Source organism: Coffea arabica, chromosome 7c (genome assembly GCF_036785885.1).
Source record: "Coffea arabica cultivar ET-39 chromosome 7c, Coffea Arabica ET-39 HiFi, whole genome shotgun sequence".
Classification (NCBI taxonomy): Eukaryota; Viridiplantae; Streptophyta; class Magnoliopsida; order Gentianales; family Rubiaceae; genus Coffea; species Coffea arabica.
In genome coordinates, this window is record NC_092322.1 from 18,485,519 (window position 1) to 18,546,466 (window position 60,948).

The following is a 60,948-nucleotide window of genomic DNA, read 5'->3' on the forward strand; positions in this document are numbered from 1 at the left end:
CACTTCACATTCACCAAGTAAAACGAGAAGAAAAGGGTACTCGAAGTTCAAGTGTCCGCCGTGGGATCCTCTTGAAGTTCCTCTTGAGTGCCTGAGCAATTAACAATAGACTATTACTAACAGTCCCCAAACAATAAGGAGAGTTGCACACTAACACGGTCTAGAAAGTATCTCGAAAATCGAGTTTAAGTTCCTTTGAAAATCGAGATCGGGTTCCCCCCCTTTTTTTTAATCGAAACTCGAACGAGTTATAAGACTCGAGTAAAAATGGATTTACTATCTTTAAAATCATTGGATGGGAACGAGTACGTGCGAATAATTCTCAAAACGAACGACAGAAGTCGAAAATGGACTGGCCACGTCACAATCCGGGCCGGATTCTTGGCCGGATTGGAGGCAGTAGCCATCCTCAAATTTTCAAATCCCAACAGCAATCTGGCCGATTATCCAGCCAGAAACTAGCCGGATTCAAGGCCGGATTCCAGTAAAATGCTTCTCGTGCGGATTTCATTTCAAATGTTCAGAATTTTTGATTTTTGGTACAATTTTTGAAAAATCATAACTCATTCTTCGATTGTAAAAAATTGATAAATTTGGTACCGTTGGAAACATCTTTTAATGTACTAAAAATTCTTAGAAAGAACCATTCCAGAAATCTAAGCGGAAGGTATTCAAATTTGAGCTTGAAGATGATAACTTGCGTTATCAAGGTAGGTTCAAGTTGGTTTTTGGCCAACTTTGGAAATTCGGCAAAATTCACTCAATTTGAACTAGCCTCTGAAATTTGGATCTCTATTAGAGTTGTATGCCAAGTTTATAATGGAACAAGTGAAATGAAGATTGAAGTTTTGGGCACCAAGATATGGTGACCCAAAGTTACCAAAATTTTCTTGTTAAAGAAGGGTTTTCCAAATAGGATTCTTGAACTTTGGGAGTTTATTTGAACATCAAAACGGTTCGGAATAATACCAAATTTGGTATGATTATACTACCATATAAGGGCTATCCCTCTACCAAATTTCACGAATAGATATGCACGGAAGGTTGGTGAACTAAATCACCAAGATTTCAAAATTTCCAAGGCAAGTTGCCTTGTGAATTCCGTTTCGCCGTTTTTAAGACGTTTGGCCTAAACGGTACCTCGAACATGGTCCATTTACATAGAAATATCTAAGAGGTGTTTAAGACAACATTTGGGGTGATCAACACCCAGAATTTTCGAGTATAAGTCCCAAACCAAGATTAGCTAAGGATTTAGTTCAAAAGGAGAAATCCTCTCTTTGAGTCAGTTTCAAACTTTGGCCACAACTCACTCAATTCAACTTAGAATTGAGCGTTGTTGGTGGCATTGGAAAATAATTTCATCAAGCTATAATTTCTTAGAAGAAACCATTTTCAAAATCCATTCACAACTAGCTCATTTTTGAGCATCCAATCACAGTTCATAATCTGCCTTCCAGTTATGAGCGAAACAGGACAGTGATTTTCAAATGAATGGTGTGGCTCACTCAAGTGGAACCAGAACGTGAATTTTATACCAATGGAAATCTGGGAATGTCTAATTTCCAGTGCAACAAATGGCACTCGATTTTGACATCGGAGTAAAGAGTTATGGCCGAAACAAGATGACTGCCTGGGCCAATACGGGAAAATTTTCCAGATTTCTAAACTTTGGAAATCACTTCATTTGACCAACCAAATTATGTTATTTTTCCATGAAACTTTTTACAAAATCATTATAACATATAAACAACATATATAAGCCATTATAACCTCAAAATTTGGCATTAAAGTGCTCGAACAAGATAGGGGTAAAATGGTCACTTTTGGTCATTGCACCATCTTTGAGTTTCTAACATTGACCCAACATTATACCACTAATTTAAGCACTAAACCAACATAATTATCATCATCAACCACCAAATCAGTCCATCAACCAAAGTGGGAGTTCATAGAGCCCACACAACCATTTTTCCATCATAAACAAACCACCCACATGCATACAAGAGCTTAAAGGTGTACTAGAACTTCCATAAATCAAAACTAGAAGGTTTGATCATTACTTACTTTGGTTGATGAGCTAAGCAGAAATTTCGGTCCTCTCTTGGTCCAAGAAAATCGTGGAAAGCTCTCTTCTTTTGTAGCTAGATGAACTCTCCAAGTGTTAAGCTAAGTATGGTTAAATTTTGGTGGCATTTGGTGGTGTTTTTGTTGAAGAAATGAGGATGAAAAATGAAGAACTTGGGTGTTGTTTTTGCAGCTTGATGGCCGGCTTGTGAGGAAGAGAGAGAGAGAGTTGATAAAAAATGTAACTTCCTTGAGAAGCTTCAATGTGTGGCCCAAGTGGGTGCAAAAGTCAACTCTCCTCGTTTTGTGCTCGATTTCTCTCGAGTTTATTTCACTAGTGCACTAAACCTCCAATACACTTATATTCATATGAATATTATTCGCTCTTAATTGTCCCAAAATAATGGTCTAAAGTCTCTCAATTAAATCGCACGTGTGAAAATGCGTATCTCCACTTTAAGCGCGATAGAGTGAAACTTTCAAGAGATTCTTATAACGATCGTACCACTAACTATCACTTGAGTATTTAAACTTGAAATTACCTATTTTAGGACCATAGTACATGTCTCCAATTTTTCGAACTTATTGCACTCCCAATTGACTAAAGTTTACAGACACGTTTTTACTATTTACATTAATCGAGCTTTCAAAAATTAATTTTTGAAACGAGTCACTTTAAAAATATAATGAAGTCATAATTCCATGTATTTAAGTCTAATAAGGTTAGAAAATAATAATCGGAGCAAATATTAGGATAAATAATTAAATGAGTAAAAATAGGAGTCGAAAAATAATAATTTTTACGAGTCCTCACATAGTCGGATGTATGTAGATCAAATTTGGACAAGTTGAAGTTGTTGACTATTGAACTTATGTGACTTAACATTTATGTCGGATCAATAAGTATACAAATTTGTGAATTTATTCTGCAGTCCAAATACATAAATACTTTTTCGGTATTTAGTATGACTATGCAGGTAGAATTTATCAATCATAACGAGATAATTGTGCATAACTTCGAACTATAAACAACCATCTAAATATACACAAGATTACATTAAATTGATAATTTTTTCTCTCTTTTTTTATTAATTGCAATAAAAATTTTATACTAAAAAATTATTACAACAAGAAACATGCAAGGGACATACTACACAATACTAGTTGATAAAAAAAGAAAACCTTTCAAATCAGTGAGCATACTTTTTCATCATATTGCAACATTTGTATCTCATATAAAATAGTCATACTCGATATAGATTGATCGTTTATAGTAAATACAAATTGTAATAATTTGAAAATCCTCAAAGACACATTAATTTAATTTGACAATATGGAGGAAATTTGACAAAGTTGTTTTCTCTGATGAGGTTTTTCTAATTCTGTATTACGTCTGTCTACATAATGTATTTTGCAACAATTTCAAATCCTCAGAGGTAGATTGATTTAATTCGATGATATGAGCGGAAAGTTGACAAAAAAAAATTTCTGATGAGGTGTTTCTAATTATGTATTACATTTGTCTAATGTAATTTGCAACAATTTCAAATCCTAAAAGTGTGACAAGATTTTAAAGCATTATTTTGAGGAGCAATTGAATGAAACAAGACGTGCTGAATTATTTTCACATTTTTCAGTTAGCTCTCTAATCAAAGTTGAAATTAAGAAAGAATTCGTCAAAATGCCAAAAGGTTGTTCCACTGGAGACAAACTGCAAATTGGTCAGATGTATTTGCATGCTGATTAGAAACCATGAAGGTACGCGCCCATATCTTCTTTCTCATCTAGCAATATTACTGCATAACACATCTTTATACTCATAGTTTTCGTATTTGCTAATTTCTTGGATTTTTCTACGCCTTTTGCCTGCAAACCAAACCCAAATTCCCAAATAAATGCTGAGGTTGTTGAAACTTTTATTTGTGTTATTGTTAAATTTGCTTTTCAAATGGAGTCAATCATTTAATGGCCTAGAGTTAAGGAATTTGCTGTACGTTGGAGTCTTTCAGTTTTGATTTAGTCAACAGATTTAGTGGCTTATTGGTCTAGTCTTTAGGAGTAGTTGGATTATGGAGAAGGTGCCAGATATGGGACCTGATCTTTAGGGGTTTCAGTTGTGCATTTTGCCTATTTAAAGGCTCCAAAGGTTCTGAGTAAAGTATAACTTTGGCCACAGTACTATTGTTATTTTTTCTGCAAATCTCTTATCAGAGGTATGTAGAATAGGGACAGCAATCAAGACAAATTTCCCTTGTAATTATCTCCCTAATCCAATTATAGCCATTTAATGCGGATCCAAAATTTATGCTTGGAATGATACAAGTGAGTTTACCTAAGGCAAAGGAGGTTTTGATCTAGTGGTTAAAGTTGAGATTTTAGAGTTTTGGTAATCCTGAAACCTAATTTCCCTTTGTAGACAAAGAAAATTTATTTAGTTTATTTAGTCAAGATTAAATAAATTGAGTTGATCTTGATTAAATTAAATTAAATTTGATAGAAGTCCATTATGTTTTGGACTGGCAAATTGGGCCAATATTATATGGGCTATTAAATCAAATTAAATCCATAATGTCCGCTTAAGTTGGAGTGAATTAATTGATTTATTAATTCACAATGGACTATATGGGTTGGCCCATTATTTAAGCCCAACTTAAATGAATTTCTTGAGTAACAAGCGATCCAAAATGCAGGAAGATTCTGAGGGTTTTCTTGAAGACTTAGCCTACATATTTTGGCTATAAATAGAGGTCTTCCCCCAAGGCAGAAAGAAGAAAAATTCCTAACATTCGGAGAAACTCTGTCAAATTCCCTCAAGAGCTTTTTTCCTCAAATCCAAGTCCAAGTCAAGTCAAACAAATCCTCCTGCTGTCGGTGTTGGAGACTCGAAGTTCCAAGTGTTTGACGCCATCATCAAATCAATCGTTTTCTACGCCGAAATTGTAGGAAACACCCTTTCGATTGGAGAACAAGTCTTTTCGGCCCTTCAATTGAAGCTATTCGAAGAAAAGAATCAGGGGATTAATTTCTTTGATTCAAGAATTTTCAGAGATTGTAACCCGCTTATTATTTGATTTAATCAATTTGATATTTGTACAAGTTTTCTTGTCTTTTATTTCAGGCAACAAAATTTGTGCTTACAAATTTCTGGCACGCCCAGTGGGACCATCTCTGCCTCTCATCTCTTTTCTTCCAACAACTTACCAGTCTCAAAATTCAATAGAGTTCAAGAAGGTGAACTTTTCTCTCGAAGGTTTAGTTGCTGATGTCTCAACCACTCAAGAGACGCAGTATACTGCACCTCTGACAAGGAGTAAGGCCAAGAAGTTAGCAGAGAAGGCCAAGGCGAACGTTTTGACTGAAGAAGCAAACCTCAAGATGCTTCCCAATAAGAAAGGAACCCATGATGAATCTATTGATAGCCCAAGTGATTCGGCTGCCTCTGTGGTGATGCCCGTCATGATGACTAACACCACTACTGTGGAAGATCAGATCTCGAATCTAGTCAAAATTGTCGAAGGGCTAGTAGTGCATGCTCAAAGTCAAGATGCTAAAATAGTCAAACTAATGGCTATGGTGGAAAATATAGGTGAAAGTAGCCTTAGTATGTCCAAACAGAAATCCAAAGTGTCAGATGAAGGTGACTCATCATCAAGGGAGAAGGAGAAAGAGGATGCGAAGTCACAAGCCACGAAGGAATTTTCAATCTCCCCTGATGGCACTATTCATGTTGATAATCTGAAGGAGTTTATCGAGGGCACAATCAAGGACAAGATTTGTGGAGGTACCAAGTCATATAATGGTTACATCAAACCTTACACCGCTAGAGTGGAAAGTTTGAAAATGCCTGTGGGGTATCAACCTCCAAAATTTCAACAATTTGATGGCAAGGGCAACCCTAAGCAACATATAGCACACTTCGTGGAAACTTGTAACAATGCGGGCACTGATGGTGACTTACTCGTTAAGCAGTTTGTTCGCTCGCTGAAGAGTAATGCCTTTGATTGGTACACGGATCTGGAGTCTGGAACCATTGACAGTTGGAAGCAGCTAGAGCATGAATTCCTTAGTCGCTTCTATAGCACAAAGAGAACTGTCAGCATGACTGAACTCTCTAATACACGTCAATGGAAGAGTGAACCTGTCATTGATTTTATCGACCGTTGGAGGAATCTAAGCTTAAATTGCAAAGATCGTATTTCTGAATCTTCTGCGATCGAGATGTGCATTCAAGGTATGCACTGGGGACTTAGATACATCTTACAAGGTGTACAACCAGAAACATTTGATGAATTGTCCACAAAAGCCCATAAGTTGGAGATTAATCTTGATGGACAAGAACCGCCAGTTCCTGACCCTCACAAGGCCAAAGAGAGACAAGAAGTGAGGAAAGGGGGCAAGCCACCATTTAAAAATGAAAAGAAGGAGGCTATGGCTACGAGTGTAATGCCCTTTAAGGTTGTTCCCAAAACTGCCAGGAGAGAAGACAACAAGATCAATGCACATCAAGAACAAGGAAAGAGGAAACCAACTCTCAAGGAGATGCAGGATAAGGAATACCCTTTTCTTGATTCTGATGTCTCTGGTATGTTTGATGATCTGTTAAGTATAAACTTGATCACGCTTCCTGAGATGAAGCGACCCGATGAGGCAAGGAATACTGACGATCCAAATTACTGTAAGTATCACCGATTGGTCGGGCATCCCATTCAAAAATGCTTTGTCTTCAAAGACAAAGTAATGGAGTTGGCAAACAAGGAAAAATTCTCCTTGAAGAAGACAAGGCGAGTGTGAATCAAACGTCCATTGGTTCCCTGCAGTCCATGGAGGATAAAAGGGTCACGGTGCCTGTATTGCCAATAATTCAATTTGGATCACTTGATCCTATAGAAATCAAACAAGAAGGTACTCATTCAACTCTTCAGGAACATGTATATGAAGATGAAAAGGCGCTACAGCCTGATGTGGATGATGAAGGGTGGACTCTAGTCACGCGAAAAATGAGGCGAAAGTCTTATCCATCCAGTAAGGCGAGCAAGGTCTTAACAAGAAGTATGGTGACCTGGAAGAAAAAAGAGAAGGACGTGAAGAAAACTAATGATTGTCGTAATCTTCAAGGAGGTCGAATCTTCAAGCAAAAGTCGCGAACTCCTATCACTTTAAAAGAATTTTGCCAAAAGAATTCTTTGATGTTGATGTGGTCGCAAGTCACACAACGCGAGTAGATCATATCGAGGAACAAAAAGATAATGCTCGCGAATCTCTCTGTGAGATGGCCCGTGCGTCCATTAGCAATGAAGAAGGTCGTGTGCCTACCAGCAATGAAAAGGTGAATGTCACAAGTATCACTTTTACTAGTGAAGACTTGTTGCTTGGGTCAACACCGCATAACCGTCCTTTGTTTGTGACTGGTTATGCAAAGGAGCAAAAAGTGAATAGAATGTTGATAGATGGAGGTTCCGCAGTCAATATTCTCCCTTTAAAAACTCTGAAGGAGTTTGGTATCCCGGTTGATGAACTCTCCAATAGCCGACTGATGATTCAAGGCTTCAATCAAGGAGGGCAAAGAGCTCTTGGATCACTAAATTTGGAGATAGTCATTGATGACATGACGTCCAGAGCACTGTTGTATGTGATAGATGCTAAAACAACATACAATGTATTGTTGGGGAGGCCCTGGATTCATGAAAATGGAGTTGTACCTTCAACTCTTCATCAATGCTTCAAGTACTGTCAAAACGGGGTGACAAGAAGTGTGAAAGCTGATGATAATCCTTTCACTGAGGCGGAAGCATATATCGCAGATGCCAAATTTTACATCAAAAGGCACATTGCGAAAGATAAAACTGAACAACCTCTATTTGGGGATAAAATCCAGAACCCCGAATCTCCAAATGCAAAAGGGGAGAAAGTGATGACTTCGAAATCAAAAGAGGAAATTCATGAAGAAACTGATGTTTCATTGCCAAACAATGAATCAGTTGTCTTTCGCTGCCCTCCCAAATCAAGAGTGGAACATGGACAGTCACCTGCAATTCAGCATGAAACTCTAAAAGATTTGACTCTTCCGATAGCTCATCTTGATACAAGAAGGGCGTCATCTTCTCAACTTAAAAGGTCTAACTTTTTAAGCAAAAAATCTGAAGTTGAACAAGACACCATACCAAAGTCAAGAACTAAAGAAGGTTTTGATCCTATCGCTTATAAGCTTCTCGCTAAGGTTGGATACGATCTCAAAGAATCTGCGGTGTTAAATGTTTCATCCCATCAATCTACCAGTGACATGATTCATGGGTTGAATCCTACCCAAAAGATGTTGAAGGAAAAGGGATACGCCGTTGAAAATCCCAAATTTGGCCTTGGCTACTCCTCTCCTACACCAATCCGCATCAAGATCAATAGAGTTAGTAGCCAATATATTGCTGTAGAGGATGAGTCTTCTCAAATAGTTGGTAAATCTCAAGTTTTTCATGAAAAGGAGAATAAAATTCCACGGGTATCAGTCTTTAAGAGATTAGGGCCACAAAAAAGATAAAAATCTCAAAACTCTCATAAGAGTAAAGGAAAAATGGCAAAGTCATTGCAAAATCTTGAAGAACCTTCTGATTGTCCTCATAAATTTGGTAGCATCATTCCTACGAGAATGAGAAGATGTACAGACCTTGTAATAAAGTGTGGGACTGAATTGAGGGTCAAGGAGCATACCGTGGTGTACACAAGACCAAAAGAGGATGATGAAGAGAGTGTTGCTTCATGCAATCATATAACCATAATTGACGGTGACTCGCCTGAAGAAGATGATGATGCTGAAGACGCTCCACCTGAATTGGAGGAAGGTGTTAAGGCTACGGTGGATTATCTAAAGGAGATCAATCTTGGTACTTCAGAGGACCCGCGTCCAATATACATAAGTGCTTCATTGAGTCCTGACGAAGAGAAGGCATATATTGAATTCTTGCAGGAATATCAAGATGTTTTTGCATGGACTTATAAAGAAATGCCGGGTTTAGATCAAAAGTGGTCGTCCACCATTTGGCTGTTAAAAAGGGAGTTCGACCTGTGAAACAAGCACAACGGCGATTTAGACCTGATTTGATTCCGTTGATCGAAATGGAAGTCAATAAACTCATTGAAGCCGGGTTTATTCGTGAAGTTAAATATCCCACATGGATTTCGAGTATCGTGCCTGTGCGAAAGAAAAATGGACAAATCCGCATCTGCGTCGATTTCAGGGATGTTAACAATGCTTGTCCCAAAGATGACTTTCCTTTACCGATAACTGAACTCATGATTGATGCAACTACTGGGCATGAAGTTCTGTTATTTATGGATGGCTCTTCTGGATATAATCAAATTCGATTGGCACCGGAGGATGAGGAGCTCACTGCATTTCGTACTCCTAAGGGTATTTATTGTTATAAAGTGATGCCCTTTGGTCTCAAAAATGCTGGTGCCACATATCAAAGAGCAATGCAAAGTATCTTTGATGACATGCTTCATAAGAATATCGAGTGTTATGTGGACGATTTAGTTGTGAAATCAAAGAAAATGAGTAATCACTTGGAGGATTTGAGACAAGTTTTCGATCGGTTGAGAAGGTATCAACTCAAAATGAACCCTCTCAAGTGTGCATTTGGAGTCACGTCGGGAAAATTTCTTGGTTTTGTGGTTCGCCATCGAGGCATTGAAATTGATCAGGCCAAAATTGATGCTATATTGAAGATGCCTGAACCTCGTGACATTCATGAATTGAAAAGTCTTCAAAGGCGATTAGCTTCTCTGAGGAGATTTATCTCAAATTTAGCTGGAAGGTGTCAACCATTTAGTCGCTTGATGAAGAAAGATGTGCCGTTTCAATGGGATGAGACATGTAGTAATGCATTCAATAGCATTAAGTCTTATCTTATGAAAGCACCTGTGTTGGCTGCACCTATTCATGGAAAGCCATTACTCCTTTATATTGCTGCCCAAGAACGGTCAGTGGGGGCATTGCTCGCTCAAGAAAATAATGAAGGAAAGGAGGTTGCACTTTATTATTTAAGCAGAATGATGACCCCCAACGAACTGAATTACTCGCCAATTGAAAAGTTGTATTTAGCCCTTATTTTTGCAATACAGAAGTTAAAGCACTACCTTCAAGCGCATACTGTGAGGCTCATTTCCAAGGCGAATCTTATAAAATATGTGATGAGCAGGCCAGTGCTGTCTGACCGTCTAGCTAGATGGTATCTTCAACTACAACAGTTTGAGATTATTTATGTGCCTCAGAAAGCTGTGAAAGGACAAGTTCTGGCAGATTTTCTTGCTGATCACCCTATACCTGCTGAATGGGAACTAAGTGATGACCTACCAGATGAGGATGTACTCCTTATTGAGATTCGTCCACCATGGAAGATGTATTTTGATGGTGCGGCTCATCGTCATGGAGTTGGAGCAGGGATTTTATTCATAACTCCTGATGGAGGGATATTGCTATACTCCTTTACTCTAAATCAACACTGTTCAAACAATGTCGCTGAGTACCAAGCGCTCATACTCGGACTTGAAATAGCTGTTGACATGGAACAGTTGGACATTCAAATCTATGGTGATTCTCTATTGGTGGTCAACCAACTCTTGGGGAGTTATGAAGTCAAAAAGTCCGAGTTAATTCCGTTTCACAAATATGCAACGCGACTTATGAAGCGGCTTGGAGGTGCAAGTATTAAGCATGTTCCTAGAAGGGAAAATAAGCAAGCTGATGCATTAGCTGTGCTAGCCTCTTCACTTGCAATGCCGGATCATGAGATACAAGTTCGTGTATGCCAAAAGTGGGTAGTCCCATCATTAATTGATGATGAATGTATTGAAGGAGACGACGCTCATGTGGTCTCAACCTATGAAATTGACAAAGAAGATTGGAGACAACCCCTCGTTGATTATCTCAAGTATCAAAAATTACCTGAGGAGCAACGTAGAAGAACTGACATCCGTCGTCGTGCCCCTCGTTTTATCTTATACAAGGACACACTGTACCGAAGATCATTTGAAGGTGTACTGTTGCGCTGTCTGGGCGAAGACGAGGCATATCGAGCGATGCACGAGGCACATTCTGGAATATGTGGAGCTCACCAGTCCGGTCCCAAGTTGCATTTTCGGATTAAAAGGATGGGCTACTATTGGCCTACTATGGTCAAAGATTGCATAGAATATGCTCAAAGATGTCAAGCTTGCCAGTTTCATGCAAATTACATTCATCAACCACCTGAGCCGTTACACCCGACTGTTGCTTCTTGGCCTTTTGATGCGTGGGGTCTTGATGTTGTGGGGCCATTACCAAAGTCGTCCGGTCAACACTTATATATATTGGCTGCGACCGACTACTTTTCTAAGTGGGCTGAAGCCATACCGCTCAAGCAAGTTAGAAAGGAAGATGTGGTGAATTTTATTCGTGTGAATATTATTTACCGTTATGGAGTTCCCCGATACATTATCACTGATAATGGAAAATCCTTCTCCAATGGCTTGATGGATAAGTTATGTGAGAAATTTAATCTCAAACAACGCAAGTCCTCCATGTATAACGCCCCCGCCAATGGTCTCGCGGAGGCATTCAACAAAACTTTATGTAACTTGTTGAAGAAAGTAGTGGCAAAGTCAAAGAAGGATTGGCACGAAAGGATAGGCGAAACTCTCTGGGCCTATCGCACCACATACCGAACTCCGACGCAAGCCACGCCATATGCCTTGGTCTATGGTGTAGAAGCTGTTCTGCCCCTTGAGCAACAAATTCCTTCTTTGAGAATTGCTATCCAAGAAGGGCTCACGGAGGAAGAAAATGTTCGTCTGCGCCTTGAAGAATTGGAAGCTTTGGATGAAAAGAGATTGGAGGCACAACAAAATCTGGAGTGCTATCAAGCCCGTCTCTCTAGAGCTTTTAATAAGAAAGTTCGACGTCGCTCCTTTCAAGTCGGGGACATGGTACTTGCCGTTCGAAGGCCAATAGTTATGACTCATCGCACTAAAGACAAATTCGTCTCTAAATGGGATAGGCCGTACATTGTTCGAGTAGTCTACACGAATGGTGCGTACAAATTGGTGGACAAAGATGGCGTGAAAGTTAGTCCTATAAATGGAAAATTCGTGAAGCTATACATGCCATAAAAAAAAATGAAGCACTCCATGACGCATGAGTCTAAACTGCATGTTGCTCCAGACCCGCATGAGCTAAAACTGTGGATAACAACCACCAATAGTGTAGCACGTGGTTAAATTGCTGAAACACTCCACCAAATCTAAGGTGGTAAACAAAAGGATGCTTCTGACCCGCAAGAGTTTAAACTGTGAACGGTAGGAACTACGTGTGACTTGATTCCCTTTTGGGATACGTAGGCAGCTTAGAGGATAATTTCTAAGTTCAGTTACAACCTTATAAAACTAAAGTCTTTGTCCGGATGATTCTTTTGATAAAAAAGAACATTCATCTTTAAGACAATTCGAATTATTTTGTGACATATACTTGAAAGTGTATTATTCAGATTACCAAATTATTTGGATAATTATCTTTTCAAGTGTGATCAAAATTATGCAAAGATAGAATTGTTCGTACTACGGTTGATAGCCTAAAATGGTGGCTATTGAAAAAGCAAGTAAAAACGAGGACGTCTGCAAGAATGTGATAAAAAAAAGTTTCATTATGAAGTGCTTGTACTCATAGCTGCACGCTTTGAGTAATTAACAAGAGATGAAATTTGAAACAAAATAAAAGATGGCAACTATTCCTAGAATTCAAATGACGACAGCTCCTTTCGGTTGTTTTCAAGTAATGCTTGCATCTTGTCCAAAGTTTGACTCTCCTCAGCAAGTAGGGGCGGGGAATTCTCAATCTTTCGAACTTCGTTTTGTAAGTCGACCATCACGCCTTGCACTCGGGTAAGATCATCTTGTTCTTCTCTTAACAGTGAAAGCGTCTCCTTCCTGTGAGTATCCAAGAACTCAAGTCGCTTCCTCAACTCTACTTCCTCGCGATCAATCTCCTTAAGCTTCAACATGTGTGTTGAGATCTTCTCCGCCTGTTGTTTCTCCTTACTCTGAGCGTCTCTAAGATGTTGGGTGGCCGTAGAAAGCAACTCATCATATGATTCAGTTGGAATTTTATTTGAGAGAGAAGATTTCACTGCAACGTAACGAGCTGCATTTGCAAAGAAAGCCTTTAAAAGGCCTTGCAAATTTGAGATATCCGTGGCATTGAAGCTTTGCATTTCCTCCATGATCTCATTGGCTTTCATTTCAAGAGCTGGCATGCGCTCCAAGGCTGTTTGAGATATCATCACCCTCAAGTTATTCTACAACATTTGGATGTAGTCTCGACGGCATGTTGAGATCACATTTTGGGGGCAAAATTCAGATACTCGAGGTGCCCTTGGCCAAGATGGTGGATCAAAAACTTTGAGTTTCCTTTTGGACGGTGGAGTCATATGCTCCGCCTTCTGTGCCATGATTTGCTGAGTCACATTTTCATCATCTATTGCCTTTTTGGAATTCTCACTAGCACCCTTTTGTTGGGTAGAACCGACCACTTGTTTGGCCAAAAGTTCAAATGCAGTAGGTCCCTCAACTGATACTTGGCTTGGTTCTCCATCATCAATGAAAATCAAGTCTTGATCATCCAACTGTAGGGAAAAATGTTGTGAGACAAAGCATGAATATGAAATTAACAAGCAAATTTCAAATGCTAGATTAAAGAAGGCAAAGAGGGTCCTTACAATATTGGCACGGCTTATACCGGGCACGGATATATCTGGAATGTCTTTAAAAAGTTCTTTAGGATCTAAACCAATGTCATCCAAGGGGAGAGTCATTACCTTGGACTTCTTGCGCTTCCAATGTTGGTCCGTACTGGTGGATTGCTCATCCTCCTCATTAAAAGGTTCGCTCCTCTTCTTCTCATGTGAATTGCAAGAATCGTGATCAACAGTTTCCACAATGTTTGAAGAAAGATGAAATGAAGTACCCTTCGAAAATCCTTCATTAGGAGTAAGGTCTTCAGGGGAAATAGTCTTGTTGTTTGAACTCGTCAAAATCTCCTTCTCGCTTCTCATAGTCTTTTGCTTCATCTCAAGACTATTGCCAACCTTGGAAGCATTGTTCAGATTTGCAAGTTCCTTCCCTTTCGACTTCTTCTGCTCCCCATTTGATTGGACACTCTTAATCAAAGCATCACGCCCTTTGAGAAGATGATCATCATGCACCATAGCCCACCATGTCCGAAAGCCCGAAGATGCGTGTTTGCTAGCATTCAAAGGATAGCTAGGAAAAAGTACCCTTGACTCTGTTTTACTGCGAATGGCAGTGCGCCAGAGTATTCGACTCAAGTCATAATTTGTGGAACGAACATCTGCCCCGAGTTCTTGGGGAGGAACTTGATAAAATCCGAATTGCCGCGCGAATCTGTATGAACTGTATGGCTCAACAAGGAAATCCCCTTCAGCATGCGAAACTAAGTAATTTGAACAGGCGCTTACAAAATAACTTAGTTCGAGATTCGCTAATTTGCCATTGTCAATAAAAAGTTCATTGCGGTTCTTCACAAGAGAAGTGTTTCCCCAAGTTGCTTTATCTCCCTGATGAATGAGGTCGCGAGCACTACTTTCATCAAAATATCGTGCACCACCCTCTCCAGAAAAGTTGGTCATTGTGGGTCCAGGCATGGTATTGGGAGTCGAATAATGGGTGGAGAAATAACTCGCTAATCAAGCATATACATAGTGCACCGGAAAAGCCGCGCGTGCACACCCTGGGGTAGTTGAGTTTGAAATTTTATCAAGCCCACGGTATATGTTTAGCAGGACAGGAACAGCAAGGCAAGTCTTACGACCGGCAGCCATCATACTAGCCATTTTAAAAGTAGATGGTCTAATATAATGGAGGTCCTCATCAGATAAAGCAAAGACACAGAGCCAGCAAGATATAAATGCTGCAAGATAGGTCTCTTCCCGCAAGTGAAGTTTAACTCCGATGGTGTCAAATACGCCATTGTCTTGACTTGAAAATTTGCGTGGTTGTCCAATTTCGCCATCCGGATTTTGGGTCGCTTGAGCACGAGATGCCCTCTTTATCCTTCTCTGCTTTGGCTTTGAGTACCTGCTTTTGCCTTTAAACCAGAATTTAATCCATTGGGCAGCAGAAACTCCAGCCTTGTTGGATTCTCCATGTTGAAGATGATGTAAGGCTGCGAACAAATACTCACAACTTTGTGGAATATGCCTTAATTTCTTTTCATTTACTCCAGTCAACTCCTCCGCGCATGGAATTACCTCTTCATAGATACCCCCGATGATTGGAAGTCCTCCTAACTTGTGCAAGTCCCAAAGTGAGAGAGACAATTCCCCGACAGATGTATGCAAGGTATTAGTATCCGAATACCACGCCTCGCAGAATGCCCTAAGTACATGGGGATTCCTGTCATATGTGAAAAGTGAAGCATATAAGGCGTCAAACAAATAATTTTCACGGAGCACTTGTTTGCTTCTGCCGAGGATATCCTCCAACCACTCCCAGTAATTCTCGATGTAACCAAATGCACCATTGAGTCTCAAGGAACGACCCCAGTGTGCATCTCCGTCTATGATCCGCCTGCCAAGGGTCTGAAAGGGAGTTGTCCTTGGCTCCTTACTGTGAATAAGGGATCTCAGGGAGTGGACTTTCGTGCCGTCATCCTGAGAAAGTTCAAGTGACCAGTCTTCAATTCTGGGTACTGGTGAGAAGGCCACTTACCAGAGTAAGTTCCTTGTATGGGGGGATGCACCAATAATTTCGTTCCTTTGTCACCGGAGTCACCATCATTGTCAGCGATAAGGAGATACTTCTCGTTTGAAGATATGACTTCCTTGAATACCACCATTGTATCAAGACTAACCTGCAACAAAAGCAAGGAAAAAAAGGAAAGTTTGGTTAAAATGACATGGTCGAAAACAGTAAAAGGCTTCTTGAATTTTGGGGAATTTTCATTGAATTAGGTAATCGTGTCTCCTTCATGTACTCCTCAAGCCATAATAGGCTTTCGTGGGAGTTTACGGTTGCACCTTCTTCAAATTTTGGCTGCGCCATCTCCTTCATGTACTCCTCAAGCTATAATAGGCTTTCGTGGGAGTTTGCGGTTGCACCTTCTTCAAATTTTGGCTGCGCCATCTCCTTCATGTACTCCTCAAGCCATAATAGGCTTTCGTGGGAGTTTGCGGTTGCGCCTTCTTCAAATTTTGGCTGCGCCATCTCCTTCATGTACTCCTCAAGCCATAATAGGCTTTCGTGGGAGTTTGCGGTTGCGCCTTCTTCAAATTTTGGCTGCGCCATCTCCTTTGTACTCCTCAAGCCATAATATGGCTCTCGTGGGAGTTTGCGGTTGCGCCTTCTTCAAATTTTGGTCGCGCCATCTCCTTCACGTACTCCTCAAGCCATAATATGGCTCTCGTGGGAGTTTGCGGTTGCGCCTTCTTCAAATTTTGGTCGCGCCATCTCCTTCACGTACTCCTCAAGCCATAATATGGCTCTCGTGGGAGTTTGCGGTTGCGCCTTCTTCAAATTGAGTGTCCACCATGCATGTTGTAACGAGGGATCCTTCCTTCGTGGCAAAAAAAAAAAAAAAAAAAGTGGCATTGACAAGAAATAAAAGCCATAAGGTATGTGAATTACCTTAGCTTTTTGAACTCCAAGAGCTATGGTCCTAAAATTGTGGACACAATTGAAACGTCAATTTGCTCCAGTAAGAAGTGTCAATGTCAGCTGCAACTTGAAAAAAAAAATATCCATCAAACAAACAAAATTTTGCCTTGCTGCGGAAAAAGTGACATTCAAAAGAAAGTCGTGATGCATGGCATGTGTGGTGAGCACTTCGTGTTCGCTACTAGTTAAATCAACATGGAATTATATTAAAATAAGAGGGGACCATGAACTTGACATGGTTCGGCATGTTGTGGTTTGAAAAAAAAAGGGAAAGATGTTTTGCATGTACAACGACGTAGAAAGCTTGAGCAGTCTCGGGATTGAGACACTTATTAACCAAATAATGGCATGAAGTAACCATCTGGCAAGCGGCCTTACCTTATGGTATTGGTGAAAACAATGTGAATATGCAGCAAGGTGGGTTTTATTATGTTCAAATTGACGGGTCCAGCAAGGTTTATCGCCTAAAGAAGAAAAAAAAAAAAACTTTGGACCTCCAGAAATTATGGATACAGGTGGCTATGCCATTGTAAAGTGATTCATTGGCCTGATTCGATAAACAACTAGAATGCAAGATCATACCGTGCAAATTTCGAGGATATTCAAGGTTCGGGAAAGACTTGAATCACAATAAAAACAAGAGCTTTCATACAATCCTATGATGAGTAAGGCCTTGTCCAACAGTGATCACCAAAGGAATTTGACAAAGTCATGTAACATGCAAGTAACTTAAGAATCTCTTCTCGGAATCACGGGCATTTAACACCAAGTTGTCAGGAGGATTGAAATCGAGTTGTTACCTGCGTATGTTTGATTTGTTCCTTCTCTTCTTGGAATTCAAGGAGTTCAGCAGTAAAAGGTGCGCAAGAATCAAATTTGCAGCAGTGACATGCAATATGTCTATTGAGATAAAACGAAAATCTTAGATCCATTGATACCATGTGGTGAAAAACATAGCCCATTTAGCAAGCATCACGCGAGTGTTAATTAAAAAAAAAAACTTGAGATCAAGACTCAAAGAAGACTCGACGGTTACCTCGGTGATGTAAAGAATTTTTCTGGCTTGCTCTCTCCCCACAATGCTGCGGTTTGCTTAGCTGCGCTTGAAGCCGTAAGGGATCTTATTGGTTTCTTTTATAGAGCTCAAACCGTGCAATAAAAAAAAAAAGGAAATCAAAGCCCACTCGGAAGTTGCAGGAATTGAGTATTACGACATTGGTTTCCAAAAGTCATTTAGTTGATAGTTTCCAGTTGTCCACAAGTTGATTTTAGCAGTTGTCGGTGTGCTTCCATGGTGCTTGATTGGATGTTCATTCTAGGCGGTGGACTTATTTTGATTGGTACATGGTCTTAGAAATAAGTAAAAGCCAGAAGAAAAGAAGTCACCTACCTTCTACGTCGTCCAACAATTGGTTTTGGCAATTGCTAATTCATTGCAAGTGCTCAATTTGGTACCTGCCGAATTGATGCATCATGATAAAAGAATGGAAATGATTGAAAGTAGTATGTTTCTAATTTCGATGGAATCAACCGCGAATCAAATGGAAAGTGGTCTCATGACTTCTAAAAAAAAAAATGAAGCCACAGGCATTATGGTTCTATGTCCAAATCAACTTGGTTCAGTTGCGGAGGCCGACTATAGCAGCGTCCTGGACCTGAATTTGGAAGCTATTAACTTTAAACAACTATTGTGAGGAGAATTGAGAAGTTCCCGATTCAATTTGGGGAGCTTGCTATATCCGGCATTAAGTGTCAATGTTTGATGTGGTTCCTAATCTTTGCATCTTGTTTCGGTTGTCTAAGGTGTAAGCTCCATGATAATTATTGAATGGGAAGTTTCCACCGAATGATTTGGTGGCCATGTCTAATTGTTGTAGACGTCTAAGCGGTGCCGGTCGTAGGAAAATTTCCAAGTGCAACAGAAGCAGTGATACCCAATCGGATGTTTCCATCTTTTGCTTCAACATATTGCCGAATGTCATAAGCAATTACGTGATTTTGGGAAAGTAGAGCAATTCATGATTGATTGAGCAATTTTCTATAAACTGGATGACCAGTTTCACGCAGCCTTGGGAGATATAAAGTTCAATGGGCCATATTTTGGGCGATGGAATTGGTTTTGACAATTCCCAAGTGCAGGTCCGAGGCTAATTGCAATTGAAGCAGCAAATTCATTGTGATTGTATAGGGAATGATCCTATGTATTGCACCTCGCCATAGACCTCATATGACACATGGACCGTAGGGACTTTTGATCATAAATATGATCTTAAATTGCATGTATTCATCCCAGCTCAAATTGGCAAATGAATTGGCTTCCTTTTATTAAAAAAAAAAAAAATCAATTACTTCAAGTCTCAATTACAATCCTTGACAAGCAAGCTTCAATTGAGTCTTGAAGTGGGGGCATTTGTAGACAAAGAAAATTTATTTAGTTTATTTAGTCAAGATTAAATAAATTGAGTTGATCTTGATTAAATTAAATTAAATTTGATAGAAGTCCATTATGTTTTGGACCGGCAAATTGGGCCAATATTATATGGGTTATTAAATCAAATTAAATCCATAATGTCCGCTTAAGTTGGAGTGAATTAATTGATTTATTAATTCACAATGGACTATATGGGTTGGCCCATTATTTAAGCCCAACTTAAATGGATTTCTTGAGTAACAAGCGATCCAAAATGCAGGAAGATTCTGAGGGTTTTCTTGAAGACTTAGCCTACATATTTTGGCTATAAATAGAGGTCTTCCCCCAAGGCAGAAAGAAGAAAAATTCCTAACATTCGGAGAAACTCTGTCAAATTCCCTCAAGAGCTTTCTTCCTCAAATCCAAGTCCAAGTCAAGTCAAACAAATCCTCCTGCTGTCGGTGTTGGAGACTCGAAGTTCCAAGTGTTTGACGCCATCATCAAATCAATCGTTTTCTACGCCGAAATTGTAGGAAACACCCTTTCGATTGGAGAACAAGTCTTTTCGGCCCTTCAATTGAAGCTATTCGAAGAAAAGAATCAGGGGATTAATTTCTTTGATTCAAGAATTTTCAGAGATTGTAACCCGCTTATTATTTGATTTAATCAATTTGATATTTGTGCAAGTTTTCTTGTCTTTTATTTCAGGCAACAAAATTTGTGCTTACACCCTTCTCTTTCCTTACCTCTTAAATCCCATCCCTTCCCTCCTAGAACTTTGTTTAAAAAAAAAACCATATAGAGCAAAATACTGTTTGCAATAGAAACAAGATAAGATTTTAGAAAAATTATATGGTGCATATGACAATATCATTTTTGCTTTAACGCGCATTTAGAAGAGATTCTCAGTCAAAAGTATGTTTAAGCTATTTTTTGCACTTTTCATGCACAAACACGAAACGCAAAACCCACAAAAACTCTCAAATCTGGCACGACTAGAATTTAATTAAGTTGGATTCAGATGCGAAACAAACAACTATTAAAATCAAGTATATAATAAGTTGATGACAAACAAGCAATAAATATGAAATAAACAACAAGAAGATTTAACATGGTTCAACTACCCACATCTGCAATGAGAAACCTGTTGAATAAATCTATATAAGAATATAACTTGAATCCAAATCTAACTCTTACATAACTTCTCACACCTCCCAAGAACACTCTCTCGCTCCATATGTACAAGGTTACATGTTACCCTTTATATGCCACTTTGTAATATGCCAACCCTATCTATTCATAAGCCATGTTACTTGGCCAACATCCAAATAATAACAGAAAATAATGGTTAATTTCTAAACTTATACAAAATAGGAAATAATTTTCAATTTCTAAACTCATACAAATAGGAAATTTCTTGGTTACTATTTCAAGTAACTAAAATGATAAGGGAACTAGTTATTTCCATACAAAATAAAGAACCTACCCAAAAGAAATTAAACTAATTTCTTAAAAATTTCCTCCTAGGATATTTTTTTTTAGTTACTATTTGCGTTTAACTATCAAATAATATGGTACCGAACTGCACATTCAAATCAATACAGTTTTGACACCAAATTGATTTAATCGACAAATAAATATATGTAGTTACCTCGAGTTCAACTTTTAGTTGAATCACAAGAAGGTTCCTTAATTCATTATCTATTTTTTGCAGAATTTCTTCTCATCACCACTTGTAATTTGGAATCTTCTTCTCTATTTGTAATCATTAAGACAACCAAATGCTAAAATCACCATATTTCTTCCTATTCTCAAGGCTGTCTCATCATGTGTGATTTTCAAAATTCCACCTATAATGTAAAACTCATAGCCATCAAATTCTTCTAGTGCATGGAAGTTAGATTCTTTCATTCCTTTAGGACATGTGCTACATCATCCAAATAACAAATATCACTAAAATTTAAAATCCACTCGAATGAAGTATCAATCATTGGAGTTGTGAAAGTGTCTCCATTGATTCACGTTCAAAATCGACATTGAACTTCACCTTTTTCTTGATCCTTGAATTACCTACCTAAATTCACTTATTTGAGGCAAGGATGTCACCAATTATATTATTAAATTGGTAATGGCCACCAACTCATTTGATCTCAGTAGTGAACTACGAACCAACCACGAACCTCACTTTGATACCAGTTTGTTAGGATTCAAATGCGAAATAAACAACGATTAAGACATCAAATACACAATAATTTAATGACATACAAGCCACAAACATGAAAATAAACAACATAAAAGATTTAATGTGATCTGACTTCATCATTTAACTTACATCTACGAAAAGAGACCCGTTTTTTGTGAGAGAATAAACCTATACAAGACTACAATTTGAATCCAAAACCAACCTTTATATAATTTTTTCCACCTTCCAAGAATCCTCTCTCTCACTCCATGTACAAGGTTACATATCACAAGGTTACATGTCACTTCTGTGGGCCACTTTATGACATGCCAACTCCCACCTATATATTAGCCACATTAATTGGCCAACACCTAAGTAATAACAGGAAATAACTAGTAATTCCTAACTAATTTGGAAATAATTTCTAATTCCTAAACTTATATAAATGAGAAATTTCTTGACTACTATTTCAAGTAACTAAAATAATGAGGAAATTAGTTATTTCTATATAAAATAAGGAACATTTCTAAAAGAAATTAAGCCAATTTCCAAATAGATGATTTAACTATCAAGATCTACACTCCAACGACTAGGTATTTTAACGATGCAATTCCTCATTCTTATTCTTTACAACCACTAGTGGAACTAAGAACTAAGCCTTTTTTTTTTGTTGGGGAGGGGGGAACTATAAAATTGTATACTTCAAAGGAGTTGTATTGCAATTTTTGCAAAAAGCTTATGGGGAGAAGCTAATTTGGTCCAAGGTATAAGTGAAAATATTAACTATTTTAATTGGATATAAAAGAATTTCTACAATTTTGGAGGGGCAAGATCTAAATTTTACAAGGATATATACGAAAATTTCAAATTTTTTGAAGGTATATAAAAGAATTTATAAAATATTAGGGGCTAGCTGCCCCTCTCTCCCCCCCCCCCCCCAAACCAACCCCAAACTTCCGCCAGCACTATATCAATTGATTACAAATGTTTGAATTCACCTTAACTTTTCTCATGTATGATATGGAGTTTGTTCGTGCATTCTCTTATCTATGTACACCTATTTGAAGTCCAAAGATACATCGAAGAATGTTTAGAGAGAAATTAAGACTTTTCCAATAATGGTATTATTATTTTGGATCATACTTTTGCCCCTTATGCTGAAGTTTAATTTTAAAAGATTGATATTACTAGGTCTTTAATAGACGTTTTGGCACTTTTTTTGGTTCAACTTTTAACTCCTAGATTTCATTAAATTACATAGAAATTGAGCAGTATGATGTCAATGGGAAATATTTCGGGTAGGTTATTTGCACTGTGTTTGGATTTTTTTAATATAGTTTCTAATCGCAATGATACCTGAGTTTCTCATAAGCTCCAATGTATTCTATAATGAGTAAAATTCCATAGATATATTGAATTGTTTTCTGGATTAATAGGATAACTTATCATTTTTCCAACCATCTTTTAGTGCAACGTTCAGATCCTTTGATATGAAAGGCTTGAGGTTTAAATTCATCTACATATTGAAATCAATTATAAGGATATTGGTGTGTCATGAATTGGATGCAATGTTGAAGATATCTGAAATGCCCAGGTGTTCGTTAACAAGCGGCTGACTAGATTGGCAATGTTCATTTTCAGCCAATTACATGTCTTTTGGCAGATTCTTGGGTTAATAAATTACATCAAGAAAGATTATTGTTTAACAAAATGAGATGTTTCCAAATTTTTTCGTGAATAAATGTGCAATATTTACCACATATATAAGTGAGCAGGCTTCATACAATAGTATGGATTTCATTGCTACGTGCATGCAACGTGCCAAAATTTTTATATATAAAAAAAAAGAATAAGAATAAAACCCTGAAAATTGAAGTGAGCCCATTTAGATTGCAAATTTTTGAAGTTTTTGTGAAAAAATCTACTGTACCAATGGGATGTATGTGAGTTAAAAGGGCGATTGAAAAATGTATTGAATGAATTTTTCTAAGAAAATCGCAATCCAAAGAAGGCTAAAATTAATTTATTTGGTGGATCAGGTGCCTAAAAAATTAATTTTTTTTTCTATTTTGTTTTCTTGCTGGTTGTTAATTAAATTGCAGGTGAACAAATAAAGGAGAAGTTGATCTATATATTATCCATGCGTAAATAAGTTTGATTGGGTTAGGGAACATCAACTGTTTGAACTTGAGGATGTTTAAACATATGTGCTAAATTGCTAAGATTTGACTGATGCTGAATCATTTGGCAAGCAGTTTAGTGCAGGTTTTTCAGTTGAGACGAGTCTCGGAATCTATTGCCTGGCATATTTGTCAAATTGGTCGGACAAGTTATTGTTCTCTGTGTTTTCTCATGATATTTGATAAGTGCATATTTTACATGTTTTTGTTGTGTTTTATTAATTAGTTTTGGTGTGTTTTAATTACTTTTATAGGTAATTAACTAAATTTCTAGTGAAAATATACATTTTGTGGCTTAAGTGGTAAAAATTGCATTTCTATAGATTTTAATAGTGAAAATTTTATGTTTTTGTAGGTTTAATGATTCAATCATCAAATAGAGTGAATTAAGAACATAGTTGGATAATTATTGATGATTTGAAATAGTTTAAAGAAGACATGAAGTGCCAAGACGAAATGCAAGTAAGAACAAAAGAAAGGAAGTTTCACAGATTTGACACCTTATGGTATTTCGACTATATCTTGAGTTACAGTAATCGGATTGAGATGATTCTCCCACCATTTTGAAACTAGGAGATATATTTACATTTCATATGGGACATCAAACTCCAATTTAGTTGTTTTCCTAGTCAAAAAGTCGAAATACAGAAATGCAATTTCATTGTCGAAAGCTGAAACAGAGTTTTGATTAGTTGAGAGTATTTTGATCATTTCTTAGTTCACAGAGCTCCAAATTGGATGTTTCTTGATACATTGGAAAGCTAAATCAAAGGATACAACTTTTATGTTTTACACAAGAGCTATTTCAACCTCTATCATTGAGAAAATATCAGTTGAAATTGGACCAAAAATAGAGTAAGGATGAATTCTATCCAGAAAATGCAAACCTGCGAAGCAATACATGGGGTGCAATACACAACTCAGGGTCGCGTTTTCAAGGTTGCGTATTCATCATTTTCAATTGCAACTTGTTCTTTGTTCACAGAACTTTCTAACTCAATTCTAACAAGCAAATTCGGCTGTATATGACCAAGAAAAGTGTGGAAATTTGGAGAACAACTCTTGATAAGTTCAAAAGCCAACTTTGCCAACCAAAAAACAACTCACCTTGAACTTGAATTCTCTGTAAATAGCAGCATTTGGGAAACATTTTCACAACTTTGGAAGGTTAGAAAAACTCCAAAAAAATGTGTAGTCTTTGCTAGTTTTTCTTAATTTATTAGTATAACATAATTAGAGTAGTTTATCCTTCTTGTAGTTGTAGTTAGATTTGGATGAAAATTGGAAGAACAAAGATAGAGAGTTAGAGCTCATGTAACAAGGGTGACTTCTCTCCTAGTACTTTCTCTTTTGTATTTGATTTCATGTTTAGCTATAATACAAGTTTGGTGTTTGTTTCCATGTTTAGTTAAAGTTTATGCCTAGAGTTATAGATGAACTTTGAACTTTCTATATCTTGTTAGTGATGTTTACTTGGTTATTTGATGATATTATTTTGAGCAAGTTATTTATTACTTGTGTTTATCTAATCACAATTAATCGGTCATTAATTGTGATAATCTTAAAGTGTTAAGTTTGCAATGAGAATTGGAATTTAATACTAGTTCGAGGAAGTAATAAACCTAGAGAGTATACTCACGAGAGGAGAGGTGCACTTATGTAGTTTTAGTGACTTGTTTCATGTAATTTTATAGAAAAAATGAACTTGTAGTTAATTTCATAACCACGAGAGTGGATATGATTTAACTACAAGTAAGTTGATTCACTACGAAAGTAGGTTTCATATACATTAGAAAATCATGTCATAACTAATCAAGATAATAGTATTCACTTAACTAATAACTTTACTTGCAAGAGTAGTAAGGAATTTCATATATTTAGGAGTTTTCTATTGTTATTTTTATTACTTTTATCTCATGTTAATAGTGTCGATTCAATTTCTTACATATGTCATAGTCAAAATAATAAAGGAATTCAAAAATCACCGGTAATTGAAAATCTTCCTTCTAAAATCGACACCTAATATCCCCTATGCTCAATAAACAACTCATATACTTGCGCAAAATTGTGCGTGGGATATTTAAGATTTTATAAATGTAAAATTTGATATGAATGAGCTAATTGATATATATATATATATATATATATATATATATATGTATATACCCTACGCTCGTCAATATTTTAAATTTATATTTGATTTTACTCCAAAACAGTTTTTTTCTGCCAATCAATTTTTTAGTCTAATGAGAGGTTCTTTTCAATAGATTCATTTGGTTTGTTATAGCTATATTTTAGATGCGTCAAATTTAGTTTTGGTGAGAGGGTACGTGAAATTTCGAGGCACATATTTGCGTGCACAATATTGAAGGCTCATGCACTATACTAACTTGCAAGGGATTGGAACTAGGGATGGCAATGGGGCGGGGGATCCTTCCCCCGTCCCCTGCCCCATCCCCCGCCTCGACTTCCCCCACCCCGCATCCCCGCGGGGTTAAAAAAATTTATTATATAATTTATTATAATTAAATTTGAACAAATAATCAAGTACTAAAATATCAATATATCACCAAATTATTATTCATCGTAACTTTACAATTGAAACTCATAAAAATAATTAAACAAAAGTTATTTGAATACAATCTAATATGATAAAAAGTATAACTAAAATAATCAAATTTTCACTTTTGATACAAATACAATTACTAAATTGTTATTGTGTTTTTTTGGAAAAAAATGTTATTGTATTAAGTGTAGTTAGGAATTTAATATAAATATATTAATAAATTTAGTATAAATAATTAATAATTTTTATTAATAAACATGTATAATTATTAATGAAACACTGTTTGTGGCTAGGCTTAATTATGAGACAACTGAACGCGGAATCAAAAGGGTGTTTGAGGCAAGCGGGTAGGTATTAAAGAGCACCGAGAGTGTGCTCTGGTTATTGGCTTTTGGTTTGGTAAGAAATTCACCATAATGGTGAATTGCAAATCCCTCACCTCTTCGGGTCACCCATCACCGACCCTTAGTCACTTCCCTCACTGCTCCCCAAACAATAGGAAAAATAATAGGGGAACAAAAGAAAAGAAGCAAATACAGGAAAGTTAAATATGTGAAAAGGAAATAAAAGCATAAAGGATAATTGACAACACTTTATACCTGCCTCCTATTATATATATATTTATTTATTTATTTATTTATTTTTTATTTATTTTTTTTTAATTTTAAACGGGGGGCGGGGCAGGGGAATATACCCCCGTCCCCCGCCCCGTTTCTAAACGGGGGAAAAATTTTTCCCCCCACCCCCGCCACCCGCCCCATTGCCATCCCTAATTGGAACGTGTGAATAAGTGAATTAGTGGGCATGGTTGTTTTGATACTCCTACTATGACTTAAGTTTGACAACTAATATATTGCCCCATAAAATCCTCATTAATTTTTCATGAATCAAACTGCATGCAACAGATCCTTCAAAAAAAAAAAAAAAACTGCATGCAACAAAGCAATTCAAACTTGTTGATATTTGGAAATAGTTATGGATCCAAGATTTTAGTTTAACGGGAACAAATCATCAAAGGTATAATAGCAAAAAAAAAAAATTTATATTAAACAAAGCGCACTGAAAGTTCAATATATGATGATTTGAAGTAAGATGTTTTTAATAATGAAAACGAAGTATAAATCAAAATGTGAAAAATTAGACTTTGTACCATTATATGTACTAACAACTTGGCATTCAATACTAAGCTCTCAATTTATATGATAGTTAAATTTTTGTTCGCTTGTCTTCAATGGCCGATGTACATAGTATAGCGTTATTTTAATTGCTATTTTAAGTTATAGTAATCAAGGAAGCTAAAAATTGGTTTGTTATAATCTCTTATTTTTTCTAACTTCTTTCTATCTCTCCTTCTCTTCTTTGAGAGCATTCCTCTTTGGAAGAGAGGTGGTCTCCCTCCCATAGATTTTCATTTTATTTTTTTAATAAAGTCTCTCCTAAATTTTCTTAGTGAGAGTTTTCTATTTCTCTAGGGGATTTCTAGTGAGAATTTTCTATTTAGTTTTCTTAGTGAGAGTTTTCTATTTCTCTTAGAGGTTCCTAATGAGAATTTTCTATTTTTCCTAAGGATTACTAGTGAAAATTTGCTATTTTTTATGTTATTGTTAGGTTCGAATTTATTTCAGATCGAATTGAGTTTATTTGGATAAGAGTTTATTTGAATGATTTATTTGAGATATTTACTGTAGCACTTTTTGTGATGTGATGTATGTGAAATAAAAAGGTGATTAAGAAAATAAAAAGGAGATTGGGATTTGTGAGGCAAAAAAATTTTTTTTTTTCCAAATTCTCTCTATCCAAACAAACTCGTTGTTAGTTCTAGAATTTTTTTTGCACCTTGAATCTGTCTCGATAGATCTCACCACTATTATTGGAGTTTAAAGCTATGCATGGCTGTTGATTAGTATTTAGTAAAGCTGGCGATTGCAATATGCACATGTACATAAGAGAGTTGTAGTGATTTATCTTGTTAGAAGACAATTTAGAAATTTGCTCTAATATTTTTCTGATTTGTTCAAAAATTTTTTAGAGAATTAAATCGTGTGTTGGAGGATTTCCAACAATTTGAAATTTGCCTTTTATTTAAAAAAAAAAAAAGAATTGATTTGTTATAGGATGCTTGCTTAAAAGAAAAATTAATGTTTCCTTAATTATTAGTTGAATGTAACGTTAATTGTATGATAAGGTATACATTAACGGTATACTTTTGTAAGAAAACTAATGATTAGATTACTGTAAGAGACTTTTATTTTTAAAAAAATTAAAGAAAATAAATAAAACAACTGCTAATTTGTGTTTTGCTCTCAACCTTTCCCTAATTTAGAAAAGTGCCTCACCACAATTCAGTTAATTGTTTAATGGAGTTGTTTCCTGTGATAATTTTGACCACAAGTCAAGTACAATTGAACATAATAGGAGAGAAGGGTATCTTGAAAATAACGAAAAAAACTAGAATTTGAAGGTCAACTAAGACCAAACATACTGCTAAGTGTTTTGGATGGGATTTCTTATTAATTGCTACCGTAATCCAAATACTCATAACCTCAACAAAAGAACAAAATTTCTCAAATCTTCATTCCCTAAATGAAATTTGGAGATACCTATTGGAAGAATTTGCAGTGGGATTGGACTCCATTAATGCGATATAAACCTCATATTATATTTTTCTTGGTTCTTTAACTATTAAGGACAAATAACTTATCCGTTTGGCAAGTGAGTTTTTTGGGTGTTTGTCTAAAATTTTACTGTAACTTACTGTAAAAGTTTTTAAAAATATTTTTGAAGTGTGCTTTTTTTTTAATATTTTGAAGTGTATAGTTTAAAAACTTTGAAAAGTTTTTTGAGGTTACTGTAGTTAAAGTTTTTAAAAAAACTTGTAGCAGATAAACTTGGCAAAAAAATTGGCTGCCAAACAAAGGTGTTTACTTCCCAAGTAACTGCAAGATATTTTGGCCTTTAAGTAAATTGAAACCTCATATAGTAGTTTATTGATTTTAATTTCTTAATTAAGTCAAACCACCAATAACCAATGAATTCACAAAATCATTTCTTGAAAAAAATTGGTTTTATTACCTCATGTATCACATATACAAATGAGACATCAAGAAACTGCCTTAAAAAGACATGAAGATTGATATACCTAACCGAAAACACTCTATAATCTTATAACGGTGTAAGACTACAATAAAGAATATATTTTCCTTTGATTTTAAAAGTTAATAAAAGTTAATAATTGCGAGATCATGCTCGAATGAAAAGGACAAAACATGCATCACATACATAAAACTACCTTTACTATATATCATTGTAAGTCAATATAATATACTTATAGTCTCACTAATCTAATCACAATTAAGAACTTATATTTAATTAGATTGATGAAGATACAAAAGTGAAATTCAATAATTTAGTATATCTATTATGTGAACATCTAGTGACTTGCAATAATTAAGATGTTAATTATCACGTATAGGCTGTTTTAAACTGGCAATTCATTCAGCTAGTTCATTAAGTTCAATTTGGTTGAGTTTGTGGGTTAAATATATAGGTGGCAAATCAACCCACTTAACTAAATTTACCCATACCCGTCCATGAATAGATGGGTATGGGTATCTTAAATTTTTGTATATGGGTATAAATGGGTTACCCAATAATACCCATTTATTAAATGGGTATTATTGGGTAACCCATTTAAAATTCTCTTCCCTCAAATCTCTTCTCTTCCCCCACCCATTTTTTTTTTCAAATTTTTCATTTTGTCATATGTTAACTACTTTTGTTTCATTATTATTATTATTTGTTGATTTTATCTTATTATTTTATTTTCTCTTAGTTTGTTAACTTGCTCATTTTTTAGCATTACCAATTTATGATAAATTTTAGCCTCTTTTTTTTATCTTTCTAAAATGAAACTTTAAATTTATATATGAAAAAAATGTTTGGGGTTCCAAATTTTTGGATTAAGTTTTTATATTAACTTTTATGTATTTAGTTCAAATTTTTTTATTCTTATTATTCAATTACTAAATAATATGTAATTTTGCGACATAGAGTATAAATGAAAAAAAAATTGGTAATTAGGCTTATTGAACATTATAAGTAAATATTTAAAACTAATAATGGGTACAAAGAGCGGTATAAATTGATAACTTAGTTTGCAAAAATGAATTTAAATGAGTTTACAAAAAATTAAAATAAATGAGTTATAAATAGATAATTGAGTTACCCAATTCATTTTTTGACTTACCCATTTATACCCATCTAATTAAATAGGTATAAATGGATTGACTCACTTATATCCATTACCCATTTTACCCAACCCAAACCCGCCAAGTCACCCATTTTGACACCTCTTAAATATGACATTATTAAAAGTTTGGTAAAGTTAAGTTAAAATCTTGAATTGGCCCACCATGGACACATTGTGCCTGCACGTGCGTTATATGTTGTTATACTCTATGGGTTTCTTGATTTTAATTATATGATAAATAAGAAAAGTTCCAAATTGTACATGGTTTGTTTGGATTGAATCTCACTATTCTTAAGATTTTTAGTTGGAGGTGTACAATAAAAAAAAATTGTATAAAATAATAAAAAGAAAAATGAATAAATTGAAATAATAATTCTTAGCTCCACGTGTAGTTATTAAACCAAACCTGGCAAGGAACCCAGCAAAAAGATTGAGTCAATGGATCATTGGTTCAATCAGTTGAACCGTAGGTCGCTAAAATAATATTTAGAAATATAAAATAGTAACTTTAGTATACATAAAATATATAATAAAGTGTTTTTGGATTTCAAATGTGTTTTTCATATAGATATATTATATATTATATAACATTTATATTATAATAATAATTTTTATATTCATGAATTCGGTGAAATCAGAATTTTTTGAATTCCGAATTGAATTCGGAATGAATTCAAATTTGGAATTGGTGAATTCGAATTCGGTCAAAATTCTGATACCAAAATTTCGATTTCAAAGTTCCGAATTACCTATTTCGATTTCGATTCATAACCGTAGTGACACAAATGTAAATAGGGTGGGATGGGTCAACCCATGGGTTGGCATGCTACCCCAATAAAGTATTGATGTTGTAATAATTAAACTTCGTAGAGGTCATTTTGAGTAATTCATAAAAACTAACAATGATCAAATTTGGCTTAGAAATTTTAAAAGAGTAATAAGTTTTTGATATCTTATTACATATGGAGTTATTAGACTTTGTTTCTATTAAATACTCATGTTTTGTAACTTATTTTATAATTGGAAAACTTCACTATAGACATATGTTTTTGAATATTTTTGAAAACTCTAAATTTTGTGTGTACTATGTATTTCAGTATTAAACTTTATTTTTTTTTGAACATTTGGACTTTGTTTCATGATTTGAAAAATTTATTGTGTATTTAAAAAAATAATATTAAATAGATTACATGACTAAATGGGTAAAAATATATGATTAAGACATTAGAGTTTTTCCAAGATAGGTTAATGGGTTAATCTTGTAAAACAGCAAGTCATGTCACAAGAGTTTTAACCGTATAAAATATTTAATAGGCTATGTGGATTGGGTTAGATCAACTTGTTAACAACCAAACGATACAAATGCTTGACGGGCTAAGTTAGGATTGAAATTTTCCAACACAAATACAATAATGACATGACACGATTGCCTCCTAGTTCTACATTTAGGGAAAATCGTTCAAAATGCCCTTCATAGTTTGTAAAATAACTTTGTCCATCCCTTATTTTTAAAAATATAATTATACGTCCCTTACAAATTTACATTTGTCAAATTTAGTTTTTACCTAAGTTTTTGACTAGGTTTTTGCCAAAATCCACCATGTCTCTTGCACGTGATCATTTTTGAAGGGTAAAATTATCAAATCAAAATTTACATAACCTGATCCATAGTCTCACATATTTTACAAAATGAATTGTTTCATCCTTCACATTTCACAAATTGAATTTATTTGTCCCTCACAATTTACAAAATAAATTTTTTCATCCATAATTGATCATGTACACAAATAGTTTTTTTTAAATCCATGTATATATTTATTTAATTTCACCTTAATAGTACAAATAGTATATAATATATCTCTATTTGATTTTGTCTGGTGTTTATATTGAATTAAATTTGGACAGAAAAAATAAACAAAGGAAAAGTATGATAAAAAAAAATTAAGTGATTTGCACTTTCAAATTTTAAAACAATCACAAGACAAGTAACTCAACTGTTGGTCTTAAAGGTGGTGAGTAGAAATTTTAAATTTAAATTGCAATTTGTTAGCATGACTATAAAATTCGAATTAGGATTCATTAATTAGATGACCTTATCATACAATTCAATAAATGAATTATTACTAAATAAGAAAAGACTACAAATATTGGATAGGTTCACACGGTGAAATTAAATAAATATATATGTGTTTAAAACAAAATTGTTAGTTTAAACCCATGTATATATTTATTAAATAGCATATGTATAACTATAATTACCTTGTTTAGGTGAAATCAAATAGAGACATATTACATGTTATTCATATTATTCAGGAGAAATCAAACAGATATATACATGGGTTTTAAAAAAAATATTTGTACACATAGTCAATGAGGGATAAAAAAATTCATTTTGTGAAATGTGAGGGATGAAAAAAAATTAATTTATAAAATGTGAGAAACGAAACAATTCATTTTGTGACATATGAAGGACTATGGATTAGAATATATAAAATTTGATTTGATAATTTTGCCCCTAAAAATGATTAAATGCTAGGCATGTGATGAATTTTGACAAAAATCTAGTCGAAAATTTATGTAGGGACCAAATTTGACAATATAAATTTATAAGGAATATAAAATTACACTTTTAAAAGTGAGGGACGAAAAAATCATTTTACAAAATATGAGAATGTTTTAAATGATTTTCCCCCACATTTATGTTTTAACACCAAAATATTTGTTGACTAAAATAAGAAAGGATTCTTCGTTCTTCCATTAGACAACTTGTAATTGAAGTCCTAAACCTTCACGTATTACTGATTATACAAGGAAAATGGAACTCGTTACAAAATAATGGCATGAAAGAAGGAAAAAATAAAAGAACAAATGGTAGAAAAGTAAAAAGGGAATGAGTCAATGATAGGGTGTTAATTGTTGAGTATTTTATTATTAATTTTCCCTTTGTCCTTGCCAAATATTGTTTTAATTATTAATATTTACTTATATGTGGTATCTGGACTTAATTTCAGGGAATGGAGCAGAAAACTATAAAAAAGGAGGTATTTTCTAGAGAAAATAGAGACTTCTAAATACTCCACGGACCTGGCCCACATTGCTGAGAAGAACCGGACTTTCATTCCGCTTTTTTGCTGACTAAGAGTTCTCCTACCAAGAGAAAACGTAATACAAGGAATTTGGCAGAGCTTTCTTTTGAGTACTTGGACTCTCAATTTCGGCGGGGACCACGGATAAGAAGCATGAGTCATTTTGAACTCTTTAACATATCTAGTCTATGCGGGAATGGGGAACTTTTCAATTGGGTTGTGATTGCTGATGTGGCATCCTTCCATTGGTCGAATTGGTGGTCGTCCGCTTCGTGTGAATTCGCTCGCGTGAATAGGTTGTCCGTCGATTGGTTCTTTTCTTTTGTTGCTTGCCTGGACGTCTGGCTTGGAAGTGTGCAGCTCAATTCTGGTCCCACGTGCCTTTGGTTGGCTTTGCTTTGTTTCTTTTCTTTTCTTTTGTTTGTTTTTTTTCTTTTGCTCGGACGCTTGGCAATCCCTTTGCCTTTTGTTTACCCGTGCGAATTTGCAATTCATGACCGTCCATTCCCATGCGTGAATTCTTTTGTTTTTGGTCTGCCCAGCCGTTTAGCAATCCTTTAGGATTTTGTTTCTTTTTTTTTTTCCCTCAGACGTTTAGCACTTCTTTTTTTTTTATTAATTGTTCGTTGTCTGATCAATAATTCCATTCTTAATTACCGAATAACACATAACATTTAACTTGCAAACTCTTACAATTATTAACATTTTTTTAGTTTCTAAATAAATCACAATTAATTATCAAATTCTTGTAATTGACATGTACTAATTATTAACACATATTATCAAATTTAAGAGGGGAAAGCATTCACATATTATTATCAAATTTCCATTATAGCTTTATTTAGTATTGATTCTACGTAAACAATCAACAACGTAGTGCGCTTCCGCTGGTGTCATTTATCGTTTGTTCAAGCCATGCACTACATTTAATTTTTGATTCTCCGCTATTAATTGTTATAACTATTTATTCATCTATTTCATTTGGATCCCTTTTTTTTACCCAATCAATCACATTTAATTACCAATTCTTTGTGATTCATTGTTAATAACTAATTAAATGATGTCATTTTAAATTGTTATTTTTTTGCCCAAAAAACCACATTTAGTTCATAATTTTTTCGTAGTTATAGCTTTATTTGGTATTGATTGTACATAAATAATTATCGATTCTCTGCTTCTAATTGTTATAACTATTTATTCATCTATTTTATTTGGATTCCTTTTTTTACCCAATCAATCATGTTTAATTGCCAATTCTTTGTGATTCATTGCTAATAACTAATTAAATGATGTCGTTTTAAGTTGTTACTTTTTTTACCCAACAGATCGCATTTAGTTCATAGTTTTTTTCGCAATTATTAACAAAAAACATTCTTCTTGGCTGTTCCCCAAATCGGATTTAGTTACCTCTGTTTTTCCAGATTTTATTAAGATAATGTTCTCCTTTATCTTGGGTTGCCCAACAAATCAAGTCTAATTATCAATTTTTAAAATTTTTTTTTAAATTGGGTCCGAAAATTTTTACCCAACAAGTCGCATTTAATTACCAGCCCTGGGTAGTTGTTAGCCACAATTTAGCCTCTTTTTTGGGGGTTGCCGATCGAGTCATATTGGCTGCCCTTTTTTACAATTGATTGCTAGCTAATTAATTAATATTGTTACTCAATTAGTTACTTTGTTATTCATTGTTAGTTAATTAATATGTCTACGTTGCTCTGTCTTGAGAAGAGCGCTTCTCATTACTCTTGTCTTCTTTGCTTTTGGCGGGCTTAATAGTTAATTGTTTTATAATTACCTAATTTTACAAACTAACACCCTTAATTACCAGGTCTTTGCAACGGACAAATTTTGTTTGTTTAGTTTAGCTACATCGTTTCTCGATTTCTTCATCCGCCGCTCACATTTCCCGTCATTAGCCTCCAGCCTCTTTTTGTTGACAGCTGATTGTACCTGAGCTGAACAATACCTGACTGGTTTTTATTATATTGTCCATCCTTTCTGCCTCCATTTACGCTTCCTCATAAGAACCTTGTAGTTTTTTTTGTCCTTTGCCTGGGGTCATGTCTGTAAATCTACAAGCTGCCGTCGCCTCTTCTCGTTGTCGCCCATCAGCTCTGTTGTTCCCGTCGATTGACATTGTTTTCAGTTTTGCATTTGTACAATGGTTATAGAGTTTTTCCGCTTTTCCCCAGCAGATTTTCTGCTGCCTACCATCATGAACAGTGGTAATTGTGCATCTACTCCTTTCTTTTGCCTTTTCTATTACTCTTGTTTCTTTGCTGGAGAGAAATAGCTATCTCATAAACACTGTTCTTCGTTTTCTTTGGGTATTTTGAACCTTCCTTTTCCTCATTTATTTATTGTCTTGGTTCCAATTTGCGCTGTGTTGTTGTTACTGTTTCTTGGTGAGCATGTTGATTTTTTACCGCTTGCTTTCTTTTGTTTTCCCCCTAATTGTTCAAACACTTTCCCGTTGTTGTCATACTGCTTTGTTTTAAATTTCTTCCTTGCTTCTCTACTTTGCTGTGCGCTGGTTCGTCCATTTTTTCTTTTTCCCTGCCCCTACTAAATTTTCATCACCGAATCAGCTCCTCTTTTTTTACTGCTCATTTTTTCCCACCTTGCCTTACTGCCTTTTACTTGCTTGTGGTTTCTTTGATAGCTTCTGCTGTTATCCGTTTCTGTGGGATTGGACCTCTTTGTACAAGCAGGTTAGTTACTCTCATTTTGTTCTCTTCTTGTTTTCCTCTTTTATCTGTATTTTATCCTTTAATTCGTACCTTTTCGATGTGCATTTTCTAATGCATCGTTAGCTAGCTTATACGTTCTATGTACATGTTATTTTATTTAGTAATGCTGTTACGTTGCCAGTGACAAAATACTTTTTTCCTGCACTATAATTACCTGCCTGGCTTTTTTGCTCTTATTAAATATGTGTTGTTTGCTCAGTTGTTGGACTATCGACTCATGAACAGTGGTAATTGTGCATGTACTGTTTTCTTTTCCCTATTCTATTGCTCTTGCTTCTTTGCTTGGAAGAAAGAGCTACCTCATAAGCAGTATTTTTCATTTTCTTTAGCTCTTTTAAACTTTATTTTCCCTATGTATTGCCTTGGTTTTAATTTACACTGGTGTTGTTGTCACTGCTTCCTGGTGAGCATGCTGATTTTTACAATTTGCTTTCTTTTGTTCTTTCCTCTACTTGTTCAAATATTTAAGCATTGCTGTCATGCTGCTTTGTTTGTAATTTCTTCCTTGCTTCTCTACTTTGTTGTGTGCTGGATCGACCATTTTTACTTTTCCCCTGTCCCTGCTAAATTTTTATTGCCAAATCAGCTCTTTTTTTTGCCGCTCTTTTTCCCCCCACCTTTTCTTATTGCCTCTTACTTGCTCGTGGTTTCTTTGATAGCTTCTACTGTTATTCGCTTCTGCGGTGTTGGATCTCTTTATACAAGCAAGTTAGTTATTCTCATTTTGTTCTCGTTTTTTTTAACTCTTTCCTCTGCATTTTATCCTTTAATTTGTACCTTTTTGCCATGCATTTTTTGATGCATCATTAGCTGCATGCTGCTCTAATTTTACATTTTTTTATCCTTTATGTGACTTTTTTAACCTTTTGTGATCTCTATCCATTCTATGTCCATGCTATTCTATTTTCCTGGTGTTGTTCCATTGATGGTAACAAAATGCCTATTTCCTGCACTATAGTTACCTGCCTGACTTTTTTGTTCTTGTTACATTTTTGTTGTTTACTCAGTTGTTGACTATTTACTCCTTTACCTCTCTGCTTTTTTTTTTGCTCGCTCTGTTTTCTGTCATTTTTGGTTTACGTTTTTTTTTTTGCTGAGTTAGATCTTCCTTTCCTTATATAGCCCTTTGGCATTTTTAGAACTCTTAGTGAAACTCAAATGGATAGAAATGCCGCTCACCGCAAAAAGTATGCAGAAATGCCACCATTGAAAAAAAAAACAACTTCTGCAACGACGAAGAGAAAACAGATCTGCCAAGAAAAAAGATGCACATTTACTGCCACGTATTCGCAAGGTTCCTCTGGGTTATATAGAATCAGGTGTTTGTTTCCCTGATTCGCTTCCTGAAAAATTCGATGGTGCGAATGACCCTTCTATGCATAGTGAAATCTTAGGAAGCAAAGCATTGAAGAGCGATCATGACAATGCTGTTATTGAGACATTGCAATATATGTCCTCTCGCGAGTCTGCTTCTTTTGTTCCTCGTGTTTATTTTGCTTCTACTACTCAAATAGCAAACGACATGTCGAATGCAAGTGTTCTTGCAGGTATAGTTGGTGATGTCCTTCTTCCTTCTTATTCAGTGGGTGTTTTTTTAAATCACCTTCACTCCCCTACCTACTGGTTCCTGTGTTAGCATTTCAATTCTTTGTAAATGGGTGCATCTTCGTTTGCAATCTGCAGAGTCTCCGCTTGCTGCTAAGGCTGATCTTACGAACTGCAAAGGAAAATTCCTTCCAGAAAAAAAAAATTTTGACCCTTTCTTCTCCTTCTGTTGAATCTGATTTCTGCCTGCCTAGGAGAAAAATTAGTAACTCTGTGCCTGTGGCGTTACATGAACGACCAAGCAATTGCTTTGCTCGTTCTCGTAGCGTTATCCAAGATGTTAACTCTGCCAAAGAGGATTTGCTTATGAACAGTCTTTTTGAAAATTCAATAGAATACTGCTCTTCTGACCATGTTTCTGTGAACTCTGAAAAAAATTATCCCCTCAGAACTACTGTTCATGCGGATCCATTTCTACAACAAAAAAATTCATTTGTTGAGAAGCAAACTTTTATGCTTAGATCTGCTTGCTCTGTTCCTGTGATGTCCATTGACAGGACCATCGGTTCTTCTCATCTTTTTGAAAACGTTATTAACTATTCTCCTTTGGCCAAAGTTTATATACAATCTGGTCAACCGCAGTTTCCTTCTGCATATGAGCAACAAAAACTTCATTTTGAAAAAAATGTATCATCCTCTGAGAACCCAGCTTTTGAACTAGCTTCTGCATCTGGAGGTATATTTTTTAGCCAACAGCTGTTTCCAATGCAATCTTACTGACTATTCTTTTCTTCCTACCACATCCTAATTATGTTCATTGAAACGACACTATCCTATTTTGGTTAGCTTATTTCTTTATACGATTGCAGAAACCACCTCTGTTCAGGTCAGCTGCCTTACCGATTCTATTGAAAAAAATGATTCTGCCGTGACTGCAACAGAAAATGCACAATTTTCTACCTTCTCATCTAAAACACAGCCTTTTACTCGGGAACGTTCTTCTCGTCGTCGTGTGAGGAAGCAGACTCCGGGTTAACATTTTATTTCTCAATAACTATTTAGATGCCATTGCTATATAGCCTAATAGAGGCACAACTTAGTCCGCTTCTCACCCGTAGTTTTAAAATAAATGCAGCTGCACCTAAAAGGGGAAGGCAGCAACGCATTTTTCCAATCACTGAAATCCCGCAAGAAGCTTTGATTCTTCCAGACGCTCCTGATTGTGAGCACTGTGGAGCCAAGAGGTTCCATTTAGAACCTCCTAACTTTTGCTGCTCTGGAGGAGAGATTTCTATTGTGGCTCCATCTATGCCTTATGATCTTAAACGCCTATTCATCGAAAATGATGAGGAAAGCGCTCATTTTAGAAATAATGTTAGGACCTATAATAACAACTTGGGCTTCACATCCTTCGCTGCAAGATATGATCCAGAGCTGACCAAGAACACAAAAGGTGTTTACACTTTCCGGGTTCAAGGTCAGGTCTACCATTTTCTTAATAGTTTACTACAGTCAAGCGAAAAACCTTCTGGAATTCAGTTTTACTTTTTTGATTCTGATGAAGAATTAGCAAAAAGGGTTGGAAGTTCTGATAAGTTGCATGGAAGCATTTTAAAATTACTTATGCGTATCCTGTCGAACAATCCTTATGCCAAATTCTTTAAGAATCTCAGAAATGTCCCAAACATTGACAACTATAGGATTGTTTTGAACTGCTATCCTAGTTTGGACCAGCGCGTCTATAACCTACCTACAGCCTCTCAAGTTGCTGCCATCTGGACTGAGGATGATGATGAATCAGCGGATAGGAATGTCCATATTCAAGTTTATACTCACTCTAATACCAGCCATAGAATTAAGCATTACTATGGCTGTTATGATCCTTTACAATACCCTATTCTCTTTCCTCAAGGTGAATGTGGATGGCACCATGGTGTTAAGAAACTTCACAAGAGGAAGAGAAATGCAGATTCTTGTGAGGCTGATTTCAGCATTGATCCTTCCACTGTTGATGATCCTTCACTTTTACTAGATTTGGAACGTAGAGGCAAGTGTTTTTCTTGCTGTCTTTGACTATTAGAAGCAAGCATCATAAACTGTATCGACATTAGTTTGACCTTTTTAATTTGTTCTTTATAGCTGTTGACCATGGAAAGAGTGAAGAGGACACTGTATCGGCAAGAGAGTATTATTGTTATAGGTTTCAAATAAGGGAGAACGATGAGTCGATGTTGCTCCACTGTCTCAGACTTCTACAACAATTTTCAGTTGATTCCTATGTGAAGATAGAAACTTCTAGGCTGGACTTTCATAGACACCGACAAAATGTGGTTAGATCGGAAATTCTTCAAGAGGTATTGGACAGTGTCTCTCTAGGCCAGGCTGAAGGTTCTAAAGTTGGACGTAGGATAGTGCTACCTGCTTCTTTTATTGGTGGTCCTAGGAACATGAGGCGCCGCTATCTTGATGCAATGGCACTCGTACAAAAGTACGAAAAATCAGACATTTTCCTTACCATGACCTGCAATCCGGCATGGAAAGAAATTCAGTGCAACCTGAAGTATCATGAAAAGCCTCAGGATAGGCCTGATCTTTTAGCTAGAATTTTTAGAGCTAAATTCGAAATGTTTAAGCATGAACTCTTGAATAGATAGATTTTTGGTGAAATAGCAGCCTGCGTGTATGTCATTGAATTTCAAAAGCGGGGATTTTCACATGCTCATTTGTTACTCATTTTAAAGCCTCAATTTAAGTTGCTCAATCCGGAATCTTATGACAAGGTAGTCTGCGCTGAATTACCTGATCAGCTTCAATATCCTCACCTCTATTCTCTTGTTGTAAAACATATGCTCTACGGTCCCTGTGGCAATATGGATAAAAGTTGCCCTTGTATGAAAGATGGTTCTTGCAAGAGTCACTATCCAAAAATTTCTGCCCCCATACAACCCATGGTGAAGATAGCTATCCATATTATAGAAGAATGGGTGATGGCAAGAAAGTGAAAGTTCGCAGATTCACTCTTGATAACAGGTGGGTTGTGCCTTACAATCCCTATCTCCTTGCTTTGTTCGATTGTCACATGAACGTGGAGATTTGTTCTACCATTAAATTGGTCAAGTACTTGTATAAATATGTGTTCAAGGGGCATGATCTGGTTTGCTTTAGAATTATGACAGATGATAGTCCTACTGATACTGATGAGATTAAAGAATTCCAAAAGGGTCGATACATCTCGCCTCCGGAAGCATTTTGGCGCATCTATGAGTTCCGTTTAAACGAGATGACCCCATCTGTTTATACTCTCCAGGTTCATCTTCCAAATCAGCAGCTTGTTTCTTTCTCGAAGAACTCGGACTTGCTACAATTGTTAGCTAAAGTAGATTTTTCTAAAACCATGCTGACTGAGTTCTTCAAAATGAATGCGACCAACGCAGCTGCTGAGAGTCTCAAATGTTTTTATAAAGATTTTCCTCAGCATTTCGTTTGGTCTTCTAAGTATAGACACTGGACAGAAAGAAAGCGTCGAAAGGTGATAGGTAGACTCGTCAGTGTTAATCCACGAGAGGAAGAAAGGTACTATCTGAGGCTGCTCTTAAATCATATTCCAGCACCGATATCATTCGATGATCTCTTGACTGTTAATGCTAAAAAAATGAACTCGTTTAGAGAGGCTGCTTTGGCACTTGGGTTGCTGCAATCTGATACGTACATAGAAGAAACGCTTGAGGAAGCTGCTGCATTTCAAATGCCATCTTCACTCAGATTATTATTTGCAACTCTTCTTGTCTATTGTTCTCCAACTGATCCAACGATGTTATGGAGAAAATTTGAATTGGACTTTACTAGAGATTATGAACGGCATAAACAATATCATGCCTACTCTCCCGCTCAAATTAGGGGATTGGTTCTAGCTGATATTAACAAATCCCTTCATCAGATGGGTACATCCATTGCTGCCTATCAGTTGCCATTAGATGACCTTGTTAGTGTGGATCATGTTCATTTGACAAAGGAGATAGAAGCTGAAAAAAACATAGACATACCGCCGGAAGATCTATTGATGTCTTTGAGACTAAATGCCCAGCAAAAGTATGCTTATGACACCATCTTACAGGCATGCTTTGCTTCCCAAGGGCATTCATTTTTTATTGATGGTCCTGGTGGTATCGGCAAAACCTTTTTATACCGGTCGCTGCTTGCTACTTTGAGGTCACAAGGTTATATAGCCATTGCAGTAGCAACCTCTGGAATTGCAGCGTCTATCCTGCCTGGAGGAAGAACTGAACACTCAAGGTTCAAGATACCTCTTGACTTCTCAAAGAACAGAACCTGCCAGCTTAGCAAACAAGGCAGTGTTGCAAGGTTGCTCTCGGAGTCAAAACTGATCTTGTGGGATGAGGCTTCCATGGCAAAACGAGAAACTATTGAGGCATTTGATGATTTGCTTAGAGATGTCATGGAATCTGAACTGCCTTTTGGGGGTAAGGTTGTTGTGTTTGGTGGGGATTTTCGTCAGACGCTGCCTGTTATTAAGCAAGCAACAAAGGAAATCCTTTTGCAGTCGTGTTTTCTCAATTCTCCATTGTGGTATAAACTTCATAAACTGAAGTTGATAGAAAACATGCGAGCTATATTAGATCCTCAGTTCTCCGAATTCTTGTTAAGAGTTGGCGAAGGGCGTGAACTTGTGGACTTCAACGGTGAAATAACTTTGCCTAGAGATTTAGTCATTCCTTATTACGATAAAGAAGAGTCCTTAAACAGGTTACATTACTTAAAAAATTCTGGTCTATCTATCTACTCTTTAGTATATACAGCTTCTAATTAAACTTCTTTATTAACAGGTTACTACAATCCATATTCCCAGATTTAACTCTCTATTCCCTGGATCCATATAGGATGATTAACAGGTGTATTCTTACCCCTAAAAATAGCTCGGTTGATGAGCTAAATGATATACTAATTAAAAGGTTCCCTGGAGAGCTTCACACTTTCATTAGCTCTGACAAAACTGTTGACCAGCGGCACCAGGGGGATTATGAAGATTTTCTTAATTCTCAGAATCCAAAAGGCCTTCCTCCTCACAGGTTAATGTTAAAAGAACATTGACCGATCATACTAATAAGGAATCTAAATCCTGTTGAAGGCCTGTGGAATGGCACAAGGCTTATATGTAGAGAGCTTGGCCGGCATACTATCTCCGCTGAAATTGTCTTCGGTCAGCATAAAGGAAAGAGGGTTCTCATTCCAAAGATACCCTTACAAACTCCCGACAACCAAAAGAATTCTATTGCATTTATAAGAACTCAGTTTCCTATTCGACTCTGTTTTGCACTGACCATTAATAAATCTCAGGGAAAAACTCTCGATTACGTTGGCATTTACTTGAGAGAACCTGTCTTTTCTCATGGACAGTTATATGTAGCCTTGTCCAGAGTTAGAACTTCAACTGAGCTGAAAATACTTATTGTACCAGGAACTTTTGATAGTATAAAAATGGACTGCAAAACTAGAAATGTTGTGTTCGGTGAAATTTTTGAATTGAGCCAGCAGTAGAGTTTTCTTATAGCCAGGTATACTTGTACCAGTCCATGCTGTGTTTACTTATTGCTAAAGTCTTGTGTATACCCAAGCTTGTACATTATAATCATTTTTCCTTTTTTTACAGGAATGTCTAACCTCTTGCCAATTGGAGAAATCGTGCCTGATATGAAAAACTGGTCCTGTGTGATCACGGTCCAAGAAAAGCAACAGGTCACAGATTCGTTGGGAACACCAACCAAAAAGCAAAAGTTTGTCTTCTATGATTCAGAGGTTACATTTTTAAACCTGAAATGGCCATTAATAATTTGAACTCTTTCTTTGTTTGTCCATCATAATTCTTATGTGTACTTTTTTTTTGCTTTCTGATAGGGCTCTAAAGTTGAAGGGATAATCTTCAATGCTGATATTCCAAGGATGAGTCCTATGTTGCAGGTTTATAAAAGATATAAGATTTCAAATGCTGATGTGAGGACTATTCCGCCAAAGTTTCAAAGTGCTGGATTAATCAAACAGTGGGTGATCACTTCAAAAACTGTCATTGAAGAGGTTGATGGCAATGAAGACATTATGCCTGTTAAATTTGCGTTCACTGACTTTGCTGATTTAGCTGAATACATGGATGATAGAAACAAGTCCGTTGGTGAGTATGTAAACAGTCTATCATTCATATTTTTGTCACACAATCGTTCTTATCTCAGCCTGTCTTCTTTCCCCTTGCAGATGTGCTCGGAGTGGTGATTAGTTCATTGGCCATGAAGACAATCACTAGAAACTCCGGACAGTCAAATGTTCAGAAATTTGTCCTCCTAAATGAAGAGTACGCAATCTTTTTATCATTGTTCACGCTCTTTTACTGGCCTTATCGCATTTTTCCTATAACTTTGAAACATTTTTGTCCTGTCTTTTATGCCAACGTTAGGTCTCAAACTGTCCTGCTATCCTTATGGGATGATTTTCTGAACAATGAAGGCCGGATTCTGTTGAATAACATGCACAGCTATCCTGTTATCATTGGTTGAAGACTGAAAGTTAACAACTACAATGGTCTGTTAACATGCTTTTTTTTTTGTATTACAGCCTTTATTTGTATATCAAGGTTCTCAGACATAGCTCAGCGTTCATTCTGTTGTTTATTCGGCAGGTGTTTCTCTCTCAACCTGGTTCGATTCTGCATTGCTTGTTGATCCACCAATACAGGATGCGAGACAGCTCAAGAATTGGTGCAATGGCATTAACTAACATTTTTTTTGTGCACCTCGGTGTCACTTATATCGTTCTTCCCCATATTTCACTTACATCATCTTTTTCCTTGTAGGGCAATGAGAAATGCTAAGTCAATTGCAGGAATCATTGATGCAAAAAGTTACATTAAATACAATCCTGCACTTTCTTTAAAGAGAGACCAGAAAACTACTCTAATTTGCAATGTTACCGCATCACAGAAGGTGATCAGATGATATTCTGTTATGTTATTTTACAGCTTCGTACCTATTCAGATTTCCATCTAATAAATGTCTTTCTTTTTAGACTGCCTGGGTCAAGGCAAAACTCTCTTTTGAACAGATCTTCCAGAAATATTGGTATATGAGCTGTGCAAAGTGTTATCGAGCTACTGCAGCGGACTATGGAATGGAGTTTACTTGTAATTCGTGCAAAGAGAAGGGCCCTGCTATGCCTAGGTCCTATATTACTACATCATTAACTTTAATTTAGCTGCTTAATTCCTCTTAATATTAATGTTATACAGTGTATCGCCTAAGCACTTGTATACTTATATTTTAGGTGCCGCTTTGACGTTGATTTGATCGATGACAGTGGAGTTATACCTGCTTCTATCTTTGGAGATCTAGCAGAAAAAATTCTCACCTTCACTGCCCTTGAAGCAATGGACCACTTTAATCAGGTTATTTTAATCGGTCAGATTTAATAATAAGTGCAGTATTTCCTTCTCACTCTTATATCTTTTGTGCTTCATCCAGAATCTTGAGCTGCCACTTCAGTTTGTCCACGAACAGCTTAAAACAAAGACATTTCTGGTTCACATTAAACCAGTCCAAACACAGCTCGCTGATGCCAGACAGCGGTATACGATTTTATATTGCTCTGAACTTGAACCAAAAAATGAGTCATGCTCAACTAACACATGAACCAGAATCTGTCTCTCTTTCATGTGACCAGCAGGCTGAAAATGAGCAGCTATTGACAGCAGGTTCGTGAATATACCTGGAGTAGTGATACATCCCTATGTTTTCTTTCAATGAACTATTAACTTAATTGAATGTTGCACTCACAGGACATGGTGGTTCTAGCTCGAAAGTGCGTCTTTGCCTCAGTCAAAAGTTTGATGAAACAGAAACTGTCAGCACCAATGACTTTGATAGTCCACATGCTGACTCCAAGAAGAAAGCAAAATTAGGCTAAATTGTTGTCACTGCCTTTTGCATTGCTTGAGCATTAATATTTTTTGGGGTTCTGTAATCTGCACTCCTATGCTTAGACCGATTGTTAACGTTTTTTTGCAAATACTGCTCGTCCATTCACAATTCCCTGGATTTTGTGCATGGTTACCTACTAAACTTCTTTTTGTCATGCCCATTGAACTTTGATTAAGGCACCTGTATCAGAGTTCTTGCCAGGCTTTCAAAGATTAGCTGAAATCCTACAACGTTGGTGAGCATAAGGATTTTCACAGATATCTTTGGATTCCTGACGATGAACTCCCTTTGTGTAAAACTGATAGCTTTATAAGCTATACAATATAGGCTTCCTTTCCATCTGTTTATAGTTTTTTAAAATTACAATTGCTGCTATCAATTTCTAACATGTTGGACTATCTGCTCCTGCTACATATTTAGTTCCTGCTACTTATATGTTGGACTATCTGCTCTACTTAGCATGTTGAGTACACGTTGAATTATAATTTTTCCTTCAAACCATTAAAGCATTGCAGATGCATTACTTTCCATGCTATCAATTGACAACTCCCACTTCATATTTTGCAGAACTAGCAGCTTTATAATCTATATAATTTGGGATTCATTTCCGTTTCTTTATATTTTGTCCAGTGGAGTTATTATTATGCATTTGCAGCCTCCAGCTTTGTACGAATGCATTTATTGCGAATGGCAACATTTTTTACAAATAAAACTTATATATTCAGGTCCATTAAAGCATTACAGGCCATTAAAGCATTGCAGGGTGAATTATGATCTTGCCTTCAGGCCATTAGAGCATTACAAATGCATCCTTATCACATGCAGTCGGTTGACAACTCACACTTAAATGTTTCACATTGAATTGTCTTTTCTATTCATTGGTCCTTACCTTCCTCTGCAACTAATTCAATTGTGATAGGAAAAGACTTGCACTTAGCATTAACAGTAATGAACAGTATACTCTTTTTACATTGATCCTTTCTTTATATATATGCTCTTTGCCGTTTACAAAATCATCCATAACAACTCTTAACCATACATTTGCACTACTGCTTTTTCTGCCTAAGAACTTGTCAGCAGGTGAGTTGCTCTACAATGTATTTGTAATCCTTATCATATGATATAGCCTTGTACTCGCATGTTCTATTAGTAGACCACTTGTCTGATTTTCCAGCATCAAATTTCCTCCTGATAGTTCAATGGCAGAAAGAATCTTAACATCTCCAACAAATTTTCAGCCGACAAATAGCTGCTTATCAGCTTGCTGTTTTCTAATAAAATGCATCCACAGAGGACAGGTTAACTTTTACCTTCTTCACTTACATTGTAGCATTTAGTGTTAAATAGCATGGTATTCTTTGACAATATTTTCCTACTGCATTTCTTGAAGGTATTACCTGCTCAGTTTGAATCATTATTTCATCAACACCACAGCAATAGAATTATTCTGAGGTTTGGACTGCGGCAATGGCCTATCACAGTCACGGCTGGGATGCTTTTTGTGAACACAATATTGTCAAAAGGCATGACACGCTATTACTTCGACATAGCGGGAATCTGATATTCGATGTCATTCACTTTTGTGAACTACAGAAACAAGTTCTTTTGCCTTGGACCGTTCCCCTGCCAGACCTGTTGCACATGAATGCTGTTGCATCAAGAGATAAACATACCATTGTATCTATCTCGCATCCTCATCTATATCATATATTATTTTTAATGTAATACATAGTCACTAATTACAGATGATATCCAAATAGCCGCTGGACAACAAGAAGTTGCTTCCTCACTAAGGCCAAATTTCTGTCAAGATCTATCTGATTCGGTTTGCTTTTATCAAGTCTTTAACTCGGCGACTCCAAACAGTTTGGTAAGCTATTCTATGCTTACCTGCATTTTCTTTTTCATCTCAACTTTCTCACAAGCAATTGTCTTTTCTTTCTGTATATCTTCTAATCTACACCTCTTGATGATAGAAAATTCCACACTTTATTGATCACTTCATCAATGGTATCAAGACTCCCACGTTACTTATCAACACTGGACACAGAAGTACTCAAGTTGGTGTAAAGCATAAACGCCTTCACCGAAACTGGAGAGATTTCGTTCTTCAACATGAATTGCAGCACAATGAAACTCTTGTCTTTATTCCGGAATCTGAAAATATATTCACAGTTTTGATCTTTGATGATACTGGAGTTGAGAAACTTTTTCCTTGGTTTCACACATTCAATGTTTATTCGGATGCTTAATAAATTTACCTGAACCATGCAGTGTAATTTACCCATCAATTGAATACATTACTGGTAGTTTTCACTCCTTCCTAACTAAATAATCTACATTACTTCTTCTTTGAATTAACTAATTTTACAAAATTTATTATTCAGCTGGGCATTACTGGGCATCATTACATTCACCCCCCGCGCATCGCGCGGTGATCCCCTCCTAGTTAACATATATAGTAAATGTGTGAATGCCAATCCCTCCAATTGAACCCAATTGCTGACGTGGCACGTTGTGATTGGCCGATTGATGGTCGCCCCCCAAGCAATTGAGATGAGGACAAAATTGAGATTTCGCCTCCTCATTGGATTGATAGGGTTGTTGAGAATTCATTTACGCCGCTCACTGTATCTCTTCTTCTCCGAGCCATTTTCTCTCTTGCCTCTCTGGTTCCTTTCTCTCCTCCATTCTTTCCATGGATTTCCTGAGAAAATAAATAGAATAACGGCACACAGTTTCTATTCTCTCTTTCTTCTTCATTTTTCCCCTCTTCCCCTCTTTTAAAGATTATTCAAAAAAATGACATTTAAAACCCACATTTTTATTCTCTCTGTTTTTTTCCGTTTTGTCTCCTTCTTATCCTGAAATAGGAGAACCTTGAAGATTTGGTCGATCTTGTTTGCTCAACTGCTCACGTTTGATTTTTCTTTTTCCGTTTCTGATTTTTATCCATCCCTTTTCCTCATAAACTTATGATTTTTCCCTCTTTCTGCGCAGAAAAGTTTATATTTTCTCTCAGTTATTTTTCTCTTTATTTGTATATAATTACCTTGGAGATCTTTCTTATCTGATTTATTTTCTCTCCGCTGATCTCGCCATTTTTTAGTTTTAAAATTTTCTTTATTTTGACTGATTTTTTTCATGTTTGTTTCAGGGTGCAAGTTTAAGGCTTGCATGTTATTATCTGGTATCCTCAATCTCTACAAAACCCGCCAAGTAAAAAATCTCACATGATGTTTATTTTTCTCGTGACTTTTTTGACTATGATTATTTTGTTCTTATGGAATTTTTGTGTGATTATCTCAGGTAAAAACACACAAGGAAGGCCACTGAAGGAGGAATTACAGTTAGTTTCTTGCCCTTTCATTTTTTTTGGTTATTTGGTTGTGATAATATGGTGTTTTTTTTTTACTTGTTTCTTTCTTCAACTATAATATGAGAAAATCCAATATTGTTCATGCTGGTCTCGACTATGTTAATCTGTTTAGTGTAAATCCAAGGTTTTTTCTTCTTCGTTTTTTCCCCCTAATAAATTTGCTCTTGCCAGCATTGCTTATTCTAAGTCTTTCTTAGATGAACGAAGAAAAGATAATGGATGCTACTTTTCTTCAATAAGCCTTGACGATATGTTTTAATTTCCCTTTTTTTTGTGAACAGATTTTTTTTCATTGTAACTTATTGTAACTTTCTGCTCTCTTTATCCTGTTATTGGTCTTTACAAAAGTGAAGGGTGAAAATTTGTGACAGCATCCTATTTCCTCTAGATCCAAAGTTATTTTCTTTTACTTGTTTTACTTGCTCCGTTTTTATTGTTTTGAGTTCTCTGTTTGAGAATCATACATTGCCAGAACCTAAAGCTCAATTTCTTTTTTTGCAGAATTCAACTCAGACATGTTATTGCTTATACATTTGTTGTTTGGCTTGTAGCTTTACTTGTTCCCTTTTTCTAGAGATATGTCTTGTTTTTGTTTTTTTAGTTTTTGTTTATTTGTCAACCTTATTGATAATTTACTTTTCTTTTTGTTTATCAACTCAGTAGTGGCAAAGAGAGTAAATTAAGTTGTTTTCCTAGGTAATTTGTAGTTTGCCTTTTGTTGGAACTTTATTTTGGTTGGCAATGTCAACCTAGCCAGTTAAAAAACAGCTTAAAAATTTGGGAATAATGTATGAAAAATTTGTATAGCAGATTCAAGGCTGTATGAATGTCTTGCTGATAAGAGCTGGTAGCTTGTGGCTTTCGGTAAAGCCAGGACTTCTGAAATTGCATGTCATATTTCCTTTGAAAGTCTCTCAATAAAATTTTAAAATATGGGGATTAAAAGGAATAGGAGGGGCAGGGATGAGGGGTAATGAACAAGGTTGTCTTCTAGAATGCCTATGCTCTGATTTTCTACATTTTCTGCTTGCCCCTACACTATGTGACAAGGTTGAAGTCTTGATGTCACTGCCTACAGAGTGTTGTAGGACATCAATAACTAGGTTGTTTCGACGATGGCGGGTAATGATCAAGGTTGTTTTCATGAATGCCTGTGCTGCTATACTTCATTGTGAAACTTTGTTTCTTTTTGTTTTCCCCCTTTGTGCTTGTGTGTGTGTGTTGTAGGTAGGGGTGAGGAGTAGGTTTTGTTGTTCCATTTTTTAAGTAAATACACCTTCACCTACTAGCTTGAACAACCACAAATCCTGCCATCAATTGCCAATTATGAGGAGAAAACAGAAAAGCTACAATGTGGATTCTCTCTGTATAAAATACAATTCACTATTTTATGAATGCCATATGCTGGTAATGTGTTCCTACCCAGATTACATTGATTCAAACTCATTAAGTTTAACAAGTTTAGGGATTTATGCATCATGAGGAACGACTTTTGTCATATGTAGGAAGACAAACTTATTTTGTATTGATGCTTAGTTGATTTGTGTTAAATGAATTGCTTATTGTAATGAATATGCTTGCAATATTATAAAGCCACATCTTGAAGTCTATTGATGTCCTACACTGTGTAGGGAGTGACCAATTGTTATTGCTTAACAGGTCCCATAAGTTCGTATTTGCATAATTCTTGACATGTTTCTCTTTTTTGGGTGGCAAAGGAGGCTTCGTTCTTTATTCTGCAATGCATGATACTGATTCCGTTGAATGGAAGATTACCTATTATGTTCTTCTTGATTAGTTCTCAGTCTTTTCCATGGATTTCATATTTTAGGATTTCCATCAGCTTCTTGATGAAAAACTTGAACTATCATTAAAGTTGAGAGACTTAACTATTCACTAGGTACAAGAAGGATTTCAAGAATTCTTCAGAAAGCTCAATGAGTGATTCCTTTTTCTTTCAGGCAAGAGTAAGTCAGGTAGCCAAGATCTAAGTTTGACGCAGGGAGTGCGAGGAGAAAAGGTCCTTCCTGGGATTGTTCTTCTGTTAGCTCAACTATCTCTTTTCATTGGGCGAAGTGCTATCCCAAGAATTACCAAGGTCACTTTCTGTTCTGTGTTTTTATTGTGTTTGTTTCTGCATTCTACTAGAGAATATGTAATATCCATTAGATTTTGAAAACTTTCTAAAAAATCCTATCTTTAACGGTGTCAGGAAATAGCTTCTTCCTTTTCTTCTGGTGGTGCTCGGGGTTATGAGTATGGCCCTGCTTTCATCCCTGTAGTGATTTGTCGCACCTTCCGGGTAGCTGGGGAGAAGTGCTTGGACCATGTATGGATTTTTGGATCATCTTTTGCACTACTTATTCTTGCTCAAAAACTTTCACTTTCTATGTGCAAAATTGTTACATTTGTGTAGTGAAATTTGGAGGGCTATTAGCCTAGCTCACTAGATTCGAGACTCAAAATCTATCTCATATTATTATTTCAAAGAAGCCAAATTTCTTGTTCTCATTCAAAACTTCAATTTCTACATGCAAAAACTCTACTTTTCACATTTGTCTAGTGAATTTTGGAGGGCTATTACCCTAGCTCACTAGATTATGGACACAATCAGATCCTTTGAAGCCATATCTTGCCTAAGAGAATGGAAGATGGAAGTGGAATCCTTGCTTGAAGTAAATATAAATTTCTGAATCTGATGTAAAAAGTAGCCATTGAGTACTTTATTTTTTTCTTTCAGTATGTAAGGTTAAGAACTCAAAAGATATCAGTTCTGTTGCGGACAAGGTTTACAACACCAAACTGGGTTAAGGTTAGTTAATTCCGTAAAATTTTTGCAGTGAATAGTTCAAAATATATACCCTTCATAAGTTTAGCTAATGTTTTGAGCTTCTCCTTTTATGATAGCACAAGGAGCCAAGAGAGGTTCATATGTTTGTTGATCTGCTGCTTCAAGAGGTAATTTCTTTCATTTTCTAACATGATCTTTCTGTTGTAAACTCTGATTCTTAACATATAAATGTTTTCTTAAGCTGTGATCAATTTCTGACCTCTTGCAATGTGCATATTTTTTATGAGGGAGAAATGAGAATATAAGATGTTGGAGCTGTCAGAGTGCGTGTGCGTGAGTGTGTGTTTAGCACAAAAGTTCAAGTCTGAGAAAGTTATTAACTTTCTTCATCTCATTCTTTCGTTGTCATTTTGATAATCAAGGAACTTACTTTCTTCATTAATCTTGCTATTAGTTCGAAGCCATAAGAGGCGAAGTAAAGCAGATTTTACCTCCAGAACTTAGCCGTAAACATCGTCGTACAGACAGTAACGGGAGCACCACCACTTCTCGCAGCACTCCTTTGAGAAACGACAGAATGAACCGGTCAAATACCCAAAGGGCCACGAGCCAGCTACTGGAATCCCATCTAGCAAAATTGTTTAAACAAAAAATGGAGATATTTACGAAAATTGAATTCACACAGGTTTGGTAGGAGTGCTTGTTGCTAGGTAATTTACACTATTCCCCCTGGTAATATAGCTATTTTTTAGTTCTTTGTAATGATGATGATCCTTGAAGGACATCAAAGACATCAATAAATCAAATTTTCTGACTTTTTGATGGTTTATTAGAGGATGTAGTTTTATATTGCCAACTTCAATGGCATTTTTTCGTGAAATTTTCTTGTTTGATTGGATGAATATTCTGTCACTGTCTTGAACTTTACTTTTTTATTTCATTCGATAAAACAATAGTTTGAACTCTAAAGCCATCTTTTTATTACAAAATAAGATGGGTAATTGATATCCTTTTAGTAAATGTTGCAAAGATCTTACTTTTTATAATTAATATTTTAATTTGAATAACAGGATGTTTCCGGGCAAGCCTGAAAATTACGCCGCGCATCGTCGCGGTGTTCTCGTCCTAGTGGAAAAGAAACGTACAAAGGCTTGTGAAATGGAATTGGACTTTGAATTGGTGCGGGGACCACTAGAGATAGCATTAGACTTTCTTTTGGCTTTAAAAAGGGAGAAACGTACAGAGGGTTAGTAGTTTTTTAGTTTTTAGAGACAATTTAGTTTTCTTTCTTTTCCTTATTGCGTTTTCTTTGGTTCGTATGTACGCCAGAAGTATTGTGACAATCTTGCGTGGGTTCTCCTCAATAGGGATGAATTAAATCCCTTCGTCTAGTCGAGGAACAACGGAGGACTTGGTTCTACTAAATTTGTGAGATCGAATTAGTTTTTATTTATTTTCATTATTCACTGGTATTCGTCTATCTTCTGCTTTATGTTCATATGATTGTTTTATTGTTCGATTATCCAGGGCCCGGATTCTAGATTAATTCAATAACCTGAAATCAATTAGGGTAGTTAAATCCGTAATTGTTTAATTATTCTAAACTGGTAGCAACTGGCATGATTGGATTTGTGTCAGGGAGATAGATAGGCTAACTTAAAGAGACTCTCGTAGCGTGTTGATTGGTTAGAATTAGGCTCTTCTAATCATTCATGCAATTAGGGAATTGAACTTCTATGGTCGTACTTAGGGTTGTTTCATTATTAGAGAAATAGTCAACGGTCATACATTGGCTATCGACAAATTGAGGAAGAGTTGGTTGTTTATCGCGTGTATGACAACTATAACTAATTTATCAGATAGTAACTGGAATAATCCTTGCATCTGTGATCGAATTAAGTGAACCATCTCCGAAATTGTTTCTTGGCTAGAGTTCGTCCATTATTATTTTTATTGTGATAATTAGTTATTTGAGTTGTAGTTATTTTATTTTATTCCAAGTAATTTATTTACTCTCATTTTCAAAAACCCCCCATACTTCGGACTCTAGAAGAAATAAATTATCCCCAGTCCCTGTGGATTCGATCCTGCTTATCACTATCTACAGAAATTATATTTTATTTAAACAAGTATTTATTATTGCACAGGTTTGACACCCTACCAATTTTTGGCGCCGTTGCCGGGGACTGGTGCCAGATTAATTTGTTTCTTTTTGAGCTCATCTTGTTTTTATTTTTTTTATTTATTTTTCTCTTATTTTTTTTATATAGTTTATGGCTTCTAACACTCCGTATTTTGGTGATAGACTGGATTTTATTTCCAGGGAAGACAATGAGGCTTGTTTTTTTTGCTAAGTTTGCATATTCAGAGGCACTAAACTCTATTAGAGAAAGAATGGCTGCTGCAACCTGTAACATTTGTTATGCCAGGGATCATTCAATCGGTATGTGCCCCAAATATTAAGATAATCTGAGTGTCCCACTCAATAATTATGGAGATTTTTCACCCTGGTCTCAAATATGGTATAACCCTAATCCAAACGGGTATGATCAAGGATGGTGGGATAACTCCAGTTATAATTATACAACAGGGCCAATGAATTTTCAGCAGTATGAGTCTCAAGAATCATCATCTATGTCAGGTATGTCTCTTGAAGAAATAGTTGAATCAATAGCTACTAATACATATCAATTCCAACAGGAGACACAAATGAGAAATGGGATGATGAAAGATGCAATGAGTAATCTGGCAGATCAAATATGTCTATTGACATCCAGAATAAATCGATTGGCTTCTCAAATTGAAGAATTGCCCTCGAAAATCATTGTTGATTTTGAAGAAAATGAGAGTGCAATTTGCTTGAATAGTGATGAGGAGATGCAAGAGTGTCAAAATGAGAGATCTATAGATGCAGTTGAAAAAGAAGCCGAAAAGAAAGAAATGGAACCCCAACCGCAACCCATTCGAGTGAAAGAATCCAGTGAAGAATCATCAAATGTGGTGACACCACCTCCATTCCCTAACCCGCATTTTCTTAACTCTTACTCTATGATTTCTGTTAATGAGATTGATTTTGTTATACCGGAAGTTTTTGAGTCTCATAGCAGAAATAAGTTAAGAGTAGCTATGGTCAAATATCTTGAACCGTTGAGTGCTCTTGATGGAGGAGTGGATGAAGAATTGAGATCACTGCTTGATTATTTGGCGCCATCTACTAGTCCAAGGAAAACCGTAGCTCGTGTGCCCCAGAACTACTCTATTTACGAGGGCTATCAGGACTATATAGAGGATGAAACACTGAAACGAGCCACAAGATTTTATCCTCCCTGAGCAAACATGATAATGTCTAGCCAAAGACGTTAAAAAAAAGCGCTTTTTGGGAGGCAACCCAAATATTGATTTTATTGTTTTTCGTTGTTAAATTCTTTAATTATGTTGTTTCTTATTTAGGTTGTGGTCGGTCTTAATGTTTTCCTCCACTGTTGTCAGGACAGCAATCTTGGCGTGCCCATGCGGTGTTTGTGACTCCTGAGGTCAGTGGACGTTTGTCAATTTTGGCATGCCCACGCGGTGTTTATAACTCCTGAGATCAGTGGACGTTTACCAATATTGGCGTGCCCACGCGGTGTTTGACGACCCAAAAACTAAAAAAAAAATCAAAAATTCAAAATAAAAACATTTTCCGTTTTACACCTATAGTTTTGGTTCTCACAATTCGAATTTTGAAATTTGAGTGTGCAAAAAAAAATTTCCCAAAAAAAAAAAACTATTTTTTTTCCTTCTTCTTTCTTTCTTTCTTTCTTTTCTTTCTGTTTTCTTCCGCACTTCCCTTTCCCTTCTCACGCCGCACCCAGAGCACGCCGCCCCACCTCCCTTAGCTTTCCCATCGCTTGTCCACCTCCACCACTCGCGACGCACAGCTCAGCGCCGCCGTTGGTAGCCCAACCTCCCTGGTGTCAGGTTTTTCTTATTAATTTTGTGGTCCCTGATTCTGATTTCTTGATGTTGATGGGATTTTGATGCTTGCGATTTCACTGAGTAAATTTGATTGAATTGCATCTGTGTTACTGGAGCCAGTGCATTGGGTGGTGTCCTGCAACTGATTTGCCTAGTCTAATATAACTGTCATTTGTTTAGGCTCTTGGAGTACTGTCTGGTGTTGTTTGTATCTCTTAGTGGATTCGATTCGCTTTTTGATTTAATTTGCCCCTGTGCATTTACCAGTGGTACTAGCGATGGTAGTTGTTTAACATTTGTTTATCCTGTGTTATTAGTTGCCCAATTGATCGAGTTGTGACTACTGGATATTCGTGATTGAGTCGTTTCTGTCCAACCTATGATTGAGTTGTTTTGGATAAAGCAGGAGGTGATTTGAGCATTTCTTGGGTTAATTGCTGATTTTGGCAGGTTGAATTGGGTAATTGACTGTCCAAGTGGAGGCGGTTGTTACGATTGTGGGTCCCATTATGTCTAATTTGCTGTGATTTGTGTCCAATTGTGGGTAATTTGCTTGTTCAATTGAGAGGTGCCTATAACGCTTAAATTTGCTTATTGAAGTTAGTTGCCTCTGGTTGCCTTGTTTAGGAGCATTTTATCCTTTTGGTTTCCTTTACTAAGCTCTTGGAAGCACGTGTTGCACTTTGGACTGCATTGATTTTGAAATTGACTAGTTTGGGACCACAAGTGCTTATTGATTGCCATTGCTATAAGTGTTGGGGTATTTGTATGTCCTCTGGGTGGTTGAATTGTGCATTTTATTCGTTGGGTTGACTTTAAAATTGTTATTGCTTTGAATTTTCGGCTTCCATTATTTGTTGGCAATTGTAGTCTCTTGTTGCTTAGAGTGATATCTAGAGTCCATGGTGAAGCCACGAATGGCACTAGCTCCAGATGCGAGTTGATCCACAATTTCCACTTGAACCGCCCCTATTTTGATGACTCTAGGGAAGTATCGTCGCCCCTCTCCTTCCTTCTGCTTTTACATTATCACATTGAGGGCAATGTGTCATTTAGGTGTGGGGGGGAGATCAGTTTGGGTGCTAGTATTTTTAGTTTTTAGGTTCTAGAGGTTTTTCCTTTGTTTTAGTTTGATATTTATCTCCTTTTCGTTTATTTTCTTTTCTCTTTTTTATTTTCTAGTGGTCAGTTCTTATTTGAATACCAAGTTTGATGTTGGATTTTTGTCTCTAATTTTGATATTGCCGAGTTTTAGTAATAAAAAAGTATCAAGTTAATGGGGTTGAGTTCAGGAACATCTCTTTGGTGAATATCAATAATTGCTTAACTTTTCTAATTTTTGGTTAACTTTTCTAGGCACAGGAAATGATTATTGGCATTTTTCATGTGAATTGGTCCAGTTATTAATTTTAGTTCTCCATGTTTGGAAATTTGAGGCTGGCTGCTGTTATTTTTATGTTATTTTTAGTTATTGTGCTATATGATTGTAAATAAGAGGTGACTGTACTCCGGTAGTTATTACTACTGAATAACCGGGCTCCTCCATCTATCAAATGTTGGACTTCGCGTCGAAAGGCTCTAATGGCTAGAAACTAAGTCTTTTGTTATTATTGAAAAAGAAAAAAAATAGCAAAAAAAAAAGAGAGAAAAATAGAAAAGCGTGATAAAAAAAATAAAGATTGTGTTAATATGTGCATAAGTCAGCTTGCCGGTTTGTGATCTTAATGTCAAGATTTTGGTTAATAGTTGGACCATTTGCTGATAAATGTGAGCAACCATTCCTTTTTCTTAGATTAGTTTGCTTTAAATTGGAGGAGTTGGTGGTTAGGAGGCCAACCGAGGTGGTTTTTTTTTTACCTTAACTTGTAATGCTTGATATATGTTTTTCGGGGTATCTTGGCAATACGGTAGTTGGAGCGATAGTCATTGTCAAAATTTTGGTATTCAAATGTTGTTCTCAGGCTTGAGGACAAGCATGATTCAGGTGTGGGGGGAATTGATAGGGTGTTAATTGTTGAGTATTTTATTATTAATTTTCCCTTTGTCCTTGCCAAATATTGTTTTAATTATTAATATTTACTTATATTTGGTATCTGAACTTAATTTCAGGGAATGGAGCAGAAAACTACAAAAAAGGAGGTATTTTCTGGAGAAAATAGAGACTTCTAAATACTCCACGGACCTGGCCCACATTGCTGAGAAGAACCGGACTTTCATTCCCCTTTTTTGCTGACTAAGAGTCCTCCTACCAAGAGAAAACGTAATACAAGGAATTTGGCAGAGCTTTCTTTTGAGTACTTGGACTTACACCATTTCTAGGTAGTTTTTTATTAAGAAAAGAAACTATTTACATCCACAAATTCTCAGATACTAAAAGTAGTTTTAATATCTGGTTTTCTTCATGCAGGCCCATTTGCCATAACGTGTGGACTTGCAAATTTTACTCTGCCCTGCTTTTTATTTTTTTAAACCTTTGTTAAATTTTACATAACCACTTACTTTCAAGAATCTCCTTTGCCAAAACCATTGCCATTACCCTTTAGTTTTTCTTTTAACTCGAAAAACCCTTTTGTGACGACCCCACTTCTCCCAAGGGCGAATCCGAGAGTATCAGCAGGCCGCCTGCCTAACTCGCGCCAGGACTCGAAAACTTAAAACAATAAAACTAGATAAATCAAAAGAGTACTATATACAATATATACAATCTCAAAAGAGTTCTAATTACATTCTCCAAAATAGATATTCAGTTTACTACATCCCCACGAATTAGTCACCGAATATATAAGTAGACCCGATAGAGGGTTCTTATACAGGCCATCAAAATATGAAAAATTACTTAAACGTCTATCTAAGACAAGCACACCCAACTATACTAATGTATGTGCCAAACTTTCCCCGTGTCGGCCCCTGCTAAGGAAAACAAAAGAAAAGGGGTAAGCAATATGTTTAGTAAGTAAACAGGGGCAAAAACATAAATTTCACGTAACCACATTTACACAGTAGGAGTAAAGCAAAAGCAGAAAAATAACATCACATGATAAGGATACAGGTGGTTCCAAACCCAAATCATTTGCCATGCGTGACCTCCTGCTGACAATCCGTCGACCACAAATAATGGTCCGTAGAACTCCACTTGTTCTCCCACCGTACACCTTATCACCCTCTCTGGCCGGACACCTTACAAACTTACTCGAGCGAACGAAATTGAGCTTGGTTCACAAGCTCGGGTCACAAACTTGGTCCACATACTCGGTGAATCGGATTCACAAATTTGGTGACCTCAAACCAGGTTGGACTGACTTCGACCAAACCCTAACCGGCTCGAATAGTCCATCTAGATCTTGAGATCGGGCCCCAAACTCACAAACTTCACAAGCTTCACAAAATTTCTCAAAAGTCACCCCGAGCCACAAGCTCAAGGGGTTTAGTTCCAAAATGATTCATATACATATGCCATGTACAAATATGTGTGCAAACTAGGGTTTAGGTTGAGTGCGATAAAGTACACCCTCGCCTAGGTATCCTTTTCATACATATCTAAATACACAAGCAACTAACACATAAGAGCGGCCTGAATACTTACTCAACGAACAAAAGGGCAAAAGTACGAAATTTGTGCCGCAAAGAGTAACTGGTAGGCCCCACCGGCTCCACCTAACTCACCACCGTCTGAAATAGAAGATTGTGTCACATAATATCACAAACGGCTACCAACATACCTAAAACAAGCAAAACGGCAAAATTGGCACATGCGAGTGCGGAAACGGCATACGGAAATGGGAATGGTGGCCTAATCGCTTTGCCGTCAAAAACTGTTTTGAACCTAAGCGAAGCTACGAGTGTCGGATCAAGGTATATGAGGTACCGTCGCGAAGCTAAGAGGAAGGGCTACAATTTTGATGAAGACACCTGAAATCGGATCTGAATAGAAATAGGTCGAAAGTATGGAGAACAGTGCCAGAAATTCGCACTTTAGAGTGACAGACAGGGTATGTTTGCTGGACCATAACTCGCAGCTCACAAATCCAAATCAAGAAATTCCAAAGGCATTAGAAAGTAAGACATAAGGTTAAAACTTTGATATTTTGACCAAGACCTGAATCCACTCAGAACAGAACGCAAATTGAGTGTCAAAGTATCCGTCAGAACTGTCCAAATTCAAAGGCAGTTCTGACGATTGATCTTGTTTTGATCATAACGGGAGTTACGGAACTCGGATTTCGACCCACTTTATACAGTTTCAAAACTAAAACCAAGATCTACATTTCTTATGAAAGAGTCAACACCCAAATCATACGTTATCAAAATGGAAAAAGCACGGTCAGAGGCTAATTTCAAAACACAACATAAACCAGAGTAGGGTTTTCTTCTTAGCCTTAAAACCCTAATTTTACCGCATCGAATAATGAATAACCCTATTATCAAACTTAAGAACTGACTGGGGCCTCACAACCTCCCCCGCTTAGAGCAATTTCGTCCTCGAAATTAATTCTTTTGTTCAAAGCGTATCTTCAAAGCCGGTCGATGGGTCAGTCACCTCATGTTGACCCATTGCATATACTCTTGCTGGCCCTGTTGGTCGAGTTCCCCCTACGTTTGTCGGTTTTGTTGTGGTCCCTTCAGTCGGTGACTTAAGTCCTTCCTTCTTCATTTTAGGGCACCGGGCAATCAAATGTTCGGTGCTACCACATTTGAAGCATTTCCGTACCGAACTATTCTTCCAACAATTTTCATCGGTGTGATTGCCCCCGCAAAAACCACAAGTCGGCTTCATGCCAGCATTTGACCCTTCACGCTGGGCACTCTTCTGGGCTCTTGCCCTACCTAATCTCGCCCAAAGTTATTCAGGGTTCTTGCGGGTCGTGGACCGTCTGTGCCTTTACTCGTCTTAGCAGGTGGCTAGTTCCGCGAGTTCTGTCCAACCACGGAATCATTCGAGTTGGGTTGCCTTCTTTTCCGATCATGAAAGGCTTTTACTTGTCCTCTGGAAGTCTCAATCCGCTGTGCTTTTTCTAGGGCCTGACTAAACGTGTCCAGCTGTGCAGCCGCCAGTGCTTCCTGGATCTCCACATTCAAGCTTTGGGTAAAGCGGCGAATTCGCTTTTGCTCC

At 36.4% G+C, this 60,948-nt stretch overlaps 1 protein-coding gene and 3 long non-coding RNA genes across 6 annotated transcripts; all 4 read left to right on the plus strand.

The window, feature by feature from the left end:
* The first annotated feature begins 40,712 nt into the window (after positions 1-40,712).
* On the plus strand, positions 40,713-42,841 carry LOC113699684 (uncharacterized). Its single transcript, XM_027220044.1, has 2 exons — positions 40,713-42,496; positions 42,577-42,841. Exons 1-2 carry the CDS (start codon positions 40,713-40,715, stop codon positions 42,839-42,841), a joined length of 2,049 nt encoding a protein of 682 aa, XP_027075845.1.
* A 1,980-nt stretch (positions 42,842-44,821) lies between these two features.
* On the plus strand, positions 44,822-46,048 carry LOC140010189 (uncharacterized). Its single transcript, XR_011817454.1, has 4 exons — positions 44,822-44,955; positions 45,059-45,179; positions 45,256-45,485; positions 45,570-46,048. It is a non-coding gene; the product is annotated as an uncharacterized lncRNA (long non-coding RNA).
* Positions 46,049-46,484: 436 nt separating this feature from the next.
* LOC140010172 (uncharacterized) lies at positions 46,485-48,027 on the plus strand. Its single transcript, XR_011817433.1, has 2 exons — positions 46,485-47,581; positions 47,688-48,027. It is a non-coding gene; the product is annotated as an uncharacterized lncRNA (long non-coding RNA).
* Positions 48,028-48,831: 804 nt separating this feature from the next.
* LOC140010402 (uncharacterized) lies at positions 48,832-52,552 on the plus strand. Of its 3 annotated transcripts, XR_011817691.1 has the most exons (8): positions 48,836-48,930; positions 49,021-49,060; positions 50,922-50,965; positions 51,052-51,188; positions 51,303-51,419; positions 51,831-51,902; positions 51,998-52,048; positions 52,336-52,552. It is a non-coding gene; the product is annotated as an uncharacterized lncRNA (long non-coding RNA). The 3 variants fall into 3 exon arrangements; XR_011817690.1 differs by lacking the exon at positions 50,922-50,965 and having other exon boundaries at positions 48,832-48,930; XR_011817692.1 differs by lacking the exons at positions 50,922-50,965; positions 51,303-51,419 and having other exon boundaries at positions 48,834-48,930.
* The last annotated feature ends 8,396 nt before the right edge of the window (positions 52,553-60,948 follow it).

Bases quoted from the DNA above. Each gene is read 5' to 3' on its own strand.
- LOC113699684 (XM_027220044.1), top strand. From the start codon at position 40,713: ATGGGTGATGGCAAGAAAGTGAAAGTTCGCAGATTCACTCTTGATAAC. The intron at 42,497-42,576 runs GTTACATTACTT...CTTTATTAACAG, and splicing joins AAAGAAGAGTCCTTAAACAG to GTTACTACAATCCATATTCC.